This window comes from Euphorbia lathyris, chromosome 9, assembly GCF_963576675.1.
Source record: "Euphorbia lathyris chromosome 9, ddEupLath1.1, whole genome shotgun sequence".
Classification (NCBI taxonomy): Eukaryota; Viridiplantae; Streptophyta; class Magnoliopsida; order Malpighiales; family Euphorbiaceae; genus Euphorbia; species Euphorbia lathyris.
This window is the reverse complement of record NC_088918.1, coordinates 8,244,429-8,316,517: the sequence shown is the minus strand read 5'-3', so window position 1 is coordinate 8,316,517 and position 72,089 is coordinate 8,244,429. Positions and strand designations below refer to the sequence as shown.

The following is a 72,089-nucleotide window of genomic DNA, read 5'->3' as shown; positions in this document are numbered from 1 at the left end:
AGAGAACCAGGCAAGATGAGCCTGGAACTGAGGAAGCTGCTGAACTACCTCAGAAGAAGAAAAAGACTTCAACACTGGCACCTCTGGACGTTATACCGACCGACTTCATTGTACCGGATGATTCTCATTTCACTCAATGCCAAGGTACTGATGCTACGGAAACTGAGGTCTAGGTAGATGACCACTTCATCTCCCAAGTTGAGGAAGAACTTGACGGAGATAGTTCTGAGGAGGAAGAGGAAGAAGAAGAAACCAGCGGTCAGGATGACGCTGAGGATTCAGAAGAAACTGCCAGCGAAATTGAAGCTGAGGATGCTAACACTGGGTTAGCTGGTGGAAATGTGCAAACTGACACTGAGTTAGCTGCTAGAGTTGAGCAAGTTGAGCAAGTTGATCAAGCTGACCAGACCTATACTGAGGAAAAGGAACCTACTCCTACTCACTCAGAAGAACCTGCTCATCATACCACTCCACCACGTAGAAGGCGAAAGCTGGTTAAGGCCAGTGAAGTGATGGTCAGTGAACTTCCTATGCAATCACCATCTATTCCTGAACTTGTCCTCTCTAAGACAACAAAGGACCCTTCTACTGTTCAACTAAAGTTTTTCAAACAACCATCAACTTCCTCTACTACAACGCCGTTGGAAAAACAAGCCTCTGTTTCTTCTCAACAGGAACATGCCACTTCAACCACTTCAACAAGTCACGTTGAACCAACCACTGTCCATACTGTCTCCTCAAGCATGGTGCTGACTCCCCATCTTTCTACTGTCAGCACAGACAGTGTTCGGGTTATGTCTTCCATCAACAACCTCTCTGCTGATCAATCAACAATTCCTTCAACTCAAGTGCAGATTGAGCCAACTCATCCAGTCACTGACCAGGGTACTCCTTTCACTCCACTTTCTTCTGGTCATACTGATGTACATCGGGATGCCACTGAGTCCGGCAAAAAGCTCATTGACTCAGTGCAAGCACTCATCCACGATCTTCAACATTCCGCTTCGCCTGCTGCTGGATCTTCAATTCCTGAGACAACTCAGCTCTCCCAGGTCACTCTACTTCTCAACAAAGTCAAAGGACTCAAGGATCTGCTGAATGTCGTCTTGTCATTCCAAGCCCAGCAAGCTAAGCAGGATTCACTTGCCAAGTTGGCAGAGATACAGCTGTCAACAATTCAACATCTGAACTCTCTCCATCAGCAAGTTCAGAAGTTGTCTGCTGTGAACACTGACTACGCCACTTCCTCAGAACTCAAGATGCTTTTTGCTCAGCTTCATACTGAGCAACTTAAGACAAATGAGCAAATGGTGTCCTATAGTCAGTGCTCAGTCGAGCAAATCGGTGAGGCCATCAGGCTACTTAACCTCAACAAGCAAGAGATGGATACTGACGCTTTGAAGCAGAATGAGTTGCTGTCTCTCGCACAGCAATCCTTCAATCACATCCATCATAATAATATCCAGCGTCATCATTATGACTCAGCTCTCTTGAAAACTTTCCACCAAGTCTTTGCTGGCCTCTCTGAAGCTCTCATCTGGCAAGCAAAAGCTCAAGCTTTCAGTGTAAATATGCTCAGTGCTGCTGATCTTCGCGTACCAGTCGAAGTATCAGCTGATGGAGTTGCCATCTTTGATGGCGTAAATGAAAGTGCTGACAAACTAAAAGAGCTTTCCCAATAACTTTCTCGTGCTGTCTTAACCGATGCGTTCAAGCTCCCTAAAGTTGACAAAACGGGGGAGAAAGCGCAAGCTGCTAGAGCTCAGCATGAGCGACGTCAGTACGAGCGAAGTCAGTCACAAGGCAAGAAGAAGAAATAGATAGGCTAGCATAACTTAGGCCATATCAGTGTAATCTATTTGTCTAGTTTATTTCTTTTACTATGTACTTGCTGACTTCTTTCAATATATATCATACTTATTTTTCTTATTCCAATACTGAGTTATGATATATGCTATTAAGTACTGAGTTATTATGTATCTTCATTTATATAATATTTATTGACTAAATGATATGTTGATAACATGTTTGACATTAACCTATGTACTTATGAAACATTCTGATAAGAACTCATTGAACAACAAATTACTCAGCGCGCTCTATATGTCTAAAACTTCCGCTTAACACTGAGTAAATAGACTATGTGATATAGCTGACCTATACCTAAAAACTGACCTTAGACTTACTCATTTAAATCCTTAAATGTTTTAAGTAAAACTAAGTCAGTAGCTCAACCCTTACGGGGGAGTTTGCTAAAGTATATTAGGTCAACTATCATGGGGGAGCTCATACTGAGTTCCTTGCTGAATAGTTTTGCCAACATCAAAATGGGGGAGTTTGTTGAAACACCTTTTCACATAATTTTGATTTGACAAAATTGGTTAAGTATAATATATATACATATTCTAAACACACTAAGTTTAAATGCTTTGATTTAATTCTACTAATGTGTTTGTTCAATGTTGAGTTAAAATACTATAAGACATAAGAATCGAAAGGCCCAAGCCCAATACGGAAGCCAAGGCCCAAGTCAAACAACTCAGTACACTCGGCCCGCGTATGTCAAGACGTTGCCGTTCTTGAACAAAAATGCAACTCAGCAAACGGAAGGATCTAGAAGACCTTCGGGAACAACTTCACAATGAAGCTGCTGAGTCGTCTCGACAAAGCGTACAAGACAGCAGCTGGCAAAGGAAAACTTCCAGACAAAGTGTTTCCTCTTTTGGCAAAGTTCAGACGACACAGTATACTGTCCAGTTGACTTTACCATAAAAGGAGAGACCATCTGCTGAGCTGAATGAGGACAGAAGATACACGATTGTGATTGGCCGATAGCTCTGAGCAAGTCAGGATGACAACGACACATAGCCGTTTCCCTCCAACGGTTATTTCGAAATTCGAAATGACCGACGCCCAGACATCTCTATAAATAGTGCCATCACAAGCTTCACAACATACAGAACTTGATCAAGCCATTACGCTGACCAAATCTCTACAAGTTCTGCAAGCAAGAAGCAAAGCAAAAATTCTTACACTACATTTCTCATATCTGTGTAAAAGTCTAGAGTGATTGTAAATCGTCTAAAGTGTCTTAGCACATCTTTGTATTAGGACAAAACACTTATCATTTCTAGAGATAGAAAGGAGAGGCTGAGTACTCGGTTTTAAGTACTCAGCGGAGAGATTAGGATTGAGTAGAAGTATAGAGGAAGGTACTCTTGTCATACTCAATTGCTGATATTGTAAAAGGTTTCAGGCTCTACCTTTAAAGAGCTCAGTAGAGTATTTGAAATCTCGGAACGTGTTCCGGGGACAGGACGTAGGCTTAGAAGAAGCCGAACCTGGATAAATCTGCTGAGTGAAGTATTTCTTACCTTAACTCCTTATTTATATTGCTTGCTTTAAATAATCAAAACTGACCAAGTAAAGAGGTCAAGTTGAGTTGTGCGCGTTGAACGTCTGAGCTCAGGAATAGACTCTAAGTGCTATCTCCTGACTCAAGCTAAGAAACTGACCTAGTCACCTGTTGACTAAGCCAGTACCTTACTGTTTACTCAGCGCTGCTGTTCAAACCTTTTTTTTAGAAAAAGAAGTCTGCCTAAATTGTAAAAAAGTTTAAATAGTTCCTAACCCCCCCACCCTTGGAACTATACTTGCAACTAAACAAGGGACCAACAAGTGGTATCAGAGCTTAAAAGCTCACTTTAAAAGGTCTAACAACCTTGAGCTGATCCCTACCATGGGCGAAAACAGCACTCGGTTTCTCCCTGGAAACCAAACAACTCAAATACTGCCTGAGGGGCTGTCCATTACTAGGCCTCCCCTATTCTTCGGGTCAAACTATACCTTCTGGAAGAATAGGATGAAGAACTTCATTCAGGCTACAAATATGAGTGCCTGGCTATCTATAGTCCAAGGCCCGTTTGTACCTGTCGAGGTTGTGGCTGGCCAAACAGTTATAAAAGCTGAGGCCAAATGGACAGAGGATGATCTTAAGAAGCTTCAAAACCATGCTTCGGCTATCAATATGCTTCACTGTGCGCTCGATGCTACAGAATATAACAAAATCTCAGGTTGCGAGTCGGCACAAGAGATCTGGAAAAAGCTGGAAGTCACCTACGAGGGAACAAATAAAGTGAAAGAATCCAAGGTGAATCAGCAGATGAGACTGTACGAGCTGTTCGAGATGAACAATGATGAGGGCATTTCAGACATGAACGCAAGGTTCACCAACATCATAAATGAGCTCAAGAGACTTGGGAAAATCTTCTCTGAGGAAGAACAAGTCAAAAAGATACTCAGGAGTCTTCCGAAGGACTGGCAAGCAAAGAAGACAGCAGTTGAGGAAGCTCAGGATTTAACCACCTACAAATATGACGAACTCATCGGTTCATTGCTGACCCATGAGATATCCATGAAAAACTTTGAGGTGAAGGAAAAATCTGAAGACAAGAAGCAGAAGTCACTTGTCATGAAAGCTGACTCCACTGACGGGAGTTCAACTGATGATGAGGAGATGGCTATGTTCACAAGGAAGATGAAAAGGCTATTCAAGAAGAGTGACAAATACTCTAAAAAGCCTTACAGAAAGTTTGATAAGTATAAGGCTGACTCAAGTGACAGCAAATACAGAAAGGACAGCTCAAAGCCCATTACATGCTTTGAGTGCCATCAAACTGGCCACATTAAGTCAAACTGCCCCACGCTGAGGAAAGACAAGAAAAGTGGGAAGAAAGCAATGGTGGCTACTTAGAGCGACAGCGATGAGTCTTCATCCACAGAAACTGAGGCCACCGAGTCAGCGAAGATATGCTTCATGGCTGACGAACTTGCTGAGCCATGCGTCTCTGAGCATGCTGACCCATCCATCGCATCAGATGATGAGGAACAATCAAATGAGGTAATTTCTCTTCCCCAGCTCAGAAACGATATGGTTAATGCCCTGAGTGATCTCTATACACTTGTCAAGAAGTGTAATAAGAAAGTTAGAGCACTCAACAGGCGCTGTGACGAAGTGGAAGAGGTCAAACTGAGTGACCTCAGATACCTTCTTCAGGATAATTCGACTCTGCATGATAACATGAAGATCATGCATGAGTATGTCTCTGAAGTCCAGACAGTTTCAAAGAAACTGAGGAAGGACGTCACAACCATCCAGAACCAACTAAAGGTTCCAAATAAAAATAACATTCCTCTGAGAACTCAGTACCAAGGTACTCGGCAGAGATGGAATCCCCAGCGAAAAGTCCAGTGTGACTTTTGTGGGAAGTTAGGACACACCACTAAGGTGTGCTGGCACGCTCAGCACTAGGGTGCTGACAAGTCAGTAAAAAATCCTAAACATAAGGTCAGTTGTGACTTCTGTGGAAAGAATGGCCATACTGTCCATGTATGCCGCCATAAAATAAAGTATGATGCTATACCTGTTGCACCTAACAAGTCAGGACCCAAAAAGAATTGGGTACCTAAAAGTAACTAGTTACAATGCAGGTAAGCCTGAGATGTGCCGAGAAGTCAAAGATGTGGTATATTGACAGCGCATGCTCAAGGCATATGACGGGTGATGAAACTCAGTTCATCACGTTTGAACGTAAACGAGGAGGGAGCGTAAGTTTTGGAGACAACAAGAAGGGTAAGATAGTAGGCTCAGGAACCATCGGAGGTAATCCTACTATTGAATCTGTCTCCCTAGTCAGCGGACTCAAATATAACTTACTCAGCGTAGCTCAGCTATGTGACAATGGGAGAAAAGTTATATTTGATGCTACTGGATGTAAAATATACGAGGGTAAAACAAATGAGTTAATTTTAACTGCCCCTCGGATAGATAATGTCTTTATGCTAGACTTAGAGAAAAAGTTTTCAAAAACTGTGTGCTTAGTAACAAAGGAAGAAAATTCCTGGCTATGGCACAGGAGACTTGGTCATGTAAGCGTGGACCTCCTGGCCAAACTAGCAAGAAAGCAATTGGTTGAGGGACTGCCCGAACTTAAATTTCAAAAAGATCAATTATGCCACGCTTGCCAAGCTGGAAAACAAACCAAACAATCTTTTCACAGTAAAAACATTGTCTCAACTAAACGTCCGTTAGAGTTGCTACACTTGGATCTCTTTGGTCCAGTCCAGCCGCTGAGTCTGGGTGGAAGAAGATTTTCCTTGGTCATTGTAGATGACTTCTCTCGGTATGCGTGGGTCATCTTGCTGACCAGCAAGGATGAGACTTTTGAGACATTTTCAAATTTGGTTAGAAAAATTGAAAATGAAAAAGACCTAAAATTAGCTCATATCCGTAGTGATAACGGTGGAGAGTTCAAAAACCAAAAGTTTGTTGAATTCTGTGAAGCCAGCGACATTGACCATAATTTTTCTGCTCCTAGAACACCTCAGCAAAATGGGGTTGTGGAAAGGAAGAACAGAACTCTGGTTGAAATAGCCAGGACAATGCTGGATGAGCATAGGCTTCCAAAGTATTTTTGGGGAGAGGCTGTTAACACAGCATGCTACATTCTTAATAGGGCTCTAGTTAGACCTATACTCAAGAAAACCCCCTATGAACTTTGGAAAGGACGAAAGCCCAATATTGGATACTTTCGTGCCTTTGGCTGTAGATGTTTTATTTTAAATACCAAAGATAGCTTAGCAAAGTTTGATTCAAAAGCTGATGAGGCTATCTTTTTGGGCTACTCAACAAACAGCAAAGCATACAGAGTTTTTAATAAGCGAACTCAAGTGTTAGAAGAGTCAATACATGTAGAGTTCGATGAAACTGACCCTGCAGGTAGATACCAGCCGCTGACCGAAGATGATCCAAACTCAGTAACCATCGCTGACCCAGAACCAGCTACTGAGTCATTCACGAAAAGGCTGACCAAGAGTAAGAGTGAACCTAAGATTACTTTTACTGACCCATCTACTTCTGCAGAGATTGTTGAAACAGGAACAGCACAAGACATAAATCTACCCAAAGAAATAAGGATTCCAAGAGGGCACTCCAAAAGTGCAATCCTTGATTCTGCTGGGAATACCCTGATGATGAGGAATCAACTCAGGAAGTACCTCAGCAATGTTGTTTTCGTCTCAGTATAAGAATCGAAGAATTTCGCTGAAGCTGAGTACGATGAATTCTGGATGAACGCAATGCAAGAGGAGCTCGATCAATTTCGAAGAAATGATGTATGGGAGTTAGTGCCTCATCCAAAGAGTCAAAAGACCATCGGAACAAGATGGGTCTTCAGGAACAAGATGGACGAACAAGGAAACGTAGTCAGGAACAAAGCAAGGCTTGTAGCTCAGGGCTACAGTCAGCAAGAAGGTATAGACTACGGTGAGACCTTTGCCCCAGTGGCAAGGCTAGAGGCAATTAGAATATTATGTGCATATGCATCTTACATGAATTTTAAATTATTCGAAATGGATGTCAAAAGTGCATTTCTTAATGGAGTTATAAACGAGGAGGTTTATGTAAATCAACCTCCAGGTTTTGAGGACCCTAAGTTCCCAAACCATGTTTACAAACTCAAAAAGGCTCTGTACGGCCTCAAGCAAGCACCACGTGCTTGGTATGAGAGGCTGACCAGTTTCCTGCTGACTAGAAATTACGTCAGGGGTAAAGCTGATACAACCTTATTCATTAAGAAAAAGGGTAAAGATACCCTGCTGGCCCAAATTTATGTTGATGATATAATATTTGGTGCAACTAACGAATCAATGTGCAAGGAGTTTAGCAAACAAATGCAGACTGAGTTTGAAATGTCTATGATGGGAGAACTCAACTTCTTCCTTGGTCTTCAAATTAAACAAGGAAAGAATGGCATCTTCATCAGTCAAGCCAAATATGCCAAGGAGATCTTAAAGAAATATGACTTGGAAAATTGCAAGCCAATATCCACTCCTATGGGCACTGACACTGTCCTCTGCACTGATGAGAATGGTAAGTCAGTAGACAGCAAGTTATATCGAGGTATGATAGGCTCTCTACTTTACTTAACAGCCAGCAGACCGGACATTCAGTTTTCAGTATGCTACTATGCTAGATATCAATCTAACCCTAAGGAATCTCATTACATTGCTGTAAAAAGAATCCTTGGATATTTGCAAAGCTCAGTGAACGCAGGTTTGTGGTATCCAAATACTCATGATTCTACACTCATCGGATACACTGACGCTGACTATGGACGAGATAAGCTGGAACGAAAAAGCACCTCTGGAGGATGCCACTTCTTAGGAAGCTGTCTTGTATCCTGGTTCAGCAAAAAGCAGGCGTCAGTAGCCTTGTCCACCACTGAAGCTGAGTACATCGCTGCTGGTCATTGTGTTGCTCAAGTCCTATGGATCAAGCAACAACTTGAAGATTATGGTGTTCAAACGAAGACAATTGAAGTCAAATGTGACAACAAAAGTGCAATTGATCTTTCCAAGAACCCAATTCAACATAGCAGAATAAAGCATGTCAGCATCAGACATCACTTCATTAGAGACCATGTACTCAAGGGTGAGATCAAGCTGACCTTTGTCCCAACGGACGAACAGCTTGCGGATATCTTCACGAAGCCACTGGCTCGTGAGCAGTTCAGCATATTGAGAGAAGCAATTGGTATATTTAATCCTCTTCAGTAAATTCCTGTGCTAAATGAATATGAATGCTGAGTGAATTACATGCTGAATGATTTATTGTTTGCTGAGTAACTCATCGAAACTGACTGAATATACAATACTGAGTAAACTTGCACGCTGAGAAACTTAGTTTAGAACTTGAACTTAAAATCATCCTTAAATACTGCACTGACCACTCAGAATATCAAACGCTTGACATTCTAAATACTGAGTGATTAATCCGTTAGCATAAATGCAAAGCACGCGTATAGCCTAGGATGACGTATTCACCGTAATGTATCATAAATGCCAGGATCGTTGTCGGTACATGATCCCAAGGCAAAACTGACACATGGATTCGATTAAAATCCACACCGTTCATTTCGTCTATAAATTATGGGTATTTCCCCATCTTTTACTCTTTACGCTTAATCAATTCTTAAGGCAAAGAAATCACTTAGAACTTCTTTTCTCTCAAATTCCTCTAATTCCTCCATCTTCGAAGAATGACTAAGTTATCTTTCAACGTCTCTGGTGCCGGCCACCAAAAGTCCAGCTCCGATGAACCTTCACAAAACCCCTCTACATCGAGCAAGGGTAAAACTGGCCAAACTTCTGGAAAAGGGAAAGCTGTTAAGATCAGGACCTACTCCAAGGTCTTCGAAAATGTCCACGAATGGAAGGTTGAGCCCTCCAGATGGGTCTCTAAGCATTTCGTACAACATGAACAACCATTTGCCGAATGGATCTCCAAGAACGAATGGACTGGGCTGTTCTCGGTCAGAGATGAGACATATCCTGACCTGGTAAGGGAGTTTTACCACAACCTCAAGGTTGCCAGTGACTCCGCCGACTACCTAAGCACTGAAGTAAGAGGAAAAACCATCTTCATCAACCCTCTGTACATAGGAAATCTCCTCCAGCTCAAAACTGAGGGAGTAAGGCTGAGGAAGTCAGGAGATCAGGACAAAACCAACTACGTCCATACCTTCTGCAAACCTGAGGCTCACTCAGGAGAGATCTCGGCATCTTCAATGGGACAGCACCAGAAGATGGCTCACTACCTGCTGAGCTATTTTATTTACCCAAAGATCAACTGCACTACATCAGCAACAAACTTTGAACAGTGCTTCATATGGCACATGCTGACGTACACCCCCATCAACATGCCGGTCTTCTTAGTTGCTGGGTTCTTACGCAGCATGGGTACGCTGAGGCTTGGGTCACTCATAACTCGAATTCTTCTTGACCACAAGATTGATCTCGAAGGCGAGGAATCCTTCAAAGGAACTGAGATCACAGCTGCCTCGCTGAGGGCACTGAAATTTGGGCAACCCTTGAAGAAAGGAAAAGTTGCTGCTGCTGCTGCTGGCCAAGCTGGCCAAACTGAGGAAACTGTTGCTGAGCCTAAGAAAGGGAGAAGAACTAAGGCTCCAGCTTCTCGCAAGAGAAAATCTACTGAGTCACCAAATGTTGAGTCTCCTGCAAAGAGGCAGAGGTCAGCTGGAAAGTCAGCTGAAAAGAGAACCAGGCAAGATGAGCCTGGAACTGATGAAGCTGCTGAACTACCTCAGAAGAAGCAAAAGACTTCAACACTGGCACCTCTGGACGTTATACCGACCGACTTCATTGTACCGGATGATTCTCATTTCACTCAATGCCAAGGTACTGATGCTACGGAAACTGAGGTCCAGGTAGATGACCACTTCATCTCCCAAGTTGAGGAAGAACTTGACGGAGATAGTTCTGAGGAGGAAGAGGAAGAAGAAGAAACCAGCGGTCAGGATGACGCTGAGGATTCAAAAGAAACTGCCAGCAAAATTGAAGCTGAGGATGCTAACACTGGGTTAGCTGGTGGAAATGTGCAAACTGACACTGAGTTATCTGCTGGAGTTGAGCAAGTTGATCAAGCTGACCAGACCTATACTGAGGAAAAGGAACCTACTCCTACTCACTCAGAAGAACCTGCTCATCATACCACTCCACCATGTAGAAGGCGAAAGCTGGTTAAGGCCAGTGAAGTGATGGTCAGTGAACTTCCTGTGCAATCACCATCTATTCCTGAACTTGTCCTCTCTAAGACAACAAAGGACCCTTCTACTGTTCAACTAAAGTTTTTCAAACAACCATCAACTTCCTCTACTACAACGCCGTTGGAAAAACAAGCCTCTGTTTCTTCTCAACAAGAACATGCCGACCATACCACTTCAACCACTTCAACAAGTCACGTTGAACCAACCACTGTCCATGCTGTCTCCTCAAGCATGGTGCTGACTCCCAATCTTTCTGCTGTCAGCACAGACAGTGTTCGGGTTATGTCTTCCATCAACAACCTCTCTGCTGATTAATCAACAATTCCTTCAACTCAAGTGCAGATTGAGCCAACTCATCCAGTCACTGACCAGGGTACTCCTTTCACTCCACTTTCTTCTAGTCATACTGATGTACATCGGGATGCCACTGAGTCCGGAAAAAAGCTCATTGACTCAGTGCAAGCACTCATCCACGATCTTCAACATTCCGCTTCGCCTGCTGCTGGATCTTCATTTCCTGAGACAACTCAGCTCTCCCAGGTCACTCTACTTCTCAACAAAGTCAAAGGACTCAAGGATCTGCTGAATGTCGTCTTGTCATTCCAAGCCCAGCAAGCTAAGCAGGATTCACTTGCCAAGTTGGCAGAGATACAGCTGTCAACAATTCAACATCTGAACTCTCTCCATCAGCAAGTTCAGAAGTTGTCTGCTGTGAACACTGACTACGCCACTTCCTCAGAACTCAAGATGCTTTTTGCTCAGCTTCATACTGAGCAACTTAAGACAAATGAGCAAATGGTGTCCTATAGTCAGTGCTCAGTCGAGCAAATCGGTGAGGCTATCAGGCTACTTAACCTCAACAAGCAAGAGATGGATACTGATGCTTTGAAGCAGAATGAGTTGCTGTCTCTCGCACAGCAATCCTTCAATCACATCCATCATAATAATATCCAGCGTCATCATTATGACTCAGCTCTCTTGAAAACTTTCCACCAAGTCTTTACTGGCCTCTCTGAAGCTCTCATCTGGCAAGCAAAAGCTCAAGCTTTCAGTGTAAATATGCTCAGTGCTGCTGATCTTCGCGTACCATTCGAAGTATCAGCTGATGGAGTTGCCATCTTTGATGGCGTAAATGAAAGTGCTGACAAACTAAAAGAGCTTTCCCAATAACTTTCTCGTGCTGTCTTAACCGATGCGTTCAAGCTCCCTAAAGTTGACAAAACGGGGGAGAAAGCGCAAGCTGCTAGAGCTCAGCATGAGCGACGTCAGTAGGAGCGAAGTCAGTCACAGGGCAAGAAGAAGAAATAGATAGGCTAGCATAACTTAGGCCATATCAGTGTAATCTATTTGTCTCGTTTATTTCTTTTACTATGTACTTGCTGACTTCTTTCAATATATATCATACTTATTTTTCTTATTCCAATACTGAGTTATGATATATGCTATTAAGTACTGAGTTATTATGTATCTTCATTTATATAATATTTATTGACTAAATGATATGCTGATAACATGTTTGACATTAACCTATGTACTTATGAAACATTCTGATAAGAACTCATTGAACAACAAATTACTCAGCGCGCTCTATATGTCTAAAACTTCCGCTTAACACTGAGTAAATAGACTATGTGATATAGCTGACCTATACCTAAAAACTGACCTTAGACTTACTCATTTAAATCCTTAAATGTTTTAAGTAAAACTAAGTCAGTAGCTCAACCCTTACGGGGGAGTTTGCTAAAGTATATTAGGTCAACTATCATGGGGGAGCTCATACTGAGTTCCTTGCTGAATAGTTTTGCCAACATCAAAATGGGGGAGTTTGTTGAAACACCTTTCCACATAATTTTGATTTGACAAAATTGGTTAAGTATAATATATATACATATTCTAAACACACTAAGTTTAAATGCTTTGATTTAATTCTACTAATGTGTTTGTTCAATGTTGAGTTAAAATACTATAAGACATAAGAATCGAAAGGCCCAAGCCCAATACGGAAGCCAAGGCCCAAGTCAAACAACTCAGTACACTCGGCCCGCGTATGTCAAGACGTTGCCGTTTTTGAACAAAAACGCAACTCAGCAAACGGAAGGATCTAGAAGACCTTCGGGAACAACTTCACAATGAAGCTGCTGAGTCGTCTCGACAAAGCGTACAAGACAGCAGCTGGCAAAGGAAAACTTCCAGACAAAGTGTTTCCTCTTTTGGCAAAGTTCAGACGACACAGTATACTGTCCAGTTGACTTTACCATAAAAGGAGAGACCATCAGCTGAGCTGACCGAGGACAGAAGATACACGATTGTGATTGGCCGATAGCTCTAAGCAAGTCAGGATGACAACGACACATAGCCGTTTCCCTCCAACGGTTATTTCGAAATTCGAAATGACCGACTCCCAGACATCTCTATAAATAGTGCCATCACAAGCTTCACAACATACAGAACTTGATCAAGCCATTACGCTGACCAAATCTCTACAAGTTCTGCAAGCAAGAAGCAAAGCAAAAATTCTTACACTACATTTCTCATATCTGTGTAAAAGTCTAGAGTGATTGTAAATCGTCTAAAGTGTCTTAGCACATCTTTGTATTAGGACAAAACACTTATCATTTTTAGAGATAGAAAGGAGAGGCTGAGTACTCGGTTTTAAGTACTCAGCGGAGAGATTAGGATTGAGTAGAAGTATAGAGGAAGGTACTCTTGTCATACTCAATTGCTGATATTGTAAAAGGTTTGAGGCTCTACCTTTAAAGAGCTCAGTAGAGTATTTGAAATCTCGAAACGTGTTCCGGGGACAGGACTTAGGCTTAGAAGAAGCCGAACCTGGATAAATCTACTGAGTGAAGTATTTCTTACCTTAACTCCTTATTTATATTGCTTGCTTTAAATAATCAAAACTGACCAAGTAAAGAGGTCAAGTTGAGTTGTGCGCGTTGAACGTCTGAGCTCAGGAATAGACTCTAAGTGCTATCTCCTCACTCAAGCTAAGAAACTGACCTAGTCACCTGTTGACTAAGCCAGTACCTTACGGTTTACTCAGCGCCGATGTTCAAACCTTTTTTTTAGAAAAAGAAGTATGCCTAAATTGCAAAAAAGTTTAAATAGTTCCTAACCCCCCCTTGGAACTATACTTGCAACTAAACAAGGGACCAACAATGGTAAATGCCCTAAGCGATTTATACACACTAACCAAAAAATGTAACAAGAAAATAAAATCACTCAGCAGGCGATGTGACGAGATTGAAGAGGTCAAGCTGAGTGACCTCCGATATCTCCTCCAAGACAATTCAGATTTACATAGCAACATGCAAATAATGCATAAGTTTGTCACGGAGGTCCAATCTGAATCGAAGAAACTAAGAAAGGACATTACAACCTTACAGAGTCAAGTAAAAGGCTCAAATAGAAATAAACCCCATACTGAGTACGCAAGTACTAATCAGCATAAACAGTTCACTCAGTGTGACTGTTGCGGAAAAAGGGGACACACGAAAGATGTGTGTTGGTTCAACAAGCGGATTGTCCAATGTGACTTATGCGGAAGAAAAGGACATACCACTAAGGTATGTTGGCATGCTCAGCATAACAATGCTGACCACACTCAGTATCACCCTCAAAGGGTAATTCATTGTGACTTCTGTGGTAAAAATGGCCACACTATAAAAGTATGTCGTCACAAACTAAAAAATGACTTTGCACCTGTTTATAATAACAAGAAAGGACCCAAAAAGAATTGGGTACCTAAAGATGAATAGTTTAAAATGCAGGTCAGCTTGACATGCGTGGAGAAGTCAAAACTTTGGTATATAGACAGCGCATGCTCAAGGCACATGACAGGTGATGAAACACAATTCATCACACTAGAGCTTAAACGAGGTGGTAGTGTAAGCTTTGGGGACAATAAGAAGTGTAAGATAGTCGGCTCAGGTACTATCGGAGGTAACCCAACTATTGAGTCAGTCTCCTTAGTTAAAGGTCTCAAATACAATCTGCTGAGTGTAGCTCAACTTTGCACAAGCGGCAGAAAGGTTATATTTGATGATACCAAATGTCAAATACTCGAGGGAAATATAAATGAATTGATTTTAACTGCCCCTCGTGTAGACAATGTATACATGCTGAATTTGGAAAAACAGTTTTCTAAAAACATATGCTTAGTGTTTAAAGAGGATAACTCCTGGCTATGGCATAGAAGACTTGGTCATGTAAGCATGGACCTTCTTGCCAAACTAGCTAGAAAGCAACTAGTTGAGGGATTGCCCAAACTTAAATTTGAAAAAGATCAATTGTGTAAAGCTTGTCAGCAAGGCAAACAAACTAAGAAGTCATTTCAAAGTAAAAACATTGTCTCAACTAAGAGACCATTGGAATTACTACACTTGGATCTTTTCGGACCTATCCAGCCACTCAGCTTGGGAGGTAAGAAATTTTCCTTGGTCATTGTAGATGATTTCTCTCGGTACACTTGGATCATCTTGCTGAGTAGCAAGGATGAAACATTTGAGATGTTTACCACATTAATTAAAAAGCTTGAAATTGACAAAGACCTAAAAGTAGCTCATATTAGAAGCGACAATGGTGGAGAATTCAAAAACCAACAGTTTGATGAATTCTGTGAAACCAGTGGTATTGACCACAATTTCTCTGCTCCTAGAACACCTCAATAGAATGGGGTTGTTGAAAGGAAGAACAGAACAATTGTCGAAATTGCTAGAACCATGCTGAGTGAAAATAGTCTTCCAAAGTATTTCTGGGGTGAAGATGTCCACACAGCATGCTATATTCTCAATAGGGCCTTAGTTAGACCTATTCTTAAGAAAACCCCATATGAACTTTGGAAAGGACGAAAGCCCAACATTGGCTATTTTCGTACCTTCGGGTGTAAGTGTTTTATACTCAATACAAAGGATAACCTTGCAAAATTTGATGTTAAAGCTGACGAAGCGATCTTTTTAGGGTACTCAACAAACAGTAAAGCATATAGAGTCTATAATAAAAGAACTCAGGTTGTAGAAGAATCTGTACATATTGAGTTCGATGAAGCTGACCCTGCAGGGAAGTCAACCCAGCTCGAAGAAGATGAACTGAGCTCAGCCTCCGCTGACCAAAATGGTGCTCCTGAGTCATCAATACATGGGCTGACCAAAGGTAAACAAGAAGTTGAAATTACCTTTGCTGACCAATCTACTCATGCAGAAATTGTAGAAACACTTGTTCCAAATAACTCAGCGTTGCCCAAAGAAATAAGAATTCCATGAGGACATTCAGAAAAATCCATTCTTGATGCTGCTGAAAACAAGGTAATGATAAGAGATCAGTTTCGGAAGTATCTAAGCAATGTGGCTTTTATATCAGTACATGAACCAAAGAACTTTGCTGATGCTGAGCACGATGAATATTGGATCAATCCTATGCAAGAAGAGCTCGACCAATTCACAAGAAATGAGGTATGGGATTTAGTACCTAAGCCTAGGAATCAAAAGTCCATAGGAACTAAGTGGGTCTTTAGAAACAAACTAGATGAGCATGGAAATGTAGTCAGAAACAAGGCTCGACTTGTAGCTCAAGGCTATAGTCAGCAAGAGGGTATTGACTACGGTGAAACCTTTGCACCAGTGGCTAGGCTATACGTATATTGTGTGCCTATGCTAGTTTTATGAACTTTAAAGGGAAGAAAGTTGATACTGACCAAACACCTAGGTCAGCAAAGAAACAAAAAGGGCAAGTTGAGCCCAAAGATGAGAGTGAAGAGACTCCAGAACAACCTCTGCAGAAGAAAAGAAGAAGCTCTGCATTGCAAATTGTTGAAGCTGACCCCCTCGACTGGGTTGTCCCTCCAAAGTCACACTTCGTCCAAAGTCACGGGATTGATCTTGAACAAACCCCTATTGAGGGAGAAGAGGAAGAACAGATAAATGACGACGCTCAGCCTGATATTGAGGAAGAAGAACATGCTGAGCAAACATAGACTGGAGACAATGCTGAGCAAGAGGAGAATCCAAGTTAGGGGTGGGCAAAAAAACCGTTCAAATCGGTAACCGAATCGAAAACCAGTAATCCGAACCGGAAAAAGTGGTTAACCGAACTGGTGGTTTTCTTAATGGTTAAAAAAATAGATAGGCACCGGTTTCGGTTTCGGTTTAGGGTTAGAGTGTTCAAAAACCGCGGTTAACGGTTAATCGAACCATTTAATAAATATAAATTTTAAAAAAATATATATATATGCCATTTGACGACAAAGGCAAAGAAAATATAAATATAAATACATAGATTATACTGCTTAATATAAATACATAGATTATAATATAGATTAATATAAATATATAACATAGATTATACTGCTTTATGTTGTAATAAGTACTTTGATGAAATATTATTTACATTTCTTTATGTTTTAAATGTAAACTTGATGAATTGTTTTTTAGTTCGGTACTTATGTTTGAATTCTAAACTTTTATATGAATTCGTTTCGTTTGAATTTTTGAAATCATGTGTATTTTAATATTGTTTAAAAATTTAGATTTGGGTAAAAATTTAACCGTTGATTTTTGGTTAACTAGTGAGAATTGGTTAAAAAACCTAACCGAAATTAATGGTTAACCGCTTGATGGTTAACCGATTGATATGGACCAGTTTCGGTTTGGATGGTTAAAAAACCGTTGATAATGGTTCGGTTAATTTTTTTGCCTAATGGACCGGTTAACCGAACCGTGCCCACCCCTAATCCAAGTATGGCACTTCAAACAGTGGACGTTGAGCTTGCCGAACATAACATTGCAGAAAATGAGGTCAATGCTGAGCTTAGAGACAACTCCTCTTCTGACTCGAGTGAGGATATTCAAGCTGACTCTCCACCCCCTCAAGCTAAGACATTCAAAAGGCTAAAGAAGAAAGCCTACAAAGCACCTTTTTATTGATCTGTTGGGTGATTCTCCACTTCGGGACCAAATTACTGATCTATCTGACATCCAGTTCAGATACTTCTCTAATAATACTGAGTCTCCTCCTATAGAACCTGCTGAAAATCAAGCCTCTGTTACTCATACTGAGGAACAAGCCAAGACTCTGGAAAATCCAAATACTGCCGAGCAAGAGCTCGAAGTCCAAGATGCTCAAGATGGGGAGCAAACTATGGAACAACCTGCTCAACTTCCACATCATATTGAGCAAGCCAACATCTCTGTAAGTCAATCACCACAAACTCAAAATGCACAAGATGTTGAGCACTCAGCTCCTCGTACTGAGCTACCACAAGGCACAACCATTGACCAACCCAACCAATCTGATAAGCAGCCAACTCCACCACCATCAAGTTCAACCTTAATTCCTACCTCTGAGTCAAATCCTGCTGGCACATTGGCCTATCTGAGTGCTACTGAGTCTGGGCGCAGAATCATTGCCTCCGCTCAGTCTCTACTCCAAGATTTGAATCCTATTCATACAGATGCTGCTGGGGCTGCAAATCTTGAGTCCTCCCAAATTACATCCATCACTCCACTTCTGAACGAAATTCGGAGCCTCAAAGATCTCATCAGTGTTATGACCACGGTCCAGACACAGCAACCTAAGCAAGACCAGATTGCCAAGATAACTGAACTGTTGCTCATGATGGTCAACCACATGAATGCACTTGAAGGCAAAATCCAGAGTCCATCTGACATAAATCCAGGGTATGCTACTTCTACTGAGCTCAAAGACTACTTTACTAAGCTGACCACGGACCTGGCCAACATTGGATCTACGGGTCATCCTGAGTATGCCACCTCTGCTGAGTTGAACCAACACTTCTCAAAGCTGACCTCTGATCTGAACTGCACACGTGAATTAATTTCCTCCACTTCTCAGTGTACCATTGATCAACTGAGTGAAGCTGTGCGCCTCCTCAATGTCAATAAGGACCAGATGGATATTGACCCCGTCAATACTGATGCATTTCTGAACTTTGTGCAAGACATCCATGATCAACGAAAATTCTTTGACTCAGCTGTACTCAAAATGTACCACCAATCCTATGCCCAGCTCACTGAGTCCATCTCCTGGATCAGCAAATCTCATGAGTACATCGTTAGCATACTGAGTAGCTCCTTACGTGTTCCAAGATCCATTCAAGATGATGGTGTTCCTGTTATAGATGGCCTAAGAGAGAGTACAAAGAGGTTGAAGCGTTATTCCAACGCCCTGTCTGCTGCTGCTCGAAATGATACTTTCATTCCTCCTCCACCCGATGATGGCAAAACGGGGGAGAACAGACAAGATGGAACTCAGCATGCAGGTGGTGCATCAGGCAGCAAAGAAAAAGGAAAAGGCAAGTATCAAGATGGGGAGCAAGCTCACGCTACCTCAAGGAAGAAAAAGTAGGAAGAAAAAGTAGCTTAGTCATACTTCAGGACTTAGCATGTATTTTTGCTTAATATCTTTTTTTTGTGCACCTTGATGTTTTGTATCCTTAACGAGTTAAGCTATGGTAAGTACCATTCTATCCAAATTATCCAAATACCATGCCTAATGTTATGTGCTAAAAACTGATAAATCAGAATTGAACAAACAAGTAAAAGTAAAACATACTCAGTGTACGTTAAACACTAAAACAATCTGTGCATCAAACTGAGCATTTAACCATTTCTGAAAAACTGACCTAGATTAGATCTTGGAAGGTCTATAATTGAATTGAGCTAGTGTAAGCAATGTCTTGAATTTATTCGATTGGAAGGTTTAGAATTAAGTTAGGACATTAGATGCAACCCTTACGGGGGGAGTAATTTCAGAAATGTGAAAAATAAATAAATCATGGGGAATTTCAAAACTGAGTTCCATAATTATGTATTTTGTCAACATCAAAATGGGGGAGTTTGTTGAAATACCTTTCCACAAGATTTTGATTTAACAAAATCATCCATGATTAAGAGAATTAAATTTAAGTGCTTTGATTTAATTGTACTAATCTGTTTGTTCAATGTTGAGTATAAACTTAAATACAAAAAGATATAAAAAGTAAGACAGGACGAAGTCAGCATGAGATCAAAGAACAAGCTGAGTAGAATCAAGCTCAGTATCAAATAATAGAAGTCTGAAGTTCAACAAAGTACAGAAGAATGGAACTCAGCATTAAAAGCCCTCTCAAAAGTTGTCTTACAAAACAGAACTCAGCATAGAAGTTGACAACAAACAAATACAACGAATAAAGTAGAAACTGAGTAAATCTTCAAGACAGCATGAGAGATCCGTTCACTAGAATACAAGTTTTGCAAACCTTCTGCACCAATAATTGAATCCTCGGAATTACGCAGAAGACACATTCCGAGATGCATGGGGCAACCGATTATAGCTAAAAGACAACTGCCACAAAAAGACAACATCTGCAGGAAGAAGACAAGACTGACGCCTGAAGATATCAGAGGATAAGATTGGCTGCAAAATCTGAAGCTGACCAGACGCTGTCTCCTAAAAGAGTCGTTTTGGACTTAACGGCTAAAACATTTGAAATGATCCTCATCCAGGTCTCCATCTATATAAGGACAATCAAACTCCTTGGATCTTTTGCCAATACATAGAAAGAAAAATACAAGAGAGAAAATACAAGTTCAAAGCACTAAAAAAAACAAGAAAGAGATCTTACACCCATTTTCTATTACTGTGTAAATGCTAGATCGATTGTTTGTAATCATCTAAAGTGTTCTTCATTTGAAAAAGAACAACTTGTATCATTCGTGATATTGAGAGTGTTGTGCTGAGTGTTTGGTTGTAAACATTCAGTGGTAGAGAAATCTAAGTACTAGGTTGTGGTGCTTAGTAGGAGTTGAGTAGAAGAATAGAGGACGGTACTCTTGCATATTCAACTGCCTTGTAAACGGTTTGTGCTCTACCTTTAAAGAGCTCAGTATTGGATTCCAAAAGCCCGGAGGACTCTGGGGACTGGAAGTAGGCAGAGAGGCCGAACCAGGATAAGTCATACTGAGTAACTTCTAAACTCTCTCAAATATATATATATATATATATATATATATATATATATATGTGTGTGTGCTTGTGTTGATTGTTATATTTACTCAGCATATAAACTGTAAGAAGCTTATACTGAGTAAATTGGAGTGTTGAGTTGGAAACTGACCACACTAGTGCCAATTCCCAACTCTCAAGTAAAACAGTCTTAGTCAGCATCTGACTAAAGCTATCTTACGCTAAGTTCGGCCAAGCTGACCAAAGTTGAGTTAATCAACTCATCAAAATAATTAAGTCAGCAAGATAAATTAAAGAAAAAGTTATATTAGTTCCTAACCCCCCCTTGGAACTAATCACACGGGACCAACAGTGATGCCTTATGCTGACATGCTTCATCCTGCTGTGTTGGATTGGATTCTTGGATAGATCAATGACACTCTTGTTGTCACATTTGATCTCTATTGTTTCTGTTTTTACTCCATAATCCTCAAGCTGTTGCTTAATCCATAGAACTTGCGCAACATAGCTTCCAGCAGCTACGTACTCAGCTTTAGTTGTAGACAAGGCAACTGATGACTGCTTCTTGCTGAACCAAGATACTAGACAGCTTCCAAGGAAATGACATCCTCCTGAAGTACTTTTACGTTCTAGCTTATCTCGTCCATAGTCAGCATCAGTATATCCAATGAGTGTGAAGTCATTTGAGGTTGGATACCATAAACCTGCATCGACTGAGCTCTGCAAATATCTAAAAATTCTTTTTACAACAATTAAGTGAGATTCCCTAGGGTCAGCTTGATATCTTGCATAATAACATACTGAGTACTGTATATCAGGTCTACTAGCCGTGAGATAAAGTAAGGAGCCTATCATACCTCGATAAAGTTTACTATCTATTGACTTACTTTTCTCATCTTTGCATAGTACAGTATCAGTACCCATAGGGGTTGATATGGGTTTGCAATCTTCTATATCGAACTTCTTTAACATCTCTTTGGTGTACTTGGACTGACTTATGAAGATGACATTCTTACCTTGCTTAATTTGAAGTCCAAGGAAGAAGTTGAGTTCACCCATCATGGACATCTCGAACTCAGTTTGCATCTGTTTGCTAAATTCTTTACACAAAGATTCATCAGTAGCACCAAATATTATATCATCTACATAGATTTGTGCAAGTAGGGTATGTTTACCCTTTTTCTTAATGAACAAGGTTGTGTCAGCTTTTCCTCTGACATAGTTCCTGGTCAGCAGGAAGTTTGTCAACCTCTCATACCAAGCTCTTGGAGCTTGCTTCAGGCCATACAGGGCCTTCTTGAGTTTATAAACGTGGTTTGGGAATTTTGGATCTTCAAACCCAGGAGGTTGGTTAACATATACCTCTTCGTTTATAAAGCCATTAAGAAATGCACTTTTAACATCCATTTGATATAGTTTAAAGTTCATAAAACTAGCATAGGCACACAATATACGTATAGCTTCTAGCCTAGCCACTGGTGCAAAGGTTTCACCATAGTCAATACCCTCTTGCTGACTATAGCCTTGAGCTACAAGTCGAGCCTTGTTTCTGACTACATTTCCATGCTCATCTAGTTTGTTTCTAAAGACCCACTTAGTTCCTATGGACTTTTGATTCCTAGGCTTAGGTATTAAATCCCATACCTCATTTCTTGTGAATTGGTCGAGCTCTTCTTGCATAGCATTGATCCAATATTCATCGTGCTCGGCATCAGCAAAGTTCTTTGGTTCATGTACTGATACAAAAGCCACATTGTTTAGATACTTCCGAAGCTGATCTCTTGTCATTACCTTGTTTTCAGCAGCATCAAGAATGGATTTTTCTGAATGTCCTCTTGGAATTCTTATTTCATTGGGCAATGCTGAGTTATTTGGAACAGGTGTTTCTACAATTTCTGCAGGAGTAGATTGGTTAGCAAAGGTAATTTCAACTTCTTGTTTACCTTTGGTCAGCCCCTGTATTGATGACTCAGGAGCACCATTTTGGTCAGCGGAAGCTGAGCTCAGTTCATCTTCTTCGAGCTGGGTTGACTTCCCTGCAGGGTCAGCTTCATCGAACTCAATATGTACAGACTCTTCTACAACCTGAGTTCTTTTATTATAGACTCTATATGTTTTACTGTTTGTTGAGTACCCTAAAAAGATCGCTTCGTCAGCTTTAACATCAAATTTTGCAAGGTTATCCTTTGTATTGAGTATAAAACACTTACACCCAAAGGCACGAAAGTAGCGAATGTTGGGCTTTCGTCCTTTCCAAAGTTCATATGGGGTTTTCTTAAGAATAGGTCTAACTAAGGCCCTATTGAGAATATAGCATGCTGTGTGGACAGCTTCACCCTAGAAATACTTTGGAAGCCTATTTTCACTCAGCATGGTTCTAGCAATTTCGACAATTGTTCTGTTCTTCCTTTCAACAACCCCATTCTGTTGAGGTGTTCTAGGAACAGAGAAATTGTGGTCAATACCACTGGTTTCACAGAATTCATCAAACTGTTGGTTTTTGAATTCTCCAAACTGTTGGTTTTTGAATTCTCTTAGTTGAGACAATGTTTTTACTTTGAAATGACTTCTTAGTTTGTTTGCCTTGCTGACAAGCTTTACACAATTGATCTTTTTCAAATTTAAGTTTGGGCAATCCCTCAACTAGTTGCTTTCTAGCTAGTTTGGCAAGAAGGTCCATGCTTACATGACCAAGTCTTCTATGCCATAGCCAGGAGTTATCCTCTTTAGACACTAAGCATATGTTTTTAAAAAACTGTTTTTCCAAATTCAGCATGTATACATTGTCTACACGAGGGGCAGTTAAAATCAATACATTTGTATTTCCCTCGAGTATTTGACACTTAGTATCATCAAATACAACCTTTCTGCCGCTTGTGCAAAGTTGAGCTACACTCAGCAGATTGTATTTGAGACCTTTAACTAAGGAGACTGACTCAATAGTTGGGTTACCTCCGATAGTACCTGAGCCGACTATCTTACCCTTCTTATTGTCCCCAAAGCTTACACTACCACCTCGTTTAAGCTCTAGTGCGATGAATTGTGTTTCATCACCTGTCATGTGCCTTGAGCATGCGCTGTCTATGTACCAAAGTTTTGACTTCTCCACGCATGTCAAGCTGACCTGCATTTTAAACTATTCATCTTTAGGTACCCAATTCTTTTTGTGTCCTTTCTTGTTAGTATAAACAGGTGAAAAGTCATATTTTAGTTTGTGACGACATACTTTTATAGTGTGGCCATTTTTACCACAGAAGTCACAATGAATTACCCTTTGAGGGTGATACTGAGTGTGGTCAGCATTGTTATACTGAGCATGCCAACATACCTTAGTGGTATGTCCTTTTATTCCGCAGAAGTCATATTGGACAATCCGCTTGTTGAACCAACACACATCTTTCGTGTGTCCCCTTTTCCCGCAACGGTCACACTGAGTGAACTGTTTATGCTGACTAGTACTTGCGTACTCAGCATGGGGTTTATTTCTATTTGAGCCTTTTACTTGACTCTGTAAGGTTATAACGTCCTTTCTTAGTTTCTTTGACTCAGATTAGACCTCCGTGACAAACTTATGCATTATTTGCATGTTGCTATGTAGATCTGAATTGTCTTGGAGGAGATATCGGAGGTCACTCAGCTTGACCTCTTCAATCTCGTCACATCGCCTGCTGAGTGATTTTATTTTCTTGTTACATTTTTTAGTTAGCTTATATAAATCACTCAGGGCATTGACCATCTCATTTCTAAACAAGAGTAAGGGTGTTACCTCATTGTTGTGTACCTCCTGGTCAGTTTCATCAGAGAGGTCAGCTTGCTCAGATTGAGAGTGATCAGCATCATCGGCCATGAAGCATATGTTTGCCGTTTCATTTGCATCAGCTTCGGATGATGTTGACTCATCACTATCACTCCATGTTGCTACCATTGCTTTCTTGTTTCCCTTCTTATCTCTTTTGAGGTTTGGACAGCTTGACTTGATGTGCCCAGTTTGGTGGCACTCAAAACATGTGACAGACTTGGAGCTGTCCTTCTTGTATTTGTCACTGGACTCAGCTTTGTGTCTATCATTTTTTCTGAATAGCCTTCTGCTGTTCTTTTCATTCTTCCTAAACAGCTTCTTCATTTTTTGTGTAAACATGGCCATCTCCTCATCGCCTGATGAGTCAGCTTCAGTCGAGTCAGCTTTCATGACAAGTGATTTTTGTTTCTTGTCTTCTGACTTTTCTTTCTCTTTAGCTTCAAAGTTTTGCATGGAGATCTCATGAGTCAGCAGAGATCCGATTAGCTCATCATACTTGTATGTAGTCAGGTCCTCAGCTTCTTCTACTGCAGTTTTCTTAGCTTGCCAGCTCTTGGGTAAGCTTCTCAAGATTTTCTTCACTTGTTCTTCTTCGGTGAAGTTCTTGCCGAGTCTTTTTAGCTCATTTATGATATTAGTGAATCTAGCATTCATGCTGGAGATATCCTCGTTGTCGTTCATTTCGAACAGCTCATACAATCTCATGTGTTGATTCACCTTTGACTCTTTGACTTTGCTTGTGCCTTCATAGGTCACCTCGAGCTTTTTCCATATCTCCTGTGCTGACTCGCAACCTGATATTTTATTGTATTCTGCATCATCTAGAGCACAGTGAAGCATATTGATAGCCGAAGCATTGTTTTGAAGTTTTCTGAGGTCATCTTCTGACCACTCAGTTTCACTCTTAACAACTTTCTCATTGTCAACAGTTTTATATGGCACGTATGGGCCTTGAACAATTGCAAGCCATGCACTCATGTTTGTGGCTTGGATAAAGTTCTTCATCCTATTCTTCCAGAAAGTATAGTTGGATCCAAAGAATAGGGGAGGCCGACTAATAGATAATCCCTCAGGGAGTATCTGTGTTGTTTGGTTCCCTGGAAGGAAACGAGTGCTGTTCTCAGCCATTTTATGGGGATCCGCTCAAGATAGTTATATCTTTGAGTAGTGAGCTTAGGCTTTGATACCACTTGTTGGTCCCGTGTGATTAGTTCCAAGGGGGGGGGGGGGTTAGGAACTAATATAATTTTTTCGCTAATTTAATTATACTGACTTGATAATTTTGATGAGTTTGTTAACTCAGCTTTTGGTCAGCACGGCCGATCTTAATGTAAGACAGCTTTGGTCAGATGTTGACTAAGGCTGTTTTACTCGTGAGTTGGGAATTGACACTTTCTGTGGTCAACTTCCAACTCAGCACTCTGATTCACTCAGTATCAGTTTAAATGATTTATATGCTGAGTAAATTCAACAGACAACACATGCACATATATATATATATATATATATATATATATATATATATTGAGAGAGTTAGAAATTACTCAGTACGACTTATCCTGGTTCGGCCTCTCTGCCTACGTCCAGTCCTCAGAGTCCTCCAGGCTTTTGGAATCCAATACTGAGCTCTTTAAAGGTAGAGCACAAACCGTTTACAAGGCAGTTGAATATGCAAGAGTACCGTCCTCTATTCTTCTACTCAACTCCTACTAAGCACCACAACCCATTACTTAGATTTCTCTACCACTGAATGTTTACAACCAAACACTCAGCACAACACTCTCAATATCACAATTGATACAAGTTGTTCTTTTTCAAATGAAGAACACTTTAGATGATTACAAACAATCAATCTAGCATTTACACAGGAATAGAAAATGGGTGTAAGATCTCTTTCTTGTTTTTGAATGTTTTGAACTTGTATTTTTCTCTCTTGTATTTTTCTTTTTGTACTTCGGCAATGATCCAAGGAGTTTGATTGTCTTTATATAGATGAAGACCTGGAGGAGGATCATTTCAAATGATTTAGCCGTTAAATCCAAAACGGCTCTTTTAGGAGACAGCTTCTAGTCAGCTTCAGGTTTTGCAGGCCAATCCTATCCTCTGATTTCTTCAGACGTCAGACTTGTCTTCTTCCTGTAGACGTTGTCTTTTTGTGGCAGTTGTCTTTTAGCAATAATCTGTTGACCCATGCATCTTGGAATGTGTCTTTTGCGTAATTTCGAGGATTCAATTATTGGTGCAGAAGTTTTGCAGAACTTGTCTTCTAGTGAACGGATCTCTCATGTTGTCCTGAAGATTTACTCAGTTTCTACTTTATTCGTTGTCTTCGTTTGTTGTCAACTTCCATGCCGAGTTCTATTTTGCAAGACAACTTTTGAGAGGGCTTTTAATGCTGAGTTCCATTCCACTTTAACTTTTAAACTTTAGACTTCTATCCTTTGATACTGAGTTTGATTCTACTCAGCTTGTTCTTTGATCTCATGCTGACTTCGTCCTGTCTTATTCTTTATTTCTTTTTGTTTTTAAGTTTATACTCAACATTGAACAAACAGATTAGTACAATTAAATCAAAGCACTTAAATTTAATTGTCTCTTAATCATGGATGATTTTGTCAAATCAAAATCTTGTGGAAAGGTGTTTCAACACTCTTTACTTTATCTTACTGCTAGTAGACCTGATATTTAGTACTCAGTATGTTATTGCGCAAGATATCAAGCTGACCCCAGGGAATCTCACCTTATAGTTGTAAAAAGAATTTTCAGATATTTGCAGAGCTTAGTTATTTCAGGTTTATGGTATCCAAATACAAATGACTTTACACTCACTGGATACACTGATGCTGACTATGGACGAGATAAGCTAGAGCGTAAGAGTACTTCAGGAGGGTGTCACTTCCTTGGAAGTTGTCTAATATCTTGGTTCAGCAAGAAGCAATCATCAGTGGCCTTGTCAACAACTGAAGCTGAGTACATTACTGCTGGAAGCTGTGTGGCTCAAGTCCTATAGATAAAGAAACAACTTGAGGATTATGGTGTAAAAACAGAAACAATAGAAGTCAAATGTGACAACAAGAGTGCCATTGACTTATCCAAAAATCCAATTCAACACAGCAGGATGAAGCATGTCAGCATAAGGCATCACTTCATAAGGGATCATGTACTCAAGGGTGAGATCAAGCTGACCTACGTTCCTACAAATGAAAAGCTTGCGGATATCTTCACAAAGCCTCTAGCTCGTGAGCAATTTCACATACTAAGGGAAGCTATCAGTATGTCTAATCCTCTTCACTAAAATTACATATCTAAAATGAATGTTGAGTGATTACCATACTGAGTGAGTTGTGCTAAATTAGTAACTATTACATGCTGAGCTAAATATGAAGTATATCACCCTATGCTGAGTAGACATACATACTGAGTGATTAACATACGCTGAGTTACTAAGCATGACGAAATTCTTCTACGTAAAACTGACTACTCAGTATATCAAACGCTTAGAATTATAGATACTGAGTAAATCCGTTGCACAATTAATGCTAGCACACGTATTAAATAGCCACCTAGGATGACGTAGGCGCATTAATTAGAAAACACATGCACCGATTGTGTCATAAATGCCAGAATTATTATCGACTGATCATCTCGAGGTAAAACGGCTACTCCAACGTATCAGATCAACTCGGCATTTCTATAAATAGTGGACGAATTCCCACTTGTATCTCTTTACACTCAAAATTTCTGGCATTCTATCTCTCTCTCTCTCTCTTAAATCCCAAAACCTCTCTAAAATTCTTGAGAAAATCATGCCTGATTCTCCAAACATCTCTGGTGGCGATTACGACCAAAATCGCTCCGACGAATACCCTCCATCTCCTGCTCAGCAGGAATACGTCGAGACTCCCACCAAGTCTCAAGGTCATGATCAGGATGACCAGACTAAGGTCAGCACCTCCGACCAATATACCCAAGCTGACCAAACAACACCATCCAAACAGGCGAAGAAAAAGAAGGAAAAGAAGCAAAGGGAAAGAAACTATTCTCCAGTCTTTAATAGCGTAAGGGGTTGGAAGATCGATCGTTCTCGCTGGTTTTCTAAGGGGTTTGTAGAAGCTAAACAACCCTTTTGCGAATGGATCTCCAAAAATGGCTGGACCGAGCTATTTTTCCTCCGTGAAGCCACCTATCCTGAGTTGGTAAGAGAATTCTACTCTAACCTAAAAGCTGATGATGATGACAGTGACTACATGGTGACCAAGGTCAAGGGAAAGAAAATCTTCGTCAATCCTACCTATCTTGCTACACTACTCAAACTGAAGAATGAAGGCACCAAACTCCGAACCACAAACGATTCCGGTAAAATTGACTACCCCATTGAGTTCTGTAAACCGAAGGATCACAAAGGAGAAATTGCTAGCACCTGTATGGGTCAACATCAGAAAATGGCCCACTATATCCTGACCAATTTCTTATTCCCTAAGGTCAACTCCCAATCCTCCGCATCCAACTTCGAGTAGTGCTTTATATGGCATATGCTGACCTGCCAACCACTCAATATGCCCGTCTTTCTTATCGGTGCATTTCAATGGAGCACTGGGACACTCAGGTTGGGATCCCTTATCACAAAGATTATCCAAGACCACCAAGTAAGCTTGGCAGAGGAAATTCAAGTCCGAGGTACGGAGATTACTACCGACATTCTATTCGGACTGGCCTATGACCAGCCTATCGTACTAAAGAAAGGAAAAGGGGTTACGGTTGAAGAAGCACAGGATGTGCCAACCAAGAAGGGAAAGAAAATTGTGGTGAAACCTCCTGCTGACCGCACAAGACAGGATAAAAAGAGAAAAGCTGAGCAAACCGCTAAGGATGTGAACACAGCTCCTAAAAAGCTAAGAATTGTAACCAGTGCAAGGAAAGCTGATGCTGAGCAAGGTCAAGATGCACCTAAGTCAACAGAGAAACGAAAAAGGCAAGTTGAGCCTGAAGAAGAAAGTGAGGAAACTCCGGAGCAACCATTGCAAAAAAAGAAGAAGAAATCTTCGGAGTTAAAGCCAATCGATGCACTACCTCTTGACTGTGTTGTCTCTGAAGACTCACATTTTGTCAGAAGCCAAGAGATTGATCTTGAGAAAACCCCTGCTGATCAAGAAGAAGAAGAACTGAGAAACGATGAAGGTCAGCTTGACGTTGAGGAGACAGATGATATTGAGCCATATAAAGAAGTTAATGATGTGCAAAAACAAACAGCTGATGTTAAGCAGGTTGAGAATCCAACTGTGCCAAGTAAGACAGTTGATATTGAGTCCATAGAGAAAGACATAGTCGTGGAAGATTTCAATGCCGACCTTGGGGTGAACTCACCGTCTGAGTCACTTGACTCCATTCCCTCCGATCCTTCTCCTCCAAAAGTTAGCACCGGAAAACAACTCAAGCGAAAAGCCCACAAGTCTCCTATCATTGATCTTCTAGATGATTCACTGCTAAGGGAACCAATCTCTGCCCTTACCACACTCCAGTTCCAGTTCTTCAGCAATACCATTGAACCAACCTTAGAACAACACAAGGAAAAGCAAGCCACTGTTTCTCAAACTGAGGAACAAGCCAAGACTCCTGAAGATCCAATTCCTGCCGAGCAAGAGCTCGAAGTCCAAGCTGCTCAAGACAATGAGCGAGAAAAAGAAAATTCTACCCAAGTTGGCTCTGAAGTGCCTCTTCCTGCATCAACTCAACTTCAGACCAATGTTGTGCAAATCAATATCTCTGCCGGTCCACCTCTTCCAAATCCTTCAAGGCAGAATGAAAACCAGTCAGTTCCTGCTGGTAATCTGAATCAAAGTCCAGCCGCTGACCATGCTGGCACATCTCATTCTGGACAGCACCAAACACCTCCATCCGGTGCTATTCTAATTCCGGCCGCTGAGCATCATCCTGATGGGACTTACGCTTACTTGCATGCAACTGAGTCTGGGCGAAACATCATTGCCTCAACTCAATCCCTACTCCAGGATCTTAATCATGCTCATGCCGATGCTGCTGGGTCTACTCATGTTGAGCCAACACAGATCTCCTCCGTCACTCAGCTTCTGGTAGAAATCAAAGGTCTCAAAGACTTGCTGAGTGTCATGACAACTTTCCAATCTCAACAACCCAAGCAAGACTTCATCATGAAGCTGGCTGAACTTCAATTAATGATGGTGAATCACATGAACTCCCTCCAAGGACAACTCAACAACCTTACAGCTGTGCACTCAACTTATGCCACCTCTGTTGAGGTTAATCAATACTTCACCCAGCTACACTCTGAGTTAACCGGAGCCCATGACCTAATTTCCTCTTCCTCCCAGTGTTCCATTGAGCAAATTAGTGAAGCTGTTCGCTTACTCAACTTGAGTAAAGAAGAAATGGATACTGACCAAGTCAGGACGAATGAAATTCTGAAGTATTCTCAAGCCAGACTTAACCACATACGCTATACAAATGCCCAACGTCAGTTCTATGATTCGTCTCTGCTCAAAATGTATCATCAATCATTTGCCAAGCTGACAGACTCCATGTTGAGCGATTTCCGCAAGTGCACGATATACGCTTGTAGTAATAAAAGATATCGATCCCACAAGGAACGCTTTTTTAAACAAAACTTATTTATAATCGGTTAAATTTACTTTAAGGTTTATAATATGAAAAAAAAATCGTTTAATCGGTTTTGGTTTTGAAATTGCTAGAATGAGAATTAGATTAGAATATGAAGATGTTAGAAAATATCTGACTTAAGATTGAATTTGCAAAACAGGAACGTTTTAGCACTTTAGAAAAGTAAACAAGTATTTTTGTTTGCATTAAGCAAAGAAACAACTTTAAACTTTGTACGAATTATAAAGATGAAATAAATGACGGAACCTCTAATTAATTGGCTTTGAACGCGACAAAACCCTTATCCGGGATAATTGCCCTTAACCAAATCAAAACTCTACCGAGATAATAATTTGCCTAAGTGTTCAACAAAGTTTCCTTGTAAAGATTTGAATTAAATACGTTTTAATGAAAACACCAGCATCAATCCACTTCGGCTCATTTACCAAAGTGCTGCATAAGAATCTATCGAATAGAATGGACTTTATTAGATGAAATATAAATTGATACAAGTTTACAGAGAACAAGGAGCATTGAATTCTTCGACGGCGTGCAAGTGAACGGGTTGTCAATCCTTTCCTTGGGTTTCGTTCGAGTTTGTCAGGCTCAGGGGCGAATCCTCTACTCAATCTTCTCGCTGAATCTTCGTAATAGAGACTGGGTCGGTCCACTACCAAATTGAAAACTAAACTGGAACAATGTCTAAACGCTACTGAATTTGTTATTATTTTGTAAACAATGTGTGTACATCATATTGCTTTTGAATAGAATCTAAATCTAACTTCTGAATCACTTGATTCGGAACTTCTGCATAAATTCTACACTAATCTCTTTCTTCTACACATATAACATTATATCCTTTCTTCAACTCTCCATCAACTCTTTATTTATAGATGTTGAAAAGTCTTGATCGAAGTGTCGTGTCCATTGTGAAGAGACGTATCCATTGTGAAAGGACGTATCTGTTGTGAAAGGACGTCTTTATCCACGCGAACGAACGCGTTTCGTCGAAAACGAAAGTGTGTAACATGCTTCTAAAATCCCCTGCTCGTACCGAGATTTATCAAATTCACTACCGAGAATGGGGGAGCATCAAATTCACTTCAGACGAAGGGGAAAAGTGACTGACGACGCGTGTCGCGACCGTGAAAAGGGAAAGCCGCGGTCACGGCACGGAGCATTTTTCATTTTTCAGCCCTCGTTCGTGTCCTCAACTTGGCGTTATTAATTTTCATCGTCTTCGACTCCTTTTGTAGAGTTTTTCTTCTATTTTCGAGCTCTTTTTACTCCTATTTGGATTTTACCAAATATTTATGTACCTTGCATGAAAGAAACATATTCGAAAGTAAAAGCTTTCTAAATAGGTATAAATAGCATAAATTCGTAGCAATATTGATGTAATTATTGATGATATTATAGGTGTATTTTGGGCTTAACAAATCTCCACACTTAATCTTTTGCTAGTCCCGAGCAAAATTTCACTGAATTTATTCTCTAACTAATCTCTTTATGAAAATAAAACATATATCTCTGTATTACCTTTTAAATTAGTTAAGCCGAAAAGACTAGCTTCGCATGGAAAATTTATACGAAAAATATCAAACCAACTTAGTATAAATACGATATATCATTCGTCTTGTATTTCCAATTTTGAATTGAAGCATTCGGGACGAAATAAGCACGCATGTTATTGAGTCTTTCATCTCAAGGCATTTCAAAGCACTAAAATTTTCTTTCCCAAACCTAAACTAATATATAAGATATATTAAAATGAATAAGTACTTGATTTTATTTGCTTGGTTACGCCCGAAATAAGGGTGGTTTCAACCGTAACCTTATACGTATTTTATTGCTTTGTGTTTGCTTAAGAGGTACCGACCGTGCCATGGGTGGACGCAATCGTTACTTTAAACTTATACACGCTTGTTTTTTTTTAAACATTCCTTCCATACCTCGATTGTGCTAAGGGTGGTCGCAACCGTGACCAAAAGTAAACGGTACTTAATTTTCTTCCCTTTCATACCTCGATTCTGATAAGGTTGGTCTCAATCGTGGCCAAAAGTTAAGAATTCAACTAATCGATTAATTAACATGAATTATTAAATTGTAACTTGGGAAAAAGAAAAATAGCACATTCATCCTATATTGAGTTAAAATTCAACATGTATTATGGCTAAAGTTTCCTTAAAAACTTCAATTGGTGTTAATGTAAGACGAAATCAAACCGAGCTAAAATTGTTAGTTCAATTTAATACCTATAAACCTAATTAAAAATTTAAAATAAGATTTATTGTATCATGAATTGCATGATATAAAATAGAGATTGAATAAAGAATTTTTACTTAAATACATTCACTCGAGACAATTTTACTTAAAATCGTATCGGAGATTTGTGAAAAATTTAAAAAAAATATTACCCGTATAGAAATATTATTTCTAACGATAATGATAACCTAAAAATAATCATAAAAACTTATGATTAATTTTCTAAAAATATATGAAAATGTTAAGTTATTGTGAAAAATGTTTTGCAATATATATATGTGTTGCATTTGCATGAATATCATTCGTTGCATTTATTATTTGTTGTGCAAAATAATATCTTTGTTGAATTTATTCGTATTTCGTATTTATGTAGAAATTGATATATGTATGTCTCCTCCCACACTTAAATTGGACCATGTCCTCATTGGTGCAAAAAGAATGGAGAAAATATAGAATACGAAATAAGGCATACGAAACAAAGAGTTAAATTAAGAAAATGAAACATTCAACATAAAAGTAAAAATTGTACCAAACATAATAAAAGGAAAATGTATCAAACATATAACAAGATAAAAATAAAATGAAAGGAAAACAACCTAAGCATGAGGTGGTGAATCGGGAGGTGTAGGTGACGTCTCCACATTGCGGTGTCAGAAAAAGGAAAGCATCCGATGCCGAGTCGATCGATGTTCACGCCTCAAAAGGTTGAGGTTGTCATTCATCACCATATTGTTTTCAACCAAATCATCAATGCGTAGATTCATGGAGCGATTGTTGGAATTAATTTGGTCCAAAATCCTCCTCAAATCTACCGGATTATCCTCCGCTTGAGGTGATTGGGGTTGTGCCTGAGCCAGTGGTGCATCCTCCTCTCCTTCCACATCTCCGCCGCCTTCGGTACCTACAAATTGAGAACTTGAAGCGCCACCACCCATAGTGCCACGAAGATGGGCAATACGGGTAGCATAGGAAATAAAGACGGGAGGTCCTTGGGGAAGCAACAAATGAGCTCGCTCAAGAGCCGAGATGTCCAAAAGCGGAACATACCCACGGTAGGTGGACATGTCATAGTCGGCCAATTCACCCCGTGCTCCCAACACAAGACGGTGATAAAATTACAAAGAGGGATTTGAATTGTACTAGCCCTCGAAGCACGGAACAAATTGTCAAACATGATACCAATGCAATCAATCCTCAAACCTTTAAGCAAACTATCCAAAACATACAAATCCCGAACTTGGACCTTTGAACTCTCAACACGGCCAAACAAGGAGAAACTCAAATACTTATGAAAGAAGAACACACAATTGTCCTTAATCAACTTGCTTGAAGTGTTTTTGGAATTAAAATAATCTTGATCCGAGAGAGTTTGCCAAACAGCATCATTATCAAAATCCTTAGGCTTATCGTAAAAATCAGAAGTAGGGAAGCCAAACATATTTCCCATTGCTTCATAATCAATGGTATAAGGTATACCATTATTCCTAAAAGAAATTGAAGTTTTCTTCTTGTTCATGGACAAAGTGACCAAAAATTCCACAACATACTCATTAATACGCGGGAAACGCATATTAACGAACTCTTGCCAACCCAAAGCTTCAATAAAGGCATCAATTCGAGTAGAGAAATTTAATACTCTTACCGAATGGAAGTCTAAGAAGTGCATATCTACAAATTGGCAGTCGGCTTGTGAAAAATGTTTGAAACGAGCGGCTTCTTCCTCCGAATAGATGTCAAAATAAGCTCTGCATTGAACCCGGAGGCGATTAGCGTCCGTAACGGCGGGTTTGTTACCAACATGCTTTGTCCTAACCATGGTGATGGTGTTTAGGGGCTTAAGGTATGAAAAAGAAAAAGAAGAAGAAGAAGTGAAAAGAAAGACCAAAGCTTGAAGATGAGTTTGGGGTTGTGAAATGGAAGTGATTGAAAATAGGAAATAGGATAGAAATTGGAGTGAATAAATTGGAAAGATAAAAAGTAGATTTTGGGGAAGAGTTTAGAGTAAGGGATTGGGTAAAAATAGAGGTGATGTGAGGTTTGTGTAAGAGGTAGGTTTATATAGGGTTGTATAGGTAGGTGAATAGGTAGAATAGGAATAGGAATAGGCAAAAGTGGTGGCAAAATCGGATTTAATAGGGCAATTTTTACGCGTGTCGCGACCGCGAATGGCATAGCTGCGGCCGCGGCACGCGACTTTCAGGCAATTTTTTGCCCTGAAATCGGTCCAAACTTGCTGCTCATATCGAGAATTTCTTAATTCTCGGTAGAGAATTGGTTGAAATGGCCAATTTTGGTTCCTTTTGACTTGGTTTGTGCATTGTTTTTGTTGAAATGGTTCCTGAACTTAATATTAATTGTTCCTGTACTAAAAACTTTAAATAAATGACATTAATTGCAAGGAAAACCAAAGGTTTTACCTTAATAAATTGAATTAAAGTATAATAAATTGATTTATGAGTAATTAATGAAACTTAAATGTTCATTTATGCATATAAGTTAAGAGAACCATATTAAATGCATAATAAGTGCATGTTAATACATATGTAACACATGAATTGAATTTAGTAAATGTAAACTTAATTCATTAAAAATAAATTGAGTTACAAAATAAAATTAAACGTGGATAAATGTGTGGAAAAATAGAAAAAACATATTTAGTTCAAGTGAATCTTTTTTATCTTAATTTGAGTAAGAAAAATTAGAAAGTACCCATATGAAATATGCTAAGTATAGAAAATGGATCAAATGGATAAAAATCAAGAATTAAACTAAATAAGATTTTTATTATATAAACATATGTACAAAATAATGAAAACAAACCAATAATCAAAACAAAACAAAATATATACAAAAAAAAAACAGAAACTATTCTACATATTCATCCCTATCTAACGGGATATTTCTGGCCTTAATACGATCAACTTGAAACTGCACGAAAGTTTCACGTTCCGGTGCAGACAAAAATTGAGGCCCTACTCGAAAGACACGTTTCACAAGTCCTTCGCGCTCGAGAAATTCATAGTCAATTGTCGGGAAGAATTCATCATCACTCCAGGGAACATCAATAGTACCCTTTGAACCGAGAATTATTCCACAGATTATATTGCCGAACCCAATCTTCTTATCTTTGGATCGAGAAGCGGCGACAAGACCTTCCATCAGAATTTTGGAAGAATCCACTACGTTGCCCTGAAATATATCTCCCAGAACATACAAATCTGTGTCACGGACCACACTACTGAATGTGCGCCCGAATAAACTGTGACACAGAAATTTATGTAAATACAACATGGAGTTGGAGCGAAAAGAGTGATTATAGGCGAGTTTTGAATTGAATCGCCAGAATCCTGTAAGCATTCTCCAAATGTCTGAGGATGTCATGTCTCGTCCAGGATGACGTTTGATTGTATCCCTCGGGGGAAAACCAAACCAAGCATGCAACTCGGGATAGCCGAAAGTGAAGATTTCGCCTTCTTGACGAAAACTGAGACGTACTCGTCGTTTATTAGTAAAACGCACGGTACAGAAGAATTCGAGTATCAAGTCGCCTATTATTGGAAATCACATTTGGGAGAATTTTATCCACCCTAGGCGCTCCATATAGCGGTTCATGTCATCAGTAATGCCTAATTGGTTGTTAAGGAATTCATCCATATACAACATTCCGGTGAAGAATGTGTAACGGAGACTCCAATAACGCCTACCTTCATCGTGGTTGAAGATAGGAAAAGGCGCCCCATATCGCTTGGATAAGTCTGGGCGTTTGTTGATTGAGGCAGCATTGTGCCTATGTGATTTGTATTTGATAGGCATGGTGCAAAGTTAGTGTAACTTTAGCAAAGAACGGTGTTTTGCGAAGAAAAATCAGAGTTCTGACAAAGATGAAAAAGAATTGTACCAGAACCTGAGACCTTTAGGGTTAATTTATAAGAGTTTAGGATGAAAAGAGGTGTTGTTTTAATTATGAAAAGGTATAAATTGTACCTTTCGGGTAATGAAGAAACTTAATGTTTCAATTGCCAAGAGGTTCGTCGAAAGGGTGAGAGTGTTTCAGGCCTGATAGTGCAGGAAATACGCGTGTCGCGACCGCGAATGGCAAAGCCGCGGTCACGACACGCTGATTTTCTTGCGAAAATTAGGCATTAAAGCAACCTTCTGATTCACGGTAGAGAATTTAAAAATTCTCGGCATGAACAGAGAAATCCGAATCTACTTAGACAATTCTGAAAAAGAGTATTCTCGGCAGGGAATTTCCAATTCTCGGTAGAGAATTGCCTTAAACTACAAAATCATCCTAATTTCCTAAAAATTAAATCTAAAATCATGAAATATAAATATTTTATGTATTTAAATCACAACATAAAGTCATCTAATCATAAAAATGGCATTTTGAAATAAAATAAAATAAAATAAAATAAACAAAATCATAAAAACAATAAAATAAAATAAACTGTGTAAAATAAACTGAGTAATTCATATGTCAGATAATCTTGTTACGAACTCAATTCCTATTTGGGAAATATTTTCGTAATAGATTTTACATCGATTACCATTAACTTTGAATCGAACTCCGGTAGGACCTTCCAGTTCCAAAGAACCATAATCGAATGTTTTGACGACTAAATATGGTCCTAACCATCTGGACTTAAGTTTTCCTGGAAATAAACGAAGTCGTGAATTAAATAACAGCACTTTATCACCAACATTAAAGTGTTTGATTTTAATTTTGGCATCATGCCATTTTTTCACTTTTTCTTTATAAATTTTTGCATTTTCGTAAGATAGATGACGTAACTCATCTAACTCATTTAAATTGAGCAAACGTTTCTTACCTGCTTGATGTAAGTCAAAGTTTAGTTCTCTAATAGCCCAATAGGCTTTATGTTCTAATTCGACTGGCAAATGACATGCCTTTCCATACACCAAACGATACGGAGTCATTCCTATTGGTGTTTTAAATGCAGTACGGTATGCCCATAACACATTATTAAGTTTAGAAGACCAATCTTTTCTAGAGGATGAAACAGTTTTCTCGAGAATCCATTTGAGTTCTCTATTTGATATCTCCGCCTGACCATTTGACTGAGGATGGTATGGCGTTGATACACGGTGGCATACTCCATATTTTTTCATAAGCGTTTCAAAACTCTTGTTTATAAAATGAGTACCGCCATCACTAACGATAACTCTAGGACAACCAAATCTACAAAATATGTCGTCAAGAAAATTAACGACAACCTTAGAATCGCTCGTCGGGGTTGCAACTGCTTCAACCCACTTTGAAACATAATCAACGGCAACTAATATGTAAGTTTTACCATTGGAAGGGGGAAAAGGTCCCATGAAATCTATTCCCCACATATCGAAGACTTCAACTTCTAATACGGTTGTGAGGGGCATCTCATCTTTCCTTCTTAGATTTCCTGTTCTTTGGCACTTATCACAACGAGTAATAAATGAACGGACATCTTTAAACATCGTAGGCCAAAAGAAACCACTTTCAAATATTCTAGCTGCTGTCTTGTTAACTCCATTGTGTTCTCCATAAGAGCTAGAATGACATTCTGACATTATGGATTCAAATTCATTTTCACCAACGCATCTCCTAATTATCCCGTCACCACATGTTTTGAACAAAAAAGGATCTTCCCAAAAGTATTGTTTAATATCGAAGAAAAATTTCTTCCTTCGGTGGGAATTTAATCCTTCCGGAACAATATTGGCTGCGAGGTAATTAGCAATATCTGCATACCAAGGTGATATAAAACTTTTCATTTGATAGAGATGTTCATCAGGGAAATCGGTAGGAAAAATAAATTTGTCAATTTTAACCAAAACATCCTCAATTATTCCGTATGGTCTTTTAGTGGTTTGATCCGCTAATTGTAAAACCATATTGGTACGTTTGATGTCTTCTTCTAAGCCTAACTTATTGAATATAGATAATGGCATCAAGTTAATGCTTGCTCCTAAATCACAAAGACAACTTGGGAATTCTATATCTCCCAATTTACACGGAATGGTAAAACATCCGGGATCTTTGAGTTTTGTGGGCAAATTGCTTGACACAATCGAACTGCAATCTTCAGTAAGTGAAATGGATGAAATTCCTTCCCAACTGATTTTCTTTGAAATTAAATCTTTGAGGAATTTTCCATAGTTGGGAATTTGCGTAATTGCATCTATAAACGTTAAATTAATATGCAAATTCTTAAGTTTGTCTAAAAATGTTAAAAGTTGTTTATCATAGTCCTTGTTGCGGACTTAGTGTGGAAAAGGTGGTTTGGGTACAATATTATTTGTACCAAAGTCAATCGGTGCATCTTTTTGTTTTAATGTATCTTCTTTGGGTTTTGGTAAATCAATTCCAGGTAAAGTCGAATTTCCGGGCATTTCCGGGCCTAAGTAATTTTTTCCTGAACAAAGAGTGATAGCCTTAACATGCTCTTTCGGATTTTCTTCCGTATGGCTTGGAAGACTTCCCTTTTTGCGGGATGGAATTGATTTAGCGAGTTGTCCAATTTGAATCTCCAAATTATGGATGCTAGATGATTGGTTTTTAATAAGCTGATCGAATTTATTCTCGATCCGTTTAAAACCATCGTCGTGATTACTTATTTTTCCGCTCATCGCATCAATGAATTTGTCGATTTTAGAAGATAAAGTGCTAAACGTATCTCTTGATTGATTTTGATAATTAGTAGTACGATTTTGATTAGCATTAACATTATTATTGTTATTATCTCTCCAGTTAAAGTTAGGATGATTTCTCCATCCAGGATTATATGTATTGGAATAAGGGTTATTAGTTTGGTTTTGCCCTTGGACAAAGTTTACCTGTTCAATTTCACTCATACCTTCGTAATTCACATCCGTTTGGATTGGTTGACCATTAGGATCACACGGTGCCATAAACCTATCAATTTTGTGCGACAAGGCAGAAAATTGGGCTTGCAACATCACTACTGGATCAAGATTCACTATACCTTTAACTGATGATGTTGTTGAGGATGATGGTTTCGCTGATGGTAGGTGTCCACGTTCCGCGGGCCACATACTGCTGTTGATTGCCATTTCCTCCAAAAGTTCTCTTGCTTGGGCAGATGTTTTCTTCATGAATAACCCTCCAGAAATAGCGTCCAATGAACCTCTAGTTGTAGGATTTAGTCCATTATAAAATGTTTGCATTAAAAGTTCAGCGGGCAATTGGTGGTGTGCGCATAAACGTTGAAGTTTTTTAAAACGTTCCCAAGCCTCATAAAGAGTTTCATTATCATTTTGAGAAAAAGATGTTAACTCTTTAATGACTCTTGCGGTTTTTGCTAAAGGAAAATTTTTTGATAAAAATGCTTGGGCTAATTGCTCCCAAGTCTCAATTGATACGGTTGGCATAGAAGTCCACCACTCTTTGGCTCGATCCTTCAAAGTAAAAGGAAAAAGGCGAAGATTGATCGCTTCCACAGTCACATTTGGTATTTTAAAAGTGTCACAAATTTCCAAGAAATTTGTCAAATGGGTGTTAGGATTTTCGTTAGGTAACCCGTAAACCGTTACATTATTTTGCAACATATTAAGCAACGCAGGCTTAATTTCAAATTGATTTGCATTGATTTGGGGTCTAACTATACTGTTTGTTACACCGGCCACTCCTGGCCTAGCGTAATCCATAAGTGTGGCCATTACTTCTGGCTCGGTAATTTTAGTTTTTAATGGGGTTTTGTTTTTCTTTTTCTTTTCTCTCTTGTTCTTTTTAAGAGTTCTTTCAATTTCTGGGTCAATAGGATCTGGTGACGTGCCCGAACTTCGAGAACTGCGCATGGACTTGAAATTTCGCACGAACAAAAACTACCTACAAAACAGAATTTGAAAAATAAATATGTTAGTAATTGTAAATGAATAAAATATAAAAGTTTGAATAAGTATGAATAAACCTAGATTCGTAATAAAACACGAAAAATTTAAAATTTTGTCAAAAAATTTTGGCGTATCCCCGGCAACGGCGCCAAAAACTTGTTGAGCGATTTCCACAAGTGCACGGTATACGCTTGTAGTAATAAAAGATATCGATCCCACAGGGAACGCTTTTTTTAAACAAAACTTATTTATAATCGGTTAAATTTACTTTAAGGTTTATAATATGAAAAAAAATCGTTTAATCGGTTTTGGTTTTGAAATTGCTAGAATGAGAATTAGATTAGAATATGAAGATGTTAGAAAATATCTGACTTAAGATTGAATTTGCAAAACAGGAACGTTTTAGTACTTTAGAAAAGTAAACAAGTATTTTTGTTTGCATTAAGCAAAGAAACAACTTTAAACTTTGTACGAATTATAAAGATGAAATAAATGACGGAACCTCTAATTAATTGGCTTTGAACGTGACAAAACCCTTATCCGGGATAATTTCCCTTAACCAAATTAAAACTCTACCGAGATAATAATTTGCCTAAGTGTTCAACAAAGTTTCCTTGTAAAGATTTGAATTAAATACGTTTTAATGAAAACACCAGCATCAATCCACTTCGGCTCATTTACCAAAGTGTTGCATAAGAATCTATCGAATAGAACGGACTTTATTAGATGAAATATAAATTGATACAAGTTTACAGAGAACAGGGAGCATTGAATTCTTCGACGGCGTGCAAGTGAACGGGTTGTCAATCCTTTCCTTGGGTTTCGTTCGAGTTTGTTAGGCTCAGGGGCGAATCCTCTACTCAATCTTCTCGCTGAATCTTCGTAATAAAGACTGGGTCGGTCCACTACCAAAATGAAAACTAAACTGGAACAATGTCTAAACGCTACTGAATTTGTTATTATTTTGTAAACAATGTGTGTACATCATATTGCTTTTGAATAGAATCTAAATCTAACTTCTGAATCACTTGATTCGGAACTTCTGCATAAATTCTACACTAATCTCTTTCTTCTACACATATAACATTATATCCTTTCTTCAACTCTCCATCAACTCTTTATTTATAGATGTTGAAAAGTCTTGATCGAAGTGTCGTGTCCATTGTGAAGAGATGTATCCATTGTGAAAGGACGTATCCGTTGTGAAAGGACGTCTTTATCCACGCGAACGAACGCGTTTCGTCGAAAACGAAAGTGTGTAACATGCTTCTAAAATCGCCTGCTCGTACCGAGATTTATCAAATTCACTACCGAGAATGGGGGAGCATCAAATTCACTTTAGACGAAGGGGAAAAGTGACTGACGACGCGTGTCGCGACCGTGAAAAGGGAAAGCCGCGGTCGCGGCACGGAGCATTTTTCGTTTTTCAGCCTCGTTCGTGTCCTCAACTTGGCGTTATTAATTTTCGTCATCTTCGACTCCTTTTGTAGAGTTTTTCTTCTATTTTCAAGCTCTTTTTACTCCTATTTGGATTTTACCAAATATTTATGTACCTTGCATGAAAGAAACATATTCGAAAGTAAAAGCTTTCTAAATAGGTATAAATAGCATAAATTCGTAGCAATATTGATGTAATTATTGATGATATTATAGGTGTATTTTGGGCTTAACACTCCATCACTTGGATCAGGAAATCACAAGAGTATCTTCTAAGTATGCTCAGTGCCTCTCTTCGAATCCCCGCTTCGACTCTGGATGATGGCATGGCAGTTTTTGACGGTCTTCACCTCAGTACGAGTCACCTCCAAAAGTACTCAGCTCTACTAACTCGTGCTGTTCTTTGTGATACCTTTTCTCCTCCTTAACCCGATGCTGGAAAAACGGGGGAGAAAGAACAAGCTGAAGCTGATGGAACTCAGCAAAACTTGGGGGAAGCATCCGGGAGTCAGCAACCAAGATCTGCCAAAGCCAAAGGGAAAGGCAAAGTTAATCACCAAGCTCAAGTCAACAGGAAGAAATAGATTGGCTAGACTTAGTACTTGACTTGTGTTTTATCTGGCGTGTTCTATCATATTTTGTATGCTGACAATTTATTTAACTTAAGCATCTTTCTATTCAAATTGACTTATCCAAATGCGATGCTCACTGTTGTGCTATATGCTGATCTGTCTAAATTGAACAAACAAACAAAATTAAAATGGAACATACTCAGTACACATTAACTCTGATACATTCCTCCATAAACTCTGATACCAAAACTATCCATGTATCAGACTGAGTAAACATATGTTTCAAACATTGACCTCTTCTGAAAAGCTGACCTAGGCTCATCTGAATTAGATCTTGGAAGGTCTAGAATTGAACTAAGTCAGTATAGGTATGTCTTATCTTTCACTCGATTAAATCTTAGAAGGTTTATAGTTAAGTTAAGTCAATAGATGCAAACCTTACGGGGGAGTAACTTCAGAAGAATGAAAGATAATTCAATCATGAGGAATTTCAAAACTGAGTTCCATAATTAAATATTTTGCCAACATCAAAATGGGGGAGTTTGTTGAAACACCTTTCAACGGGATTTTGATTTGACAAAATGATTTAAGTTAATCCATGATTAAGAGGCAATTAAATTTAAGTGCTTTGATTTAATTGTACTAATATGTTTTTTCAATGTTGAGTATAAGTATGTATCAAAAAGTAAGACAGAACGCAGTCAGCATGATATCACAGCACAAGCTGAGTGGAGTGTAACTCAGCACAATAGAAGAAAAGTCATCTTCAGGAGAAAATGCATGAAGATGAAGTTGAGTGAAATGCAACTCAGTATCAAAGAAGAAAAGTCTTCTAAAAGCTTACAGACGAAGCTGATCACAGAAGCTGAGTAAAAACATAACTCAAAAATAAAGAAGTCAAGCTGAGTGTTCGTCAGGACAGCACGAATGATCCGTTTGCTAGAAGACAAGTTCCGACAACTGTCTGCACCAATAATAGAAGTCTTGGAATTACACACAAAGTCAATTTCGAGATGCATGGGTCAACTGTCCGTTAGCTAAAAGATGAACTGGCACTAGAAGACACACCTGCGGGAAGAAGACAAGCCTGACGACTGCGGAATTCAGACGACAGGATTGGCCTGTAAAATCTGAAGCTGACCAGAACATGTCACAAGAAAAAGCTGTTTGAATCCAACGGATAAATCCAAATTCAAATCGTTAGAGCTTCAGACTTCAACTATAAAAGGACAAGTATACTTCTTGGATTCTTTGCCGAAAAACACAAGAGAAAAAGGGGATACATACAAAGCACATGAAAACAAGAAAAAGATCTTACACCAAATTTCTATCTCTGTGTAAAAGCTAGATTGATTTTGTAATCATCTAAAGTGTTCTTTGTCTGAAAAAGAACAAGTTTGTATCAATTGTAAAATTGAGAGAGTTGTGCTGAGTACTCGGTTTTAAGTACTCAGCGGTAGAGAAATCTAGGTGTTCGGTTATAGCACTTAGTAGGAGTTGAGTAGACGAATAGAGGAAGGTACTCTTGCATATTCAACTGCCTTGTAAACGGTTTGTGCTCTACCTTTAAAGAGCTCAGTATTGGATTGAAAAATCTCGGAGGGATTCTGGGGACTGGACGTAGGCGGAGAGGCCGAACCAGGATAAGTCGTGCTGGGTAATTTCTAACTCTATCTCAATATATATTTGTATGTGTCGATTGCTATATTTACTCAGTATATAAATTGTTTAAGCAGACACTGAGTAAATCAGAGTGCTGAGTTGGAATCTGACCACAAAAGTGTTATTTCCCCAACTCGCAAGTAAAACAGCTCTATTCAGTATCTGACTAAAGCTGTCTTACGCCTCACTCGGCCGTGCTGACCAAAACTGAGTTGTGAAACTCAAAGAATTATATTAAGTCAGCATAATTAAAACGAAAAAGTTATATTAGTTCCTAACCCCCCCCTTGGAACTAATTACACGGGACCAACAGGTCGGGTTTTACTCCTTGTGTCGGTCAGTGGGATTTCGAGCAACTGGTCTTATATTTCGCCAGTTCTTTCGGCCGAATAAAGGACCATGATCATAACATGTTACCTTTTCTCATCCGAAATTCAAAGTGACGGGTGGTCTGAAAGACAAAGTAAATGAGTTTAGGCATCGCTTCCTGCTTGTTCGGAAGCTGGACGGGGACTTTCCATTCCGAGTGGTCTGGAATGAGGATCCCATGGATTTTGGTCGATGGTTGAGGCCTCGGGAGATGTTGGAATCGGAGATCCAGTTGGTTAAGCACCTGAAAGCCTTGCCCGCGGGAAAGGATCAGAAAAAGGATGTGGATGAACTCATCGGTCACTTCCTTACCTCAGGTTATTACATCTGGAATTAGTGGTGGATGGCTCAGCTGCGGGGTTGGGTGGCGTCGGATTTTGAGAAGTGGAAAAGAGGGTATAATTTCTCAGCCGGTGAGCTTGTCGAGTTGGAGTCGATAACCGTGAACGTTGCTATCGTAGGTGAGGCGTGCGAGTGTTTTAGGTGATAGTGTTTTCTTGTTTTTTTGTTTGGAAATGTGCTAAGTGGCTGACTCTTTTGTTATTATGTACAAGTGATGAGAATCCTCGTGTGAGCATGGATTTTGATCCGGATGAGTTTGGTGTTGGTATCGAGAATACTGAGGAAGCTTTCGCTGGTGCCTCGGCTTTGCTGGCATCCTTCTCATCGCTCGAAGACGCCAACCAGGTGATCCAGAGTATGGGTGGGGTATTATCCATTGCTGATGATGGGGATATGGCTGCAGAGGTCCCCGAGGGGCTTCCGGTGCAAGAAATTAAGCCGAGTAAGGCAGGGGAGGAACTCGAGGTTGTGCCTGAAGATAGCGTGGCTGGTGAGGGTCAGATTGAGGCAGTGTCATCCCGGAAGCGAAAAATAAGCAAAGGGAAAGAAGTGATGGGGAGCGAGAAGGAAGGGCTGGTCGTTGATGATGGTGTTGGTGGTGCTATCGAGAGCTCAAAGCGAACATGTGCTGAGGAGGAGGCCCAGTTGATGGCGGACCTAGTCGACAGGGTGGGAGATCATGCAGAGATGGTGAAGAGGATGGATGTGAAGCTGGCGAAGTTTCGCAAGTTTGTCATGCGGATATGACGACGTCGGACTTGGCGCGGGCGATGGCGCGGGTTGCCAGCGTCCCTGGAGAGTCATTTTGAATGGATGGGGTATCGAAGATGAATCTGGGCATAGAGACTTTATCGGCGCTGGGTGTGGTAAGTTTTCCTCAATATGTTGTGATTTATTTAAGGCTAGAGTCTCATTGTGTTGTTTGTTTCGCAGGCCACCGCGAATGCTAATATGGTGTTCGACATGTGTGTAAATGATGAGAAAGTGTTCCGGGAGATGGAGCAGGGTCTGTGAGGTGCCGTGGTCGAGCTGGAGCTGGCGAATGTAAAATTGGCTAGTGCTGGCGAGATGCTGGAGCGTCATGAAGCTAAGATTGTCAGATTGTCCGATCAGCTGGTGGAGGAAAAGAAGAATAATTCCGAGCTGCTGCAGGCGTTGTCGTGTGATGTCGGAGAGCTGCGCTACCGTAAGATGCTGCTGAGGGTGGCCGTGCTCTGGAATCATCACCTCAAAGAGAGTTTAGTAAATAAGACCCGTCAGCTTTCCGTGTTGGCCAAGGAGAAGTCGGATGCTCAGACGGAGAACGAGAGACTTCGCTGGGATCTTGAGTCAGCTCGGAAAGAGGCTGTTGACCTTCGTGCTTTTGCCAGGCAGCGTGAAGAAAAACTTGTGAAGATGGACCAGATGATGTTGATCGCCGCTGCTCATACTGCCGGATATGCTATCCCTCCAGAGGTTGTATTCTCTCCGGACGTGTTCGACAAGAAGGCCCAGGCGAAAGCTGTCGAATTTTGTGGGCGTTTTAAGAAGAAGAAGTAGGCGGCGACAGTTTATCCTTTATTTGTTCTCTTGTTTAATGATGTAACCGTACTTATTGGATTTTGGAAGATCTTTTGGAATGGTTCTCTGAATTTATCATTATAATTCTGCAATTGATCTGATGTCTACTTTTACTGAACTGTCTTTCATGTCTTGTCTTCCTGGGTTATAAATAGGAGCCGCTTTTGTGTTTATTTGGGGTTGTTTTTCTTTGCTAGGATTCTTTCTTGATCGTTTCTCGACTTGATCTTTTTTTGTAATGTCGCTCCGGGACATTGTCGATCCTGCCAGAGTGCTTGAAGTGCAAAAAGCGATATCGGCGATGCCACATCCCTATGTGTATTATCCACCGGCTGGGGATCATGATGGGGAGCAGAAAGCCCATTATGCCTCCCCGGTGTGGATGAAACGAGGTGCTAATTCGCAAAAGAGAAATACGGAGAGTGAGAGCTCTACTCTGTATACTGGGTCGGTGACGGATTCCTGCGAAGTGGCCGTTAGTGCGTTTTCTTTGACTGAAAAGAAGATTTGGTCGCAAGATGGTATTGGGTTCCTTAACCCTGACGAGACAGTCGCGCCTGTGTTGAACCCGCATCCTTCATGGATTAAGAGGCTCCTTGCCGATGAACTGGAAAGGGTGACAAACCTTCCTCAGGAGTCAGAGTATCGACGAGTAGGACGCCATGCTTCGCCATCTCGCCCGTACGGCCCGATGTTTGTTGACCCTCTGAATCCTCGAAGTGTGGTTTTTCTTGAGTTTGCCAGGCAGGGTTATCTTGGGCCTGTTCCGGCGAACCCAAATCACCGCGTGACTCATGTTGGTAAGGCATGTCTATATCACAGGCAGAATGGATATAACACTGATGAGTGTGTAGATTGGCGAGCGGTGCATCAAGACTTGATGGACGATGAGGTTATCCCTAACCCTGATCGTGTCAATGTGTTGCCTTAGTGGATGTTTGGTTTTCTGTTGATGTTTTCAGATTTATGTATTTCATATATGTTTTTGATGTATGTTTAACGTATCACCTTTTGTCAATGAACTTTGTGATGCTTTTTCCAGTCTATGAAATTTGTATTCCGGTTACCGGGTTATAACATCGAGGTGTTTGTTTAGACGTTCGAGTTACTCGAGAGGTCTTTAGTATCTAGAGTTTTTCATCGAGGTGGTCATCGCGTAGCTCATGATTTGGTCAATTGGTAACAACATGGGGTTATTTACGCGATTGCTAAAAGGCATTCGAGGTGCTCGAGAAGCCTTTGAATAACACCTAGTGTTATTGGGCGAGGACCTCGTCGGGTAACTCGCGTTCTGATCAATCGGTGACAACATGGGGTTGTTTACGTGATTGTGAAGAGGCGTTCGAGATGCTCGAGAAGCCTTTGAATAACATCTAGTGTTATTGGGCGAGGACCTCGTCGAGTAACTCGCGTTTTGGTCAATCGGTGACAACATGGGATTGTTTACGCGATTGTGAAGAGGCATTCGAGATGCTCGAGAAGCGTTTGAATAACATCTAGTGTTATTGGGCGAGGACCTCGTCGGGTAACTCGTGTTTTGGTCAAACGGTGACAATATGGGGTTGTTTACGCGATTGCGAAGAGGCGTTCGAGATGCTCGAAAAGCCTTTGAATAACATCTAGTGTTATTGGGCGAGGACCTCGTCGGGTAACTCGCGTTTTGGTCAATCGGTGACAACATGGGGTTGTTTACGTGATTGCGAAGAGGCGTTCGAGATGCTCGAGAAGCCTTTGAATGACATCTAGTGTTATTGGGCGAGGACCTCATCGGGTAACTCGCGTTTTGGTCAATCGGTGACAATATGGGGTTGTTTACGCGATTACGAAGAGGCGTTCGAGATGCTCGAGAAGCCTTTGAATAACATCTAGTTGTATTAATAAACACGTGATTTGATTCGTCATTGATATGTTACATAAGCTATTGGTAATATTTCTTCAACGTTTGGATGTTCCAACTATTGTCGAAAACCAACCCGTCTAACGAGGCGATTTTGTAGGCCCCATTGTGTAGGACCGTGTCAACTATGTAAGGCCCCTCCCATGTCTATCCTAGCTTTCCTTTGGCGAGTGGGGATTGAGCGGCGGCCGCGTCTCGGAGTACGAGGTCCCCTACTTGGAATGTGCGGGGTTGTACCCGTTTGTTGTGATATCGTGCCAAACTTTGCTTATGAGCCGTGATGTGGAGCAGGGCATTAAGGCACTCCTCCTCCAGTCGCTCGCTGGCCTCAGTAAGCTCCTCATCATTACTGGCCTGCTCGTAAGTGATTTGGCGAGGAGATCGAAGGATGACTTCGGAGGGTGCCATTGCTTCCGCTCCATAGGATAGGAAGAAAGGAGTTCGTCCCGTGCCGGAGTGCGGGGTTATACGATACGACCATAACACAGCTGGGATGTGGTCGGGCCATGCTTTGTTGGGGTTTAGTGTCCTATAGTCAATTGTTGCGGGATACAAACTTATTGTAAATGAATTGTTCTTTATATCATTTGTTTTAATGAGATATATGTTTTATAACTATATAAAGGCAATCCCTTTTAAGCACTAAATAAAGTCTAATAAAAGGAAATCCGTAAGTTTGTTTAAAGTGATTATAAAGTGTTCATACAAGCATGAAGTGAGACAAAACTTTATAATAAACTAATAAACTTAAAAACACCCCAAGTCAAGTGATATGTTTAGGATTGATATATCACAGTTGAGACTTGTATGTAACAATGTCTTCTGTCCGACAGAAAGCTGATCTCACAAGCTTCATATATATAGATATCTGGACAGTTACATAGATCCGGTGAAACGTTGTTCATTAGGATTGGGGATCCGACTTGAGATAACAGGATGGGTAGATTCATCCTTGTCAACTGTTCATCTCATTGGTATTACTAGGTATAACTAATCCTCAGACTCAAAAGAATGTTAATTGGTCATCCTGAATTACTGAATGTGAGACTTTGATCCTGCGGTCCCACGATCCTTAACAGAGATGACTCTGGGGTGTGAACTGCAAAGGTTGGGTGTCACAGGAAGTAATTTCAGGGTAGTTATACATTGGATTGAGCATTTATCACTCCCGATTAATGGGAGATACATCCAAGGATCGCTTGTGGAAGACTCAACTCTAAACCCTTGCAAGGTGATAGCTTAAGAGTAGAAATACAGATTTCACTTAACCTATCTTTTTGAGTTGACTCGGCCAAGAACAAGTAAAACGAACGTCTCGCTATATGTGACTTGACATTACCCATAGTCATAAGATTCAGTTCAAGGATGTAGTTGATAAAGGATCGTATTATACCGTAACTAATACGGAAGGGTTAACGACAGAATCAACCTGTCTTCTTAACGGACTCTGGGGGAATGATTACAGACTTGCCTATAACATACTCAGTACATCATTCCGTTATGCAAGGATTAAATATAATTCTTGAAGAAATTAATTTAATAGTTGCATACTGCCAGAAGTAGTAAGGACCTAATGGATCACACATAAGACTTGGAACCAAAAGAGAGATGGATATGATTAATAGATGGAAGCCCAATTGAGCCCAGTAAGGCCCAAATATATGGAGGGGGCCGAAATTTATATATAGAAATAAGGAATTAATTTTATTCCATTAATCCTAATTTGATTAGGATTATGAATTAGATTAATTAAGAGATAATTAAATTAGGAGTTTTAATTAGATTAATATACTCCTATTATTATCCAATCAGGTTATTTATTATTATCCTAAATATATTAGATATATAGTGAGATAATAATTAGGAATCCTATTCCGAATTGGATTCCTATTAAGTAACCTATTCCTATCTAACTAGGGTTTAGATACAAGCAACTATATATACCCCCTCCCTATAGGAATTTCGACTAAGCCTAATCCCTCCCCCTTTAGTGATTTTCGAAATTGCTAATTAGAGAGAGAAAAAGAATTCCCATCCCCTAGTTCGTGGACAAGAATTCATACGGCATTCCATCGATTGATTAATCTTATTCATCCCTTTTTCTCCTTGATCTTGTGTTGGTTAATTAGAGGCAATCTAATTTGGTTGCATCTCATAAGGGTTGATTTTATCTTAACCTCACCGTATTCTACTTTGCGGTTGGAACCTCGGAGAAGAATTGTGGGCGCTTCTTTAACAACGGTAGATTGTTCATCGAAAGGTATTCCTTCTTATCCCTCTTTATATGAAATAACGATTAACGGATCCTATGGTTAAAAGGAAATAGGGTAAAATTTTTATATTTCCGCTGCTATACCTTAGCCCTAATTTCCTTCAGTGGTATCAGAGCCATCGTTAAATCCGTTATTTCATATATGAAAATATAGAAGTTTTCAATAGGATTGAATAAATATTTATGGTTAGGATTAATTGACAAATATTTTTGATTAATTAATTCTAAAGATAAATAAAATTTTGATTAATTGTTAATTAAAACTGATTATGCTTATGTTCCTAATTATTTCGGTTGATAATCGTTATAACAAAATCTATTAGTTTTATAGTTAGGTTGATAAAATTAGTTTTATTAATTCTAAATGATAAAACGGAAATCTATTGTAGTTTTTCCTATTTCTGAAAAACGTTTTAAAATTGTTTTAGAACTGATATATATACATACATATATATATATATATATATATATATATATATATTTAATAAAAAAAATATATAACGACAGCAGCCCGAGTCGCGCCTCACGGTGCGACTGGCCGCTGTCGCGCGGCTGCTGCCTCGCGGCAGCAGCCGCGTGCGGCGCAGGGGCGCCGCTGCCGCAAGGCAGCGGCGTCCCGCGTGCCCTAAGGGCTGCTGCCAATCGGCAGCAGCCCGCTCTCGGGCCCGGCCCGATACCCACTTGATTTTAAATGGTTTAAAATCGTTTTGTATTAAATGTATATATATGTTTCAGAAATTAATAGTTTTCTGTTTTGATTATCGAATAAAAATTCGTTTAAATGTTTGTTTTTACCAATATGTAAATCAAAGTGTTAAATGAATTGAAATCAAAATAATTGGGACGTGCATAATCAACGTTTTATATGGTTATATTAATCTAAGGATTAATATAAAGATACAAAACGATTAGAAGTAAAATTGGATGAAAGTTAATTTGACGAGTTAATGTGATTAACCTAAATATTACATAAGCCGGTTATGTAATCAACCAATTAAATTTATTTAATTGAGTCTATGCATGTTTGGAGTTATGGACATATTTGGACCCTCTTTTAGTCTTTTGGTATTTTTGAAATAGGGCCTGCGCGTCCTGCCTTTCTACTATCTATTGTAATTTCTCCTCTCATCTGATTCCCTTCAATTCAATTGAAGTTTTCTTATAGTAGTATAGAAATTAATATGTAATTTCAAGACGCCATGGAGAAGACGGAGGACCTAAAGAGAAATATGTAATAGTTAGTATTTCCTTAGGTTTGGCCTTTTATTCCGTCTCTGGCTCGACGGAATAATTTAGATGATATGTCCATAACGCCAATGTATGTGAATGTATGTATGTCTGATGTATGCTAAAGCAAATCAAGACTAAGTTAGATTATGAGACTTAAATAAAATCCCTCGTTAAAAAGTTAAGTAAATAAGCAAGTTATTAAAATCGGTTGCCCCTCCCTAATATTATAATTCAGCCGGCTGTACTGGGGGCCTTTGGGTTGTTGAGCAAACTCAAGCTCGGGGTCTTATGGTAACACCTGAATTATCGAAAGTTATTCTTTCATGAATATGGGGTAATACTTAAATTAGATTATGATAATTGGATGAGCAAACTCATGTTGTCATAAACTAATGGGCAATATGGTTGGGATTAATATGAGTAACATATTAGTTACTAATGTGGTTAGTAACCCAATAACCTAGGAGTCACATTCAAGATGTGATTGATTACATGAATCTACCTAAGAAATGGGACTAGCTTGTTGAGCAAACTCAAGGCGAAATCTCAGGAGTTAGGATCCTAGCTCACTAAAGGATTTGTGAAATTCTTCGAATTAATATGGAGGGTTATTAATTTGGCAAAATAGTGGGAGCAATCTGAAATAAATTAAAAGGCCTATAATTTTAGATTGTTATACTTTAAAGCAAATGAATGACATACGTTTACTCTTTCTCACTCTCAGGTTTTGTTTAAACACACACTCTTAAAATCATGACTAAAACCAATCTGCAAAACATTCTTACCGATAACAAATTGAATGGTTCAAACTTCACCGACTGGTTTCGTAACCTCAAAATTGTTTTGAAGTTCGAGAAAATAGGGTATGTACTTGATACATCGATACCCCCTGTCCCTGAAGATGATGCTCCCATCGAGGAAATTGATGCTTATCAGAAGCACAAGGCTGATGATGATCATGCCGCTTGCATCATACTTGCATCGATGACATCGGAATTACAAAGGCAACATGAGGAGATGAATGCCTATTCCATCATCATGCACCTAAAGGAATTGTTTGGGAAACAAACCAAGTGTGAACGCTACGAGATATCAAAATTGTTATATCGTTGCAGGATGCAAGAGGGCACATCTGTCATGACACATTGTGTCAAGATGATAGGCTATATTACCAAACTTTCTAGTATTGGATTTGTGATGGACAACGAATTAAGTACCGACTTGGTTCTTCAGTCCCTCCTAGAGAGTTATTCACAGTTCATCATGAACTACCAAATGAATGACTTGCAAACCTCTCTTGAAGAGCTTGCAAACATGCTCAAATCAGTTGAGCCCAATATGAAGAAAGACAAGGCCATACCGGCTCTTGTAATCGAGGGATCGAAGAAAAGGAAAGGGAATTTTCACAATCCTAAACATCCCAAGAAAGGTAAGAGAGATGTGTCCAAGGGAAAGCAAGTGAAGAAGCCCAAAGGAGAATGCCACTTCTGTGGTAAAGACGGGCATTGGAAGAGAAACTGCAAGGAGTATCTAGCCACCCTCAAGAAGAGAAAAGGCGGTGCTTCTACATCTGGTATGTTCTATATTGAAATAAATACGGTTTCATTGTCTGAATCTTGGGTACTTGATACCGGATGTGGATCTCATATATGTACAAATATGCAGGAGCTAAAACAGACTAAGGAACTAAAGAAAGGAAGCATAAACTTGCGAGTGGGAAATGGAGCAAGAGTTGCCGCCCTCGCAATTGGAGATTATGTTTTACTTTTGCCCTCTGGGCTTGTAATAGAATTAAGGAATTGTTTATACGTTCCTGAGATGTCTCGTAACATTATTTCTATTAGCCGTCTCGTTGACGACGGTTTTCATATTTCAATAAAGAACAATAGTTGCAATTTTTATAAAGATTCGATCTTTTATTTTTCAGGAATATCACAAAATGGGATTTATGTGTTAGATGATAAAACTCCTGTTTTTGCAATTGATACCAAAAGACATAAGCTAGATAATTCAACTTACTTGTGGCATTGTCGTTTAGGCCATATAAACAAGAGACGCATGCTAAAGCTTCATTCAGATGGGCTTATAGATTCAATTGATTCGGAATCATTGGAAACATGCGAATCATGTTTAAAAGGTAAAATGACAAAGACACCCTTTAGCAATAAAGGTGAGCGTGTATCAGACACTCTAGGACTCATTCATTCGGATGTATGTGGTCCTATGTCAGTCCAAGCAAGAGGAGGATTCAGATACTTCATTAGCTTCATAGATGACCATACTCGATATGGTTATGTCTACTTGATGAAGCACAAGTCAGAAGATTTTGACAAGTTCAAATGCTTCAAGAATGAAGTAGAAAATCAATTAAGAAAGAAAATAAAGACGCTTCGATCCGATCGAGGTGGCGAATATCTTTCTGATAATTTTCTGAATTATCTAACTGAATGTGGGATATGCTCGCAATGGACACCTCCCTATACACCACAACACAATGGTGTATCCGATAGGAGAAACCGTACCCTATTAGATATGGTACGATCCATGATGAGCATGGCCTTACTTCCAAAGACGTTCTGGGGCTATGCCTTAGAAACTGCCCTCTTCACCCTGAACCGAGTACCAACTAAATCCGCTGTTTCCACACCATATGAATTGTTCGTTGGTAAGAAACCTGTGTTCTCATTCATGAGAGTATGGGGTTGTTCAGCATATGTCAAACGCGTTGCGTCCGACAAATTAGATTCTAAATCTGATAAATGTTTCTTCATTGGATATCCCAGGGAAACCATAGGGTATTACTTCTATCATCCAGATGATAAGAAAATAATAGTATCCAAACACGCAACCTTCTTAGAGAAAGAGTTTCTCGAAGAAACACAAAAGGGAAGCGTGATTGAACTCGACGAAGTTCAAGAGGAAGAAACAACGATTGAAACAACAGAAGCGGTTGAGGTACCCGAAGAAGTCCCATTAGATGAGACTCCAGTGGCACCTATTCGTAGATCACGAAGAGTTCGTGAACTCCCAGTTAGATATGGTTTTCTAGTGGGAGATGATGACGAGGTTCCCGTGTTAGACGACGAACCCGAAAACTACGAAGAGGCTCTTACTAGTCCAGATTCTAAAGCATGGCTTGAGGCCATGGATTCTGAAATGGATTCCATGTATACTAACCAAGTTTGGACTTTGGTTGATCCACCCGAAGGGATAAAACCCATTGGGTGCGGGTGGATCTTCAAAAAGAAGACTGACATGGATGGAAAGGTTAGCACCTACAAGGCTAGGTTAGTAGCGAAGGGATATTGTCAGAAACAAGGTGTTGATTATGACAAAACCTTCTCTCCTGTTGCTATGTCCAAATCAATCAGAATCATGCTTGCAATTGCCGCTCATTTTGATTATGAGATTTGGCAAATGGATGTGAAAACAGCTTTCCTAAATGGAAATCTGCTTGAGGATGTATACATGATGCAGCCTGAAGGTTTCATATCAAAGGATGCAAATAAAGTTTGCAAACTTCAGAGATCCCTTTATGGACTCAAGCAAGCATCTAGAAGCTGGAACAAGCGTTTTGACGAAACCATAAAACAATTTGGTTTCGAACAAAATTGCGAAGAAGCTTGCATTTACAAGAAAGCAAGTGGGAGCTCTATAGCATTTCTCATACTATATGTGGATGATATACTGTTAATGGGAAATGACATTGCTCTATTACAATCGGTGAAAATATGGTTATCCGGTAACTTCTCAATGAAAGACCTTGGTGAAGCAGCCTATATACTTGGTATAAAGATCTACAGAGATAGATCGCGTAGACTGCTTGGTCTTTCACAGGCTACATACATTGAAAAGGTGCTAAATCGATTTAGCATGCTTGAATCGAAACGAGGTAACTTACCCATGGTACATGGAGTAAAGTTAAACAATCATCAATGTCCTAAAACTGATGATGACAAATGACGCATGGCTGTAGTCCCGTACGCCAGCGCGATCGGTTCGATTATGTATGCTATGCTATGCACTAGACCTGACGTAGCATTCGCGTTATCTGTAACGAGTCGTTACCAAGAGAATCCGGGAGACGAGCATTGGATTGCCGTCAAGAACATTCTTAAGTACTTGAGAAGGACTAAAGATATGTTCCTAGTGTACGGAGAAGGAGATCTGAAAATACAAGGATTTTCAGACGCTAGTCATCTCACAGATGAGAATGATTTTAAATCCCAATCAGGATACCTGTTTATCCTAAATGGGGGCGCGGTCAGTTGGAAAAGTTCCAAGCAGGGAAGCGTAGCTTTCTCTACGACCGAGTCAGAGTACATCGCTGCTGCGGAAGCAACAAAGGAAGCAGTTTGGATTAGAAAGTTCATTACAGAACTAGGAGTGGTGCCTGACATTGTCAATCCCATTACTTTGTACTGTGATAACAATGGAGCCATTGCGCAAGCAAAGGAACCACGGTCTCATAATGCATCCAAGCACTACCTAAAGCGATACCACATCATTAGAGAGATTGTGGCTAGAGGAGATGTGAGAATAGAAAGAGTACCTACAGAGGAAAACGTTGCAGATCCGTTGACAAAGCCTTTAACCCAGAAAGTACATGATCGTCATTTAACTTCTACTGGGATAAGTTTTAGAAACAATTGGCTTTAGTCCAAGTGGGAGTATGTTGGGGTTTAGTGTCCTATAGTCAATTGTTGCGGGATACAAACTTATTGTAAATGAATTGTTCTTTATATCATTTGTTTTAATGAGATATATGTTTTATAACTATATAAAGGCAATCCCTTTTAAGCACTAAATAAAGTCTAATAAAAGGAAATCCGTAAGTTTGTTTAAAGTGATTATAAAGTGTTCATACAAGCATGAAGTGAGACAAAACTTTATAATAAACTAATAAACTTAAAACCACCCCAAGTCAAGTGATATGTTTAGGATTGATATATCACAGTTGAGACTTATATGTAACAATGTCTTCTGTCCGACAGAAAGCTGATCTCACAAGCTTCATATATATAGATATCTGGACAGTTACATAGATCCGGTGAAACGTTGTTAATTAGGATTGGGGATCCGACTTGAGATAACAGGATGGGTAGATTCATCCTTGTCAACTGTTCATCTCATTGGTATTACTAGGTATAACTAATCCTCAGACTCAAAAGAATGTTAATTGGTCATCCTGAATTACTGAATGTGAGACTTTGATCCTGCGGTCCCACGATCCTTAACAGAGATGACTCTGGGGTGTGAACTGCAAAGGTTGGGTGTCACAGGAAGTAATTTCAGGGTAGTTATACATTGGATTGAGCATTTATCACTCCCGATTAATGGGAGATACATCCAAGGATCGCTTGTGGAAGACTCAACTCTAAACCCTTGCAAGGTGATAGCTTAAGAGTAGAAATACAGATTTCACTTAACCTATCTTTTTGAGTTGACTCGGCCAAGAACAAGTAAAACGAACGTCTCGCTATATGTGACTTGACATTACCCATAGTCATAAGATTCAGTTCAAGGATGTAGTTGATAAAGGATCGTATTATACCGTAACTAATACGGAAGGGTTAACGACAGAATCAACCTGTCTTCTTAACGGACTCTGGGGGAATGATTACAGACTTGCCTATAACATACTCAGTACATCATTCCGTTATGCAAGGATTAAATATAATTCTTGAAGAAATTAATTTAATAGTTGCATACGGCCAGAAGTAGTAAGGACCTAATGGATCACACATAAGACTTGGAACCAAAAGAGATATGGATATGATTAATAGATGGAAGCCCAATTGAGCCCAGTAAGGCCCAAATATATGGAGGGGCCGAAATTTATATATAGAAATAAGGAATTAATTTTATTCCATTAATCCTAATTTGATTAGGATTATGAATTAGATTAATTAAGAGATAATTAAATTAGGAGTTTTAATTAGATTAATATACTCCTATTATTATCCAATTAGGTTATTTATTATTATCCTAAATATATTAGATATATAGTGAGATAATAATTAGGAATCCTATTCCGAATTGGATTCCTATTAAGTAACCTATTCCTATCTAACTAGGGTTTAGATACAAGCAACTATATATATACCCCCTCCCTATAGGAATTTCGACTAAGCCTAATCCCTCCCCCTTTAGTGATTTTCGAAATTGCTAATTAGAGAGAGAAAAAGAATTCCCATCCCCTAGTTCGTGGACAATAATTCATACGGTATTCCATCGATTGATTAATCTTATTCATCCCTTTTTCTCCTTGATCCTGTGTTGGTTAATTAGAGGCAATCTAATTTGGTTGCATCTCATAAGGGTTGATTTTATCTTAACCTCACCGTATTCTACTTTGCGGTTGGAACCTCGGAGAAGAATTGTGGGCGCTTCTTTAACAACGGTAGATTATTCATCGAAAGGTATTCCTTCTTATCGCTCTTTATATGAAATAACGATTAACGGATCCTATGGTTAAAAGGAAATAGGCTAAAATTTTTATATTTTCGTTGCTATACCTTAGCCCTAATTTCCTTCATGCTTGCCCTTTGTCAAAAAGGCGTGCTTTGATTCCTCGCAGAATCGTTTGGTTGCTGACTTCAGTGAGTCCATTACTTTGAGGGTGTGCAACCGATGTGTAGTGTCCCCTGATGCCCCATTCGGAGCAGAAGTCGCGGAACTGAACGCAGTCAAACTGTCGCCCGTTATCTGTGATGAAAGAATGAAGGACTCCGAAGCGGTATATTATTGTTCGTTTCAGGAAGCTTATGACATTGTCGGCGGTTATCTTCACGATGGCTTCGGCCTCAATCCATTTTGTGAAGTGATCGACCGTGACTACAACGAATCGCTTCTATGCTAAAGCTAACGGAAAAGGGCCGAGCAGATCAACCCCTCATACGGCGAAAGGCCAGGGTGTGATGATGCCTCTAAAAAGAGCCACCGGCGCATGATAGGTATTTGCGTGCATCTGACATGCCTAGCACCTCCACACTATTCGGGCCGCATCCGAGTCCATGGTCTGCCAGTAAAGTCCCTGAAGCCTGGCCTTCTTCGCAATGGACCGAGCACCCTGATGTGAGCCTCCCTGGTATATTTCCTTTAGACAATGATCTCCCTCTTCCTCGGAAATGCAATGCAACCAAGGCTGGCTGGATGACTTCCGATACAGGATGCCGTCATGTATTGCGTACCGCTAGGATCATCGAACCACGAGGGATGCTTGAGTCCTGTCTTCCGGCAGGGCTCTGATGCGCCTCCGGTTGAGAAGGCTCACTAAGGGATAAGTGTACCCCGTCGTTATCAAGTAATAAATCTGGAAAGTCCAGGTATCGAATCCACATGACTTATTTACCACAAGTATCGAGCTACTTGGTCTCAGGTGTTATCTAGGCTTTGTGGGTTTTGAGTTTGTTTGTTTAAGTTAATCTACTCCTAGGTTGAATTATGCTACTCCTAGCTAAGTTATACTAATTCTAGCTAAGTTATTCTACACCTAATTAAGTTAAACTACTCCTAATTAAGTTATGCTACTCCTAGGTGATCTTTCACTAATGCAATTACCCGAAGGAACATGGTATGAACGATAATAATGAAGTTAGGTTATTAGGTCTATTGATTAAAAACCTAATCTAAGTCATTTGTATTCAAGGCGATTAACCCTACTTACCCTCCTGAAGTTCCTAGTGCGTGATTCCCTTGTAAGGCCGAAACTAGGTCTAAGGCTCAGCAATTTGGGCTTAATCAACTAAGAGGTCGTCAATCTCCTAGGCTCTGACTAGGTCAGATTCAGCTCACAATATGTGCCTACTCGATTTTTGGGCTTTTGAATGAGTTAAACCAATTGAATAAAGCGTAAGACAAAGATTAAACAAATAATCATAGAACAAAACAAGAGCTAAAATATTATTAAAGGCGAAGAACAATGTCACAGGATACAATTAGCCTAGGATTCATAGACTGTATCAAAGAGTACAAACAAGGAAAGATAAAAGGAGATACGAAAATCCCTTTCAGGGAACCTGTCTACTCCGCAGCCGGCTTCCTAGGTCTTAAGGACGGACCTTGAATATTCCTCGGAGAACAGCTTTAAAGGAGCTTCAATGGAGGTTGAAGAAGATGGAGGAGATGGAGAGGAATTTCAAGGGGAAAGCTAAAGTAAATTACAATAATGAAAGATATCTAATTTACAATGGAAAAGTTCTATTTATAGATGTAGCTCGGGCCCTCTTTTTGACCTATTTCGTGTCCTTATGCAGGTAGGAAGTCGTGCGACCAGTCGTGGAGTCATGGGGTCAAAATCAAGATTTTTGACCAATTCCCGTAGGTCAGCTCGCCGAGCAGGGCGCGCTGCTCGGTGAGCTGGCCCTTGGAGGCCAGCTCGCGGCGAGCAGGCCCCCAGCTCGCCCGAGCAGGCCCCTAGAGGCCTACTCGGTGAGCTGGACTAAAAAGGCCAGTTCGACGAGCCATTTTGCCCTGCACACTTCCGCACGGTTGCTCGATGTTCCACGATGTAATTTTCGCCCGAATTTATCCCTGCGCATGCACGAAAACTCCAAATAACATTAGTCTCGAGGCTAAATTGACCCGCCAATCGCTCATTTTAAGCAAACGCTCCGTTTAGTGCGACTTTTGGCAGATCAATTAGCTATAAAAGATAACGGAATTATAACATACATGCCATTTTGGCCTTATTTGCCTAAAATGATCAGAAAACGAGCCTAAGCAACAAAAAGTTAATAAAACATTTCCAATTCCTAACTAACTCACACAAAGGCATATAAATGCGAGAATTGCTCGCTTATTCATGAAATAACACTAAAAACCATCCTAAAACCATACCCAAAAATAGGGGTTTTTGACCCCTATCAAACCTCCTCGCACTTAAAACTTTACTTGTCCCCAAGTAAACTAAAAAACTAAACCCGCAATCATAAGCAAGCTAGAAAACCTCCCAGTTTGACTAGGTGCTTGACACAAATTCGAGCATCTGTAATTACATGCATTCGGAAATATAAAGTAGAGACACGATATCCAAAAGCCGCATTTCAATTATCATAGGTCATATGTTTTAAGAAAAAGGACACATGTTCAATTAAACGAGCTTAAGGGGATAGCTAAATAAAACACCTCACCATAGGTAGTTCACTCAATTCACACAATTTTGGTGGCTAAAGTGTTTACTCTCGGCTTATGTTCTTGCTTAGGATTACGTTGATTTTGCACGTTCATCCGAGTTCCTCTACTATGCTACATGACTCCGATGATATCAAAAACAGCCTCGAATTGGGGTTGTAATGTGGTTAGAGGGTTAAAGGTACAACAAGGGTTACGAGTTCTAGCGCTAGAAAAACAAAGTTTAAAGATGGCTTTAGCAAATTGTGAAGTGATTGAGCTTTTTATTTACATATATTTTTTTTTCTTTTCTGAGACGTTCTAATTTTAAGAACTGGGAGATAGAGTTCTCCTTCTTTTGTTCGTCTCTTTTCTTTTCTTTTTCTGTTTTTCTTTTTCTCTTTTTTTTTTTTGGATAGTGATGCTCATTCACTTCTTAGCCTTTTGGCTTGCTACTATGATGCCATAAACAAAGATAAAGCGCTAGAAGAAAGCAAAGGCTCAATGCGAGCTTTGCAAAAACTGGGTTAGGTAACAAATCAAGTGATGGTTTGCAAAAATTGGGTTAGGACGAAAGAAAAATCTACAAACTACAAAAATATAGGCTCAAATGGGCTTCCTAGAGTGGATGAAAAAGAGAAAATAAGGTAAAGAAAAGGGTTAATTCTAATAAGGCTGATTCATCGTTTATCATCTCAAATCATTGCATGTAGGTTCAACACAGTATTAGGTGCAAAATCTGTAATCTTTCCACAAGTCAAAGCATTCACACAAAAATGTCAAGAAAAAAAACTTTTTGATGTTCTCTCTTAGGCTCAAATTCAACTCACAATTCTTTGGGTTTCAATTTTGTGTTTACTAGTTCTCCCCAAACTCAAGTTTAACATCACATGCCTTCAATTCTTAAGTTATCTACCTAAGTAATGATTTTAGCATTTCTTCAAAAGTAGGGTCTAAATGCAAACTTTAGCTCATGCTTTTACAGATACAAGGATTGTGTCCTACACCTAAACTAGTTGTCATGCAATCTTAGATTCGGTTCTCAGCCCTCAAGGACAAATAACGAAGTTTAGATTCGAAGGAGGTTCACGGTTGTAGGTCCTAAACATGCGAAAACATAAATAAAACCCGAAAACGCTAAACTAAACTAGACACGACGCAACAAAAATTTTAAAAATTATACAATTTTTGTAAGTTTGTCTACCCCTCCTCCTCACACTAAAAATGTGCAAGAGGTTCCAACATTGCATCACAAACCATAAAGTACGAGTACAAAAAGTTAGGGTGGAGAAGACAACTTACTGATTTTATTGCAATCGCCAAAAACTTGATGATTTGCGGTGCCAATTTATTATTATTATTTATTATTTTTTTAATTTTTTTTTTCAAATTTTAATTTAACCCGAGCACTGAAAATAAAAACCTAAAAGAACTAAACCAACCTAAAAGTACATCTATAAAATTTATTAAAAAGTAAAAAAAAAACTGAAAAGTTGTATTCAAACTTGGGTTGCCTCCTAAGAAGCGCTACTTTTATAGTCGGTTAGCTCGACATAGAGTTCCTTCCTAAGTATAAGCTTCTATCCGCGTTAGGAACTCGAATTCCTTAACAAATAATCCGTACCTACAAAACGGATTAGGAGCCTCAAATGAGTTAAATAAAAACAAGAGCCAAATTTAAACAGATTATGAAAACGTTTGGTTTGCTCCCTTTTGGATTCTCTTGGTAGGTCGAAGAGAATGAAAACTTCTGAACAAGGAGTAAATCCAAAATTTTCTAACTTTTGAGGAAAAGGTAGTTCATATACACAAGCTTCGATCTGATCATTTATTTCTATCACATGATTTAGGATTTTAGGTTTTGAACCGGGGTTGCTTACCGCTTCCGGTTCCTCACTTACCTTGAGTGATGCATGTAACAATGGGCTTGGTTCTACCTTTTTGTCGTTCCTCAAGGAGATGGCTTGAGCTGATTCCCTTTGTGGGATTTCTATGTTTTCCTTTATGCCTGGGAGAGCATCTCGGGATTGCTCTTGCATCTCATGGTTTATTTGAGCCAATTGGTTGCTCAAGTCCTTGCAAACCTCCTCGTTGATTATAAGTCGGGCTGATATTCCTTTCAAAAGGGACAGCACCTCATCTCGTGAGCTAGAGGGTTGTGGAGGAACTTGGCTTGCTTGTTCGTAAGGGAACATTCCCAATTCGTTTTCCCTGTGCTCATTAACAAACCTATTTGGAGGCCTCAACATGTTAGGGTTCCCGTAGGATAGATTTGAGTGTTGAGGTCTCCTCCAATCACTACCATAAAAGCTGTAAGAATTGGGGTTAGAATTATATCTTTGGTGATTACCCACAAAACTTACACTTTCATTGGTGTTGAGGCTCAGTTTCTCCATCAAGATATCCATTTTCTTATTTAAGTCGGCCATAGAGGGATTGGGAGCCTCATTCTCCAGGGCATGAATGTATTGTCTTGATGGGATAGTAAACTCTTGAGCTTGCCACTCGACTCTTTCTTGCCAATTCATTGATCAGAGAATGCTGAGAAAAAGTGAAGTTCTAGCACAAAAGTTGATAAGTAAAAGTATATAGTTATGAATAAATACAAAAGATATGAACAAGTATAGAAGTTATAAAGAATTATATATAAACAGGTATAAACGACATAAACAAAGGATATTTGGGAAATGTGAAAGAAAAGAAGATGGATGCCCGGTGTCTCATTCAAGCTTAAGGCTTGTTCGGATAGTATTTTACAGTCTTATTGAAGTGAACTTTCAAATCTTCCAATCATGCCAAAAAGTCGGGTTTTGAACAGCAAAAAGGAGAGTTTCAGGTATGTAGTAGTACGTATTATTTTTGTAGACAGATAATATCTAATTACAGTCATAGGTGCTTTCTATCAATCATAATTTCTTATAAACTAACAAATCAACCTTTGGTTCGATATTGCAGAAGAAATAAATCCCCGGCAACGGCGCCAAAAACTTGATGCACCTCCGGTTGAGAAGGCTCACTAAGGGATAAGTGTACCCCGTCGTTATCAAGTAATAAATCTGGAAAGTCCATGTATCGAATCCACAGGACTTATTTACCATAAGTATCGAGCTACTTGGTCTCAGGTGTTATCTAGGCTTTGTGGGTTTTGAGTTTGTTTGTTTAAGTTAATCTACTCCTAGGTTGAATTATGCTACTCCTAGCTAAGTTATACTAATTCTAGCTAAGTTATTCTACGCCTAATTAAGTTAAACTACTCCTAATTAAGTTATGCTACTCCTAGGTGATCTTTCACTAATGCAATTACCCGAAGGAACATGGTATGAACGATAATAATGAAGTTAGGTTATTAGGTCTATTGATTAAAAACCTAATCTAAGTCACTTGTATTCAAGGCGATTAACCCTACTTACCCTCCTGAAGTTCCTAGTGCGTGATTCCCTTGTAACGCCGAAACTAGGTCTAAGGCTCAGCAATTTGGGCTTAATCAACTAAGAGGTCATCAATCTCCTAGGCTCTGACTAGGTCAGATTCAGCTCACAATATGTGCGTACTCGATTTTGGGGCTTTTGAATGAGTTAAACCAATTGAATAAAGCGTAAGACAAAGATTAAACAAATAATCATAGAACAAAACAAGAGCTAAAATATTATTAAAGGCGAAGAACAATGTCACAGGATACAATTAGCCTAGGATTCATAGACTGTATCAAAGAGTACAAACAAGGAAAAATAAAAGGAGATACGAAAATCCCTTTTAGGGAACCTGTCTACTCCGCAGCCGGCTTCCTAGGTCTTAAGGACGGACCTTGAATATTCCTCGGAGAACATCTTTGAAGGAGCTTCAATGGAGGTTGAAGAAGATGGAGGAGATGGAGAGGAATTTCAAGGGGAAAGCTAAAGTAAATTACAATAATGAAAGATATCTAATTTACAATGGAAAAGTTCTATTTATAGATGTAGCTCGGGCCCTCTTTTTGAACTATTTCGTGTCCTTATGCAGGTAGGAAGTCGTGGGACCGGTCGTGGAGTCGTGGGGTCAAAATCAAGATTTTTGACCAATTCCCGCAGGTCAGCTCGCCGAGCAGGGCGCGCTGCTCGGCGAGCTGGCCTAAAAAGGCCAGTTCGACGAGCCGTTTTGCCCTGCACACTTCCGCACGGTTGCTCGATGTTCCACGATGTAATTTTCGCCCGAATTTATCCCTGCGCATGCACGAAAACTCCAAATAACATTAGTCTCGAGGCTAAATTGACCCGCCAATCGCTCATTTTAAGCAAACGCTCCGTTTGGTGCGACTTTTGGCGGATCAATTAACTATAAAAGATAACGGAATTATAACATACATGCCATTTTGGCCTTATTTGCCTAAAATGATCAGAAAACGAGCCTAAACAACAAAAAGTTAATAAAACATTTCCAATTCCTAACTAACTCACACAAAGGCATATAAATGCGAGAATTGCTCGCTTATTCATGAAATAACACTAAAAACCATCCTAAAACCGTACCCAAATATGGGGGTTTTTGACCCCTATCAAGATCCATCTTCTAGGTATCTGATTATTTGACTCCTCCACCCGTTTTCTGCTGCGTCGGCCGTGTCGATATGCAAGGAGCATTGTGTGGTGATTGCTGGGGCAGCGGCAATTTCTATAAGGGTATGCGGATCACTATACTGTTCGCCTGCTGCGAGGGCGGCGATGCCATCTGCCTCTTCATTTTCTTCTCGCGGTACGAGTTTTAGGGTGAAAGTAATTCCCTTGTTTTTGAGATCCTCGAGCAGAGATTTGGCAAGCTCTAAGTATCCACACATCATTGGGTCTTTGGCTTTGTAAGTGCCACTGACGTGGCTGACGACGAGTTTGGAGTCTGAGTACATTATCAGGTGCCCTGTTACCATGGTCTTGGCTAGTCGGAGGGCCGCGATCAGGGCCTCATACTCTTGGTTGTTTGTGATTGGAAAATCAAGTCGGACGGCGTATCGCAAGCGAAGGTCATTGGGACCCTGAATGGCGATGCCCGCACCTGCCCGTCCTGGCCCACAAGACCCGTCCACACTCATAGTCTACTGGTCACTGTTATGAGTTTTATCCTAGGAGAGGTCATCGGTTGATGACCCGGTGAATTCGATAAGGAAATCTGAGAGTACTTGAGCTTTGATCGTAGTGCACGGTTCAAAGCGTACATCAAACTATGACAGTCGGACCGACCAGTTGGTAATGCCTTCTTGAGAGGGTAATTGGTCTTGACGACAACCGTATGTGCTTGGAAATATGGCCGTAGGCGTTCAGACGCTTGTGTGATGGCGAACAGAGCCTTTTCGACCTCAGAGTATCGGATCTCTGCTCCCTTGAGCACCTTGCTCAAGAAATATATTAGATAGAGCTCCGTACATTCAACTTGAGTGAGAACCACTGTCATGGTTTCGTCGGCTATAGTGAAGTACAGCTAGATGTCCCGACCATGTTTTGGCACTAATAGCAGGGGTGGCGTGGCGAGGAAGGTCTTAATGGCATTGAATGTCGACTGGCAGTCCGTAAACCATTTAAAGGGATGCTCATTTTTTATTGCTTTGTAAAAAGGGAGGCAACGCTGTGCCGAGCAGGAGATAAACCATCCCAAAGCGATGACCCTCCCGTTAAGTCTCTGAACGCCCTGTAGGTTGTGCGGTGCCTTCATTTCTAAGATTGCCTCGATTTTTGCTGGATTTGGCTCAATACCCTTCTCCGAAACCACACAGCCAAGGAACTTGCCACCACGAATTCTGAAGAAGCATTTCTCCGGGTTGAGTTTGAGGTTGTAATCCTGAAATTTTTTGAACACTTCTGCCAAGTCGTGCGGGTGATCGCTTTCCTCCATGCTCAGGACGACCATGTCGTCGATGTATACTTGTACCGTCTTGCCAATGAGGTGAGAAAACATCTTATCTATCAGCCGCTAATAGGTGGCTCCTGCGTTCTTTAGGCCGAAAGGCATTACATTGTAGCAATATGTGCCTTCATGTGTTATGAATGAGGTTTTCTCAGCATCGGCTGGGTCCAGGGGTATTTGCTGGAAACCGGCTATGGCATCAAACTGGGATAGGATTTTGCGTCCTGCCATTTGATCGAGAAGTTGATCTATGTTAGGCAGCGGGTAAGAATCTTTGGGACATGCTTTATTAACATCGGTAAAATCTACACACATGCGGTACTTTCCACTGGCTTTCTTTACAAGTAAAACATTAGAAAGCCAATCCGGATAGTGAACCTCGCGAATAAATTTAACAGCCAAAAGCTTCACGATCTCTGCCTTGATAGCTGCCTGTTTGTCCATTGCTTGTACCCGCTTCTTCTGTTTTAAAGGCTCGACAAAAGGATCGATATTCAACTTGTGAGTTGTCTGCTCGGGTGAAATGCCCGTGATGTCTTCGGTGCACCAAACGAACACGTCTGAGTGTTTGGTGAGAACGGCATTGATTTCATCGGCCAGCTGAGGCTGTAGCTTAGTCTCGATCTTCAGTGTCTTGCTCTCCCCAACCGAGCAGTCTTCGACCGGCTCAATCGGCGTGGGATTGTACCCCCTCATATCCATCAGACTGTCCTCAAGATAGAGTGTCGTTCGAGGTTGAGTTGCCTCCCATTGCAGTTTCTTGGCCAAGATGCGATCTCCATGGATGGTGATCTTGCTTCTTTGATGTGGTAGGGTCAGGCATAAGTCGGAGATGTCAATCACAGCCTTGAGGCTAGCCAGCCGGGGTCTTCCGATGATAGCGTTGTAGGCTAAGGGGATGTCCACCACTACCCATTCGGCGGTGCTTTTTGTCTCTTCACCGCCTTCACCGAGGATCGTAGGGAGAGAGATGATCCCTTTGACGGGGACTTCTATCTCTGACAGCCCTACCAGGGGAAAAGTTCCCGCACGGAGGGCAGTGTGGGTATTTTTCATAGCGCGCAACGCTGTCCAGGTCAGCAAATTTACCGAGCTCCCCGTGTCAACTAGCACCCGATGCACCTTAAAGCTGGCGATGTTGACAGTGACAACGAGGGCCTCCGAGTGGCTGGTTCGGAGTGGTGGTTGTAGTGTCAGGGTCTGATCGGTTGTTTTTCTCTTCCGGGAGGTCTCCGGATGGGGGCAGAGTGCCGGTGTTCCCTCTCTTATGATATGAATCTCCCCGTGGAACCTTGGTCTCTTCGGTTCCTCTGCTCGGCCAGCGTCACGCTGCTTCGGGCTTTGCTCTCTTTGCCTAATGGGTCTTGGCGGGGCACCTTGCTGTGTGATTCGTTCAACTTCCTTCTGCAGTTGATAACAGTTCTCCGTGGAGTGTTTCGGAGGATTTGTGGTATTTGCAGTATTCCTTCTCGATGCAGGTCTTCCCTTTGTCCGCCGGCGGGGTCAGGTATGCGTATCGCCGAGCTGGATTCTGAGTGACATAGTGCACCTCTTTCCCTCGGGACCGGTCACCCCTGCGCTCTGAGTTCACCGACTCTACCCGCGCGGGAAAAGGTAAAGGGGCCTCCCTGTGGGTTCGTCCTCCGTCTCGGGCCTCCCCGGTCAGCTTGCCTTTCTCTTCTCTCTGGGAGTCTCCTCTGGCTTTATCTTTTTCCGATTCCTCGTACCCTACAGGTCGATCACAGTCGTCGTACCCGATGAAGGTCTATGCCATGGTCATGAGCTCTTCGAAGGACCGGGGCATCTTTCTGAAGCACTTTTGTTTAAGGGGCTCGCACGAGGTGCCCTTTGCGAGGGCATCGTGGGCCACTTCCAGATTGAGGCCTTTGACCTGAGAGGCCATGTGGTGGAACCTGGAGAGGAAATTTTGCAGCGGCTCGGTCGTCCGCTGTTTGAGTCCATTGAGGTCCGAGCCGATCTTCCTTACCTTTGCTGCCGTGGCAAACCTAGAGAGAAAAAGGTCTTTTAAGAGGTCGAAGGAATCGATGGACTCGGGAGCCAGTCCTCGATACCACTCCTGCGCACTCGCGGAAAGTGTAGTGGGGAAAACCTTGCACATGATGTCCTCGTCCTTGGAGTAGAGGTTGATGGTGCTCATAAAAGAAGCCATGTGATCATTCGGGTTTTCGGTTCCCGAATACTTGGACAAACGCGGGGCTTTCCAGTCACGAGGGAACCTCGTTTCAATGATTCTCTGCACCAGCGGAGTTTTGCTGGAGGTGATGCTTCCCCCCATCACTCCCCTGAGCGCCCTCTTGTCCAAAAATCGCTGGATCTTCTGCTCTAGGAGCGTCCTCATCGTCGGTGGTTGCTGGTCCCCCGGATGTCGCGCCTCTTGCTCCTAGTGCAGTCGCGGCGGGTTCGTGTCGTCTGTTGGAGAGCGCCTCCGGGACCGCTGATCTGCTCGCAACAATGCCTATTTGTTGTGGTGTCGCGGCCTCTTTAAGGTATTGCCAGATTTTAGCGTTCTCCTCCTGCAGGCTTTGTTGCTGCTCCATGACCTTCATTTGAGCCGCCATGTGAATGGTCTGAGTTGTCTGAAAACCTCGTATGGCGCTGAGGAGTTGCGAGGTGTTGTACGCTCCTTCCTCCTCGGGATCCACTTCCTCCATCAGCGGAGCCAGGTTCCTGGGAGAAATTGGGTGGATAGCGTGGGACGCGCTTCGCTGGTCATGGAACTGGTGGCTGCGGCGTTTGGCACTCCGGTCGGAGTGGACTCAGTTGGCGTCTGCATCTTGCTGAACACTTTGAAAATCACTTGTAGTCCACGTTCACCGCACCAAAAAATTAGGGAATGTCCTATAGTGATTCGGGCTGCCCTCGCGGTTCTTGGTTCTCGTCTCTGTGCGGGGAGCGGTCCCTGTGAACACTCCGATGATCAAGACAGTTAGACGTTCGAGAAGATTACTAAAGCAAATAATCGAGGAGCTTAGGGGGTACCCGATTTAGTAGTGAGTGAGAGAGTGTCTTTACCTTCCCTATATTGGGGGTATTTATAGTGAGCTGAGGTGGCTTCATGGACCTTGCTTCTTGGGCCTTTGGGCCCTGTTTGGGGCCTTATGATATTCCGAATCAAATAATTTTGTCAAATCAAAATCATGTGGAAAGATGTTTCAACAAATGGCGCGGGGGAGTATTAGGCCTTAATAGAATTAAAATCCTTACCTTGATTTTGATAAGAGCGTAAATCATAATGTTATGTTTGTAAAATAATACTATAATCCACGAAAGCACGTGCCATCTATATATATATCAGAAAAGTATATGTACCATTTTATTAGGGTGTTGCTACTTACCGCCCCAAATGACCTCTTATCGCCCCCATTTGGACATTTTTGCCCTTTTGAAGAAAAAAATACGCCAATTTTGATCTAGGTGGGTGTTAGATCCGCCAGCCAATGGGCTGGGCGGATCCAGCACCCGTCCCACCACTGAGATGGGCGAATCCAGAATCCGCCCAGCCAATGGCTTGGGCGGATAATCCACCCGCCCAAGCCATTGGCTGGGCGGACGCTGGGTCCGCCTATCCCAGTGGTGGGACGGGTGCCGGATCCGCCCAGCTCATTGGCTGGACGGATCTAGCACCCACCTAGACCAAAATTGGCGTTAGGCACAATCGTAGACTTTTTAGCGACGGAAAATACAAAATTCTTCAAATTTTTGTGACGAATCATGCTAATCGTCACAAAAAAATATGCATTATGTTCATGATTTTTTTAAGAAAAAAATATAAATTTTATTGTTTCCAACTCATAATCATCCATTTTCGGGATTCAGATTGTCGTATATCAATTATTTTCATAATTTCAATTATTATTGTTCGACTTTGTGATTTTAGAGAAAGAACTTTTAATTTTTTTATCAAAATTATGATAAGGGTAAAAAAGTCTAAATGGGGCAGTAAGAGGTCATTTGGGAGCGGTCTCGAGCGATTCACTTTTATTATAACGAGTGTATACCTGAGAAAAGTATTCCAAAATAATATGTTGTTTAAATTCATGAGAATCACAATCCACTCCACGTTAATGCACAGCTGTCATTAATCACAAAAGTGGAGATATTTATGTGAGATTAGCTAGCCGTTAGATATTACCCACCTGGTTTTACAAGATACTATTATTTAATTAAGTATACTTTACAAACATTATTATTATTATATTATTATTATTAGCAATATTATACTATTTCAGTTCAGCATACGTGTACTAGGTTAGCAACCTAATTAAGCAACCTAAATTTATGACACAAACAAAATCATTGTCTTATAAACCTAATCTTCTACTCACTGTGCTTCTCTTTGTTTGATGGTCCCAGTAGAAGTCTTTTAAGGTTAATGCACACTAATTAAGAAATGCAATTAATTTTAAATAAAAAACTTTATTACTCTTGTAATAATTGCATCCACTAGTAATTTTATCTATTCTTAAGATAAAAAGTCAACTTAAATAGGAGTATATTTGGTAAAAGTAAATTAATGTGCATAGATTTAAGCAGAATGTCATGTATTGTGGAAAAAAAAAACTCTCCATAAAAACTTCTGTTGTGTGGACCGGAAGGAGTATTTGTT

The 72,089-nt window shown here is 40.3% G+C and overlaps 1 non-coding gene across 1 annotated transcript; it reads left to right on the top strand.

Moving 5' to 3' along the window:
- The first annotated feature begins 40,489 nt into the window (after positions 1 to 40,489).
- On the top strand, positions 40,490 to 40,596 carry LOC136207743 (small nucleolar RNA R71). The gene has a single exon (XR_010676871.1). It is a non-coding gene; the product is annotated as a small nucleolar RNA R71 (small nucleolar RNA).
- The last annotated feature ends 31,493 nt before the right edge of the window (positions 40,597 to 72,089 follow it).